The 72,089-nt window shown below is 35.3% G+C and overlaps 3 protein-coding genes across 5 annotated transcripts; 1 reads left to right on the plus strand and 2 right to left on the minus strand.

The window, feature by feature from the left end:
* The first annotated feature begins 1,879 nt into the window (after positions 1-1,879).
* LOC115972376 (regulator of nonsense transcripts 1 homolog) lies at positions 1,880-17,520 on the plus strand. Of its 2 annotated transcripts, XM_031092647.1 has the most exons (29): positions 1,880-2,623; positions 4,918-5,169; positions 5,256-5,426; positions 5,532-5,582; positions 5,791-5,883; positions 6,077-6,172; positions 6,286-6,336; positions 6,425-6,543; positions 6,953-7,061; positions 7,419-7,541; positions 7,621-7,692; positions 8,911-8,982; positions 9,064-9,130; positions 11,045-11,187; positions 11,285-11,356; positions 11,436-11,564; positions 12,065-12,220; positions 12,484-12,597; positions 12,674-12,772; positions 12,852-12,929; positions 13,741-13,875; positions 14,471-14,545; positions 14,738-14,852; positions 15,020-15,393; positions 15,495-15,557; positions 15,647-15,718; positions 16,012-16,143; positions 16,240-16,359; positions 16,592-17,520. In XM_031092647.1, the coding sequence occupies exons 1-29, from the start codon at positions 2,051-2,053 to the stop codon at positions 16,724-16,726; spliced, it is 3,861 nt and encodes a 1,286-aa protein (XP_030948507.1). In that variant the 5' UTR covers positions 1,880-2,050; the 3' UTR covers positions 16,727-17,520. The 2 variants fall into 2 exon arrangements, with proteins under 2 accessions (XP_030948507.1, XP_030948508.1); XM_031092648.1 differs by lacking the exons at positions 14,471-14,545; positions 14,738-14,852; positions 15,020-15,393.
* Positions 17,521-27,307: 9,787 nt separating this feature from the next.
* LOC115971495 (porphobilinogen deaminase, chloroplastic) lies at positions 27,308-34,662 on the minus strand. 2 transcript variants are annotated; one of them, XM_031091450.1, is made up of 5 exons: positions 34,322-34,662; positions 31,640-32,045; positions 29,616-29,822; positions 27,826-28,003; positions 27,308-27,695 (listed from the first exon to the last, which is right to left on the minus strand). In XM_031091450.1, the coding sequence occupies exons 1-5, from the start codon at positions 34,534-34,536 to the stop codon at positions 27,583-27,585; spliced, it is 1,119 nt and encodes a 372-aa protein (XP_030947310.1). In that variant the 5' UTR covers positions 34,537-34,662; the 3' UTR covers positions 27,308-27,582. The 2 variants fall into 2 exon arrangements, with proteins under 2 accessions (XP_030947310.1, XP_030947311.1); XM_031091451.1 differs by having other exon boundaries at positions 31,640-32,050; positions 34,322-34,661.
* Positions 34,663-70,797: 36,135 nt separating this feature from the next.
* LOC115970710 (protein N-lysine methyltransferase METTL21A-like) lies at positions 70,798-71,534 on the minus strand. The gene has a single exon (XM_031090297.1). The coding sequence runs from the start codon at positions 71,528-71,530 to the stop codon at positions 70,832-70,834; it is 699 nt and encodes a 232-aa protein (XP_030946157.1). The 5' UTR covers positions 71,531-71,534; the 3' UTR covers positions 70,798-70,831.
* Positions 71,535-72,089: the final 555 nt, after the last annotated feature.

Here is a 72,089-nt window from a genome sequence, read left to right on the forward strand (position 1 = left end):
TTCAACAAACCCTTCGAATAAGTTAACTTCCATTAGCGGTTACAATTTTATATCCGTTGAGGTAGTTAACTCCGGAGTTGTTGGTTTCCACAAATCCTGGAACGGTTATTGGACAAGTAACCGTCCCAGGCTCCCTATATAAGGGACCGGTCTGAACCCGACAAAGGTAAGATTCTCACTCAGACAATTTTCCAAAATACTTGGAACTTCCTTCTCTACAAAACTAACTTCTCCATCGGAGGGGGTTCGACCGGTCTTCTCCGGTCTCCTCTTTGATTGCGTTTCCTTCCTTGCAGGCCATCAACCGTTTCGATAGCCCACCGAAGCCAGGCCATCCACCTTACTGATTCGGAGCGATATCAGCTATATCCACAAACTATTTTACAATATTTTTACAAACTATTGATGTGACTAGTTTCTTATTAATTTTCATCGCCTATCATTAACATCATTTTTTTTTTACCAATAATTATTCACCATATCAGCAGTTTATAAAATTTTTTGTACAAAAATTTGTATCTCTAGCATTATTCAAAGTTGAAGAGTTTTTGTTGCAAAAAAATCTAAAAATTTCTCAAAACAATTATGAAAATATTAGAAAATTAGGAAATTTTTTATTATTAAACTTAGTCCAAGTAGGTGATTTAAGTCCAAATGAGATTTTGTCTTTTATTAGGAAAAAAATAGTCTAAAGTAATTCACATGGAATATCAAGAAGCGCTTTGAAACTTTGGATTGAAGTTAAAGATCTTTGATTTGAAGCTGAAGCTCGTACGCTTTGCTTCTTCTTGTTTTTTGGAGAAGGAAAATTTGGGGAGTTCCATTGCCTTTTTTTTTTTTTGAACTGTGATTTGTGTTGGTTGAATTAGGTTTGATGTGGTTGTGTTTGGGTGTTTGTGATTTCTAATGATGAGGTAAAAAAATTGATTTTTGGAGAGAGAGAAAATGATATTTAAATAAAATAGTAATAGAATATTGAGATGGTTGTGAATAATAGATTAGTTAAACTAATAAAAATGACTAAATTTGACTAAAACATATTCATATTCACATGATTGATATTATTTAAATAAATCACACTATTCATTTAAAAAAAAAAAAAAAGCCTACATATGAATGTGTTTTTTCAAATGCCATCGAGTAGTAGGTTAGCTAAACTTTTTCCTATATCATGCTTTATAAAAAAAAAAAAAAAAAAATCCTCTATATTATCAGTTTGCACGGTAAAATAAAAAAGAAAAAAAAAAAAGAAAAGAAAAACGTAATACATGGAGTAATCTAATGGGAAAGACACGAATGAATGACAACACGAGGAAGCACACTCTAAAGTCACAGCCATCTTTCAATCAATGCCACCTCGAGTGCCATCTAGCGTCGATCAATTTCAAATGTCACACCACGTGCCTCTCGCTCCCATAAGTTCGACCTTCTTACTTCACGTGCTAAGTCGTAAATGGCGAAAATGTGAATCTACATGGAATTATTATTTTGCGATATAGTTAGTTATAACATTCTACCAAAAAAAAAAATAAAAAGTTATAACAAAAATTATGTAAAATGTTGTGATATTAGTATAAGATAAAACCCCCTATAACGTGACTTACACCGGTGGTTCTCTCACGTAAAACTCTACAACTTTTGTCAAGTTACTTTTACATAAACTAATTATTTTTTTAATTACTCACAGTTTGACACGTGTAACTAAAGTTGAGGTAGTTTATGTGGTCTCAAAATTTTTGCCCAATTAAACCCGCGCGTGTCCCCAACGTCGCAAACAATTTCCCCGTTTCTCACGTACCCTCCTTCTCCCTGACGTAGCACACACGAGACACGCACAAACCCAAAAACACACCCAAACGCACACACTCTCCCTTCCTCATCTCTCACTCTCTCTCATTCTCATTCTCTTTCTCTTTCTCTTTCTTCCCCAAAGCTCTTATTTCTTTTCTCTCTCGCCAAACCCTAACCCTAACCCCCCAACATCTACCAATCTCTCTAAAACCCTAACCCTAATTTCACCTCCAGATCGCCTTCTTTCTTTTGGCTGAGGATGGATTCTCAGCCAAACAACCTCTTCGAAACGGCGTCGCAGCCAGACACGGCCAACGACGCCTACACTTTCCTCGAATTCAACACGCAGGGCGAGGATTTCGACTATCCGGAGTTCCGCGACCCGATTCGCTCTCCAGTCTCGTGGCCCACGCCTTCCGATTCGTTATCCGACCCGAATGACAGGGGTCCCGGGTCGGACCACCAGTCCGAGACCTCGCCCGTATCGGCTGCCCCCGGAAGCGCCACGAAAGCTCGGGCAGTCGGCTCGGGAAGCAGCAGTGGTGGTGGGAATAATAATAGCAATACTAATATCATGAGCAACAACAACAATAGCAGTAGTAATAATCAGGTGGTGGAAGCCCTAGCGGCCGGGATGGGAGGGTTGAACTTTGAGGAGACCGGGGACGACGAGAGCTACGAGTACGGCAAAGGGGATTTCACTGAACACGCGTGTCGGTACTGTGGCGTGTCGAACCCGGCATGTGTCGTGCGTTGCAACGTGCCCTCGTGTCGTAAGTGGTTCTGCAATTCCAGAGGGAACACGTCCGGCTCGCATATCGTCAATCACCTGGTCAGTGCTTTTGTTTTATGTTTTGTTTGATCTGAGGAATGTGAGCATAGAAGGGTAGACTGGGAGTTTGTGATAAATAGGTTAAAGTTTTGTTGGTTTGTATTGGTAATTAAAGTATATAGTTTGGATGTTAGCCTTGGAATTACCGGAGTAACTTAGTTTTGGTTAGTGCTAATGTGGGTATTATTCCTTTAGCCTCTCAGATATTATGAAATGCATACATTTGATTTCGAAATTTTGAATTGGAAATTAAGGGTTACTTAGGAATTAGCAGACAAGGTAAAACAATATTTGTAGATGCTAATATCATTTTGAAGTGTGGGTTCCAGTTAGCTAACTTGTAAAGTCCCTTTTCGTCAAAAAAGAAATTTGGGTTTGAACTCTGCCTGCACCAAAAACCTTAGATGCACGGATCTATTTTTTATCATCGTACTTATTGCCAAGTCCAACAAGCATTAGTAGCATGCCCGTGGTACCTGTGGAATCAACTGTATGTGTTTGGGCGAAAGTTCGTGGGTTTGGTGTGGTGAAAGAGAAAAAGTAGCTTCAGTTTCTGAACAGGGCAAGCATACCTAGGAAATCGAGATTGGGATCCCATTGATCCAGCGGTATTGTACTGATATCTACTGTATACCTCTAAGATACATACCTGGCAAATTTTTATTTTTTTGATTTTTTTTTTTTTTTTTAAAGTGCCAATACATCTAGTATACACAACCCAACCCCAACAGTGAGAGATAGCCCAAACTTGTAAGAATTTTTATTTATATGTTTTATATATAGGTTCCAATGTTTAACACTTACCTAGTTATCTTTTATTTACTCTTTTGAATCTTGATTTGTATTCTAAACATCATTTGATGGCCATGGATTCAATTGTTATCCATTATTGCTTTTAATTTGATATATGCTTAACAATATATAAAATAAATGCTTAACTATATATAAAAAATATAAATAGAGTATATTTCATAAATAATTAATACACTTACTCCCAATGTATTGTACCCTAAGTTTTTTTTAAAATGTTGTATCCCCGTACTAGTATCAGATCCATACCTGTATCCGTACCTATCCATCATAGCCAAAAATCAATTGGTGTCTATCATCATGGAGCAGACACTATAGGTTGAATTCTATCGTATCTATCAAAAAATATCATTTTGAGGTGATTTTCTGAACAATGAAGGCGGCTCTTCAAGAAGTAATTAGAAAGATTTGATTTATTTCGTTGTGCTTTGTGCTTAAGTAAAAAAAAGGGATATTTTGATGACTAGCATTTCATCAGATTGTTCTTAGAGACAGAACAATCAGGAACATGTCTAATAATTTTCTACTACTTTGTGGAAATATGTTTTATTAGCATTCCTTCTGAATTAACTTATTTGGTCATCACTTCCATTTGTGTGTTTATGACACTTGGACTAGGACATTAAGAGAGTAAGTTTAGAATGTTCTCAGATGTACCTTGTACTAGAGTTGTATCCTTCTGTGGTTGTTAAATTGTGTGGGCTTGTAATATAGCCTGTCCTTTCTTCACATATAGGGTAGACCTAGGCTATGAAGATTCAGCTTGCATATGAGTATATGTTATGTACTTTTTTGAGGAAGGATTGATAAAAATATCTATTTTTATGGCTAAAATGGGAGATCACAGATTTGCACAAATTTTAGTTAAATTGGAACTCTGGAAAACTTTGATTCATTTAACCTTTGGATTTTAAATTGGATTCAATGTTTACTCTTTAATGATGTTACTATATTGAAGAAAGAGAAAAAGCTTTCTCATTCTTTCTGATGGTGATTTTACCTATATGTTCCTCTGGTCCTGAAGGAAAGAAACTTTTGGTGACTTAGTAATGTTATGGAATTATGCATAAACCTCCACATTGAGCCATTTGAAGTGAGAGTTTTGAGTGTATGGTTTATATTTTGCAGTTTGCTTTCCAATTTGTATCCTTTTACCTTTGTACTGGTACTGCTTTAATTTTATTTATTTATTTATTTTTGGAATAGTATTAGTGTGATCTTTTAGTCATATTTACCTACTGATATGAATAATTTATATGGATGTTTTCCCTTAATTATTAGTTATAGGTTTTGTTAGTGATTATTCAATTTCTTTAGTGCTTTTAAATGCTAAAGTCTTTTCATTCAATTTGGGTGAAAATTGATGAATTTTTCTTGAACCAATAGTTTGATCCGTTTGATATAGGATAAATCATATGCCATTTTGCAATTGAACATGAATCTCTGATATTAATTCTTATTATGTTATAATGTTGGTTCTGTAGGTTCGAGCAAAACACAAGGAAGTATGTCTTCATAAAGACAGTCCTTTAGGAGAAACAATCCTTGAATGCTACAATTGTGGATGTCGTAATGTGTTCTTGCTTGGCTTTATTTCGGCAAAGACAGAGAGTGTGGTTGTTCTTCTTTGTAGGGAACCTTGCTTAAGTGTTAATGCATTGAAGGACATGAATTGGGACCTGAGCCAGTGGTGTCCCCTGATTGATGACCGGTGTTTTTTGCAGTGGCTTGTCAAGGTTAGTTTTCTTTTATGCATTGTTTCCTGTTTCACATATGAGGGGGGTTTTTTGTTAGAATTTTATAAACTGTTGCATTTTTGCAGATCCCGTCTGAACAGGAGCAGTTGAGGGCACGCCAGATCAGTGCTCAACAGATAAACAAGGTTGAAGAACTTTGGAAAACAAATCCTGATGCTTCCCTGGAAGATCTTGAGAAGCCTGGTGTGGACGATGAACCTCAGCCTGTAGCCTTGAAATATGAAGATGCATATCAGGTGACTGAGTTTGAATGATTGCTTTACTACCAGAGAAGGCTGGTGGAAGTTATAGTTTATGTGGCTGTTGACTAATACATTGATGGTATTACCTTTCTTTTGCAGTATCAAAATGTATTTGCTCCACTAATTAAGCTTGAGGCTGACTACGATAAAGTATGATTCATATCTCTCTCTGTCTTCTACTCTCTTTTTTCGGTGCTGATATGGTTACGTTATTCTGTCCGAGTAGAGTGCTAAAGAAGATAATATTTAGCTTAATGATGCCTTTATTCTCCTCAAATGATTTATTCTGATTTCCTGAACAAAACATTGCTTTATGCAAAACATTGTGTGGCATCTTATGATATCTTATTTGTTGTAGATGATGAAAGAATCTCAAAGCAAAGACAATGTTACAATTCGGTGGGATATTGGTCTTAACAAGAAGCGTATTGCATATTTTGTTTTTCCAAAGGTGCTTCACTATCTCAGTTTTTCCATTTTAATTGTGAATATCTTCTCATTACTGGTATTTTAATTTTTCCTGTTCTGCTCGCCCTTTTATGAGCATTTGTTGTACTTTATTTCTATTTTGAAAATTATTTACTTGAAAAAGTACATTTGTTTTTCCTTTTTCAAAAATTAAACTGCCTGTTCTGTTGTTGTAGGAAGACAATGAGTTGCGCCTTGTACCTGGAGATGAGTTGCGGCTGCGTTATTCTGGAGATGCAGCACACCCAGCATGGCAGTCAGTGGGGCATGTGGTATGCCTCTTCTTTTGAGAGACATCTAAACTGTTGTTTAGTGTTTCCTTTCTACCGCTCTGGCACATTGCCACATTTTATGGGCGTATTACATGCTTTTTATATTGTTCCAGATCAAGCTAACTGCACAAGAGGAGGTTGCACTTGAACTTCGTGCTAGTCAGGTAAATAAAGTATTATTGCAATTGGCTTGTTTCTTCAAGTTTTTATTTAGTTGTCATTATTAGTGCATATTTTTAATATTCTATGCAGGGAGTTCCAGTTGATGTAAACCATGGTTTCAGTGTTGATTTTGTGTGGAAAAGTACAAGCTTTGATCGCATGCAGGGAGCAATGAAAACTTTTGCAGTGGATGAGACTAGTGTTAGCGGGTAGGTTGGCTGCTATTTCAGCTGTCTGCATTTGTTTGTATGTAAAAAGGTTTTAGGGAGTCTTTAATCTTGGCTGTAATATCTTGATTTTTCTAATTTATTTTTTCCGGAAAGTTATTATAGAATATTTTGGAGAGGTAATATGAATATCAATGGTAATGCATATAATTCTGTTACATTTTCTATAGATATGTTGGACTTTTCCATGCTTTTTTTCTACTCTATTAAGGGTTTGTGTTTGGTGTTATTATATCCTAGTTTGATTTGTTTACTCATGTATCAGTCTGTCAGTATTCTGGGTGCAGTGTTCAAATATTAGATCAGTCAATTATAGGGATCGTGCATATTTTGTATCTGAGTTATTTGCTCTTTGTTTGCTCTTTGAATTTAAATGCCACCATCCATGCAGGTACATTTACCACCACTTGTTGGGCCATGAAGTTGAAGTTCAAATGGTTCGCAATACACTGCCTCGTCGTTTTGGCGCACCTGGTCTTCCAGAGCTCAATGCATCTCAAGTATGCTGTCCTGATCATCTACTTAATTCTGTCTTGATTGTTATGCTTCCTCTACAGATATATGTTTTTAATGTTATTGGTTGAATATTTTAGTTATGGTAAAAAATTGGAAATTCTAGTCTACAGTTAGGCACTTAGATTGTGAATAGAACCCTATGACCATGTACATCTCGTTTAAGTGCAAAATGGGCATTATGCTACATCAATAAGCCTTTTCAAGAGGCCTAATGATGTACATGTAATGATCAAGAAATCTGCCAAGGATCAGAATTCTGCATTTTCATTCTGGGTGACACCTTGCATTTATGCAAGATATTGTAACTGGATTGCTCAGAGTGGTTTGTACTTGTTTGATAGGTGTTTGCTGTAAAGAGTGTCCTTCAGAAACCTATAAGTTTGATTCAAGGTCCACCTGGCACGGGGAAAACAGTAACCTCTGCAGCGATTGTATATCACATGGCCAAACAAGGCCAGGGGCAAGTAGGTTTAATTTCATGTTTCCTAGCATTTGTATTTATTTGTTTGGTTATTACACTAGATAATATTATTCTTTTGTTAGGTTTTGGTTTGTGCCCCTAGTAATGTGGCTGTAGACCAACTAGCAGAAAAGATAAGTGCTACTGGGTTAAAGGTAATTAAGCATAGCTTTGCTTGCATTTTCGCCAACTCTATAATATATATTTTGGCATTCTGTTCTATTTTTTATTGCCATTTCTGGCCATGTAGTTCCTTTTCCTTATTGTGTCTGTGCATAAACATCTACTGTTAAATGGATTATTTTTTGTAAAGGAAAATATCATGTGTAAGATCTTCATCAGCTCTGAGAAAAATATTGAGATTAGATAGTACATAATTATGTATGGGGATCTATCATGAATTCTATTGAACGTAAGGCAATTGAATTTACAAAAGTGGATCCCCACATCATCATTTACCACCTACCTTGTCCAAATTTTGTGTGTCATTGTTCCTGTCTTTCTTTCAAGCAAACCTTGTCATAATGTCAAGTGCCACTCTTTATTTTCTGAGCTGCCATGGCCTGCCCTGGTAAATCACTTTTAAGGACCTGGACATTACCTAGGCACAACTGCAATCAATAAAGAACCATAAATGTTCAGACTTTTGAGATGTTTTCTTAGCAGTGGACTACAGGATTTGTAAATAATGCATATGCACTTGTCTGTTTACTTTCCACTGTAGTGATGATTCTCTAAAATGCTTAATTCTGCTGCCTTCTTATCTTTCAATTATATGATGCATTGTATTAGAGTCATTTTCTATGCAATGTTGATAATTGAAACCATATTACCATTGTATTTTCTCAAAAAGAAGAAATAAAATAATTTCCATTTACTTGAAGAAACTAACTACTTATATCTGGTCATTAACAAATTACAATTTTATTCAGAGTATCTTCTACATGTGTGAAAGATTCTTCAAATGATCTGAATTTTTTAAATGACATTATCAATATATAATTGTGTAGAGGCATCTTTGAAAGATGTTTTTGGTTAATTAAATTTTGCGTGATGGAGCTTTCTATTGCTTTCAAGTGTATTTTGTAGGTATGCTTGTCTTGAAAATTGTTGTCTGAAATTGTTGAATTGAATAAAGTTTTGGAACTGTTAGCAGTCAAAATATCTGTTAGGATTGTTGTTGTCAGAATTAGATGGTGGTAGGGGCTCAATTTTAATTCATAATGATGCTTCATTTAAAACCAGTGCTTCCTATTTTACTGTTTGCTTTTATTTGTTTTTTTAAAAATTTATTTTACCTTACATTTTATTCTTTTTTTTTGTGGTTTTTTTTTTTTTTTTTTTTTTTTTTGGGGGGGGGGGGGTGGTTTCAGGTTGTTAGGCTTTGTGCAAAATCAAGGGAAGCTGTGAGTTCTCCGGTTGAGCATCTGACCCTTCACTATCAGGTGTGTGTGGACATCATTATTGTATTCTGTCTGATACTACTAGTATGTTCTCTGTTCTTAGCCTGTTTTACATTCTTGCAGGTTCGACATCTTGACACATCTGAAAAGAGTGAGCTTCACAAGTTACAACAACTGAAAGATGAACAAGGTCAGGCTTATTCTCATTATTATTATTATTATTATTATTATTATTTTTGCCCTTTTAAATTTTTATTATTAATGGATAGAGTATTCAATCTGTACTGTACTATTGGTATTCCGTTTTTGCTGTGTTGTAAATTGGAGCAGTTGATATGAGGATTGGCTAGCTTGGTTTGATTCTGCTTTGGGTTTTGTATGCTTAGAGGCGTTAGGATTATTCAGGTTTCAATTTCAGGAACAAAGGGTACTAGTCAGAATATATGCGAGGTTTTATGATTCTTGGAGACATGCAATTGGGTGAAGCCTACTGAAATTTTCATTTTATGTTGTGTTGACAACGTGTTTGGTGAATAAACTCTTGGCCTGCCCCCCCCCCCCCCCCCCCCCCCCCCCCCCCAAAAAACAAAAGAAGAGGAACCCTTTCATGTGCATGTGAACACATGAAATGCCCTTATATAATGACAAAAAAGAGAGAGTTAAAATCGGCAAGTAGGAGAATCAATAAAATTAACAATAGGATGAAAGTCTCTATGGCCATCAAACAGTGAGATTTCCACATCTTTAAACATACAACGATGGATCTCTTGTCATAATGTCCACAATAGGCACAAAGGAGCTAGATTTCAAACAAGGGAGGAATGATAAAAAAAAAACTGATTCCTTTATCCACTTGGTAGATCAATAGCACTTTTAGGCATTACCCGATCTACTTCAAACATGGAAAAATAAAGCTCCCTAATTTATAGGCTGTATCACAATGCTACAACAAATGGTCCATAGTCTGTCCACTACTTCACATGCAGCACCCTTTTATGAAGGAATTCCTCTCATGAGATTATAATATGTTAAAATCTTCCCCCAGAACATTGTCCACAAAAATAAAAAGCCCTTTTTGGAGCCTTAACACAAAATCCTTTTCAAGGGGAAAGTCACATCACTAGTCTCTCAAAGCCTCATTATATGATCAAACATCAAATTTTCCATTGCCAGTGAACCTCTACCTTGTACAATCTGAGCCTCTAGTTGGAATGCTAGGATACAAAATATTGAAGAATAAATCAACTGACGCAATCTCAATTGTGAAAGTCTAGAATGAATCTAATATTTGAAGAGCATATCCTCTCTCATTTTGGCTGTCTAAATAAGAAATAGTTGAGCCAAGAGCCTTGTCATGGTTGGCATGTCCTGGTGTTTCCAACAGAGGCATCCAGGGTTCAAATCCCCCCACCCCCAACTATCGAATCATTAAGTAAGATATAGCTGAGTCATCCTTATCTGATGCAGTTGCATATAGCTTCAGGTATTACTCTTCAAAGAATGATCCCCACATATGGTGAATACTTTGCATATCAGAATTGTGATTCAATTGTTTTATTTATTATTTTTGATAGGTAATTCAATTGTTTTATCTGCTCTGTGCAGTTAGATTGCTTTAGTTAGGAAACAAGTGACTGGGGGATTAGTTTACTATGGCTACTCTGTGGAAGTTAAAATAATAGTTTGTTTGTGTTTGTGTTGTTTATTTATTCATTTATTCTTATTTTTAAAGGAGAGTTACCTTTGGGGGTTGTTGCCTGGTCAATTTAAGTTCCTCTGCTTGAATAGTGTGTCTGATTAAGGTTATCATACCACTATATATTTGGAAAATGTTGCACTGGGAATGTAGGAAACGAATGAGTTCGACTTAACTTACAAATTGTTTTTGAAGATTTTGTCCAACTTTAATAAAGCTTGTTGAGTGTGCTTTGATATCTGGACATTTCTGCATAATCACTTTCCTTGGATATCATTTTTTTTTTAATCTTTTACCTAGTAACTTAGATTCTTCTTGAATTTCCTGTGCCTAATCAGTGTCAAATAAAAACTGCATCTTTGAGTTCTAAGTTGGTTTTTTCTTATTTCTTTCTCCTAATGTGTACAGGAGAATTGTCTAGCAGTGATGAGAAAAAATATAAAGCACTGAAGCGGGCAACTGAAAGGGAGATTTCTCAAAGTGCTGATGTCATCTGTTGCACGTGTGTTGGTGCTGGAGATCCTCGATTGGCAAATTTTAGGTTCCGCCAGGTTGAAATGCATCTAACATGTGGAAGTTTGTCCAGGATTCACTAGTTTAAAAGCTTACTCTTTTTAACTTTTTGTTTTGTTTTTGTATTTTTGTCAGGTACTTATTGATGAGTCCACGCAGGCTACAGAACCTGAATGTCTTATTCCTTTGGTTCTTGGGGCAAAGCAGGTATAGAGATCAAGTTTAACCTTGTCATTCTATTCTCCCTGTTTCATGAGTGGTCTTCTGACTAGTAATTATGCATCAGGTTGTTCTTGTTGGGGACCATTGCCAGCTTGGTCCAGTCATTATGTGCAAGAAAGCAGCTCGTGCTGGCTTAGCCCAGTCTCTCTTTGAACGTCTTGTTTTACTTGGCGTGAAACCAATTAGGTTGCAGGTAATGGGTAGGATATATTATGTCTGTTTTTATGGAACTTCTATAAATTCAATGCAGGTCTCAAAGTTTTACTTTTATCTCCTTCCCATTCTTACGGTTGGAGCTAGGAGTCTACATACTTGAACAAGACAATGAAAGTCATTTTTAAATTGATTTCTCCTCAACTTAATAACAAACTAATTGTTAATAAGAAATTAATGGGGGAGATGCATAATAAATTAATGGTGGTGAATTTTTTTCACGATGGTAATTGCTTACTCATAATGATGGTATAAATTGGTATATGCATGCTTATCCTGTACTGTGATAGCTGAAACGGCTTTTTCATGTTTAAAATTTGTATGTACTTTGCTGTCTATTCATTTATGCTATTTGATGGAGTTCTGTTGATTTGTAATTTGATGTGTTGAAATGTACAGCTGACTTTTTATTGTACTTATTGTCATTGCCCAATATACAATTTTTTAAGACTGATTTCTTACTTTCTGTTTGAAACCTAGGTTCAATATCGTATGCACCCATCTCTGTCAGAATTTCCTTCTAACAGCTTCTATGAAGGCACACTACAGAATGGAGTAACTATAAATGAGAGGCAATCTTCAGGAATTGACTTTCCTTGGCCTGTGCCCAATCGCCCAATGTTCTTTTATGTCCAGGTATTACAACTGCCTATCAATTGTCCGTAGTTAGATTTTGGTCACTGTGAACATAAATAGAATTAGCAAATAACTGGTGCATTATATGATTTGTATCTAGCTTGGGTGTGAAATCGTTGGTTTGATTCTTAGAATCATCATAAATTGATTTTGATGTTAAAACTGGTTGAGCTCCTTTTTGTTTTGGGTGTGTTTTCAAATCTCAGCTCCCTCCCCCTCTGGCACCCCCAGTGAGCTGTCTGATAAATATGCTTGTTTTGTAGATGGGACAAGAGGAGATAAGTGCTAGCGGAACATCCTATCTGAATAGGACTGAGGCTGCTAATGTAGAGAAGATTGTAACTACTTTCTTAAGGAGCGGTGTAGTCCCTAGTCAGGTTACTATGGATCTTCTTTACTTCTGAATTGGTGCAGTTCTGTTCTCAGTTATTAATTATATCCTTTATATCACAGATTGGGGTGATAACACCATATGAGGGACAAAGAGCATATATTGTGAACTATATGTCTAGAAATGGTGCTCTTAGACAGCAACTTTACAAGGAGATTGAGGTAATGTTTATATTGAACTCATCAGTCCTAGGGCGCAATAACTTTTCCTGCTGTTTCTAAAAACTTGTGTTTATTACAGGTTGCAAGTGTAGATTCATTTCAAGGAAGGGAAAAAGACTACATTATTCTGTCATGTGTGAGGAGTAATGAACATCAGGTTAGTTAATGTGACATTTATGATATTTATTCAGTGTTATTTCTGACCTGAAGACTCAGTATTGGTCTTGGTTAACTCTTGTTTTAATGAGAGGCAGTGGATGGACATTTGTTTCTAATTATTGGTCTCCCCGTCGCTATTGTCATCATTGTTGTTGTTGTTTATTTCTATTTTTCAAATGAAGTTTCACTGTCAATTCTTGTATTTGCTGACAAGATTTAATATGCTTGTTCATTCTTTAAGGATTTGACACATTTTGACTCCTGTAACAATTTACCTTCATGGACTAGTTTAACAAAATGAAATGGCAATAACTGTCAAAGCAGAAGAGATATTTTACCTTGTCCTTTTTGGATTACTAGGTATAGTTGATTTGTGTCATATATTCATTATTTTCTAATCATATATTCTCCGTTCGCACTTAGTGTTTGAGAGTCCAAAGGGGGGCTGGGTTGAGCTGCAGTGGCAGTAAAATATTTCTAACCATTATCAAAACTTATCAAGTGCAATTGAGATCTAGTTCAATTGTCATATTCTTCTACTAGAAGAACAAGACTGAGGGTAAGGTCAGGGTTCAAAACCCATTATGTTGTGTGTGATTTACCAATTTAAAAAATAAACAATATTGGCAGTTCATATAAAACCCTTAATTTTGTGGCCTATAGGTTATGTCATGGATACCTAAAGTATGTGTTTGTAGGTGATTGGTGGATTCTGAATGTTGTCCAGAAAGATATTGTTTGTATCTAGATATTTTCGTACATGATATATTTATTTATTGATGTTTGACTGCTGGTTCCCTTCTCTACAGGGAATTGGATTCCTTAATGATCCCCGTAGGCTCAATGTTGCTCTAACTCGTGCTCGATATGGTATTGTCATTCTGGGGAATCCTAAAGTCCTGAGCAAACAGCCACTGTGGAATAGCTTATTGACACACTACAAGGTATTTCCTTGTTTTATGCTATTGTGGTTTATCTAAGGCTCTATCTTATTGCACTTGCAATGTGCTGGAATTGATTTTGGGATGTTGACTAGTCAACTATTATTCTTTTTCTTAAAATGGATCATAACCTTTCCCTCTTTGGTTGTCTCAAAATGTATGAAAGATTCTGTAAGTGGAATTTGTACTTTCATTTTTTTTTTTAATTTTTTATATTAGCCTCCCTTTTTTTTTTTTCAAAAAGCAAACAATGTTATCAAAGGTGATACCACTTTGATTGTCTAATCCTCGTGCCATTTTAAAAGTTTCAATTATTTTTGAGGCAGAGGGAGAATTTCACAGATTGGCAATATTTTTTATCTTACATTGTGTGCATATATTATGCTATTATTTATAATTATGTCAGAGATTTGGTATTACATGATACTCTTTTAATTCAACATCCTTAATTTTTGACCTTTCTGCAGTAAGTGATTAGTGGTTTCTTGTTCAATATGTAATGCGTGGTATTGCAGATCACTTGTAGATTGATGCAACTAATCCTTTTTTTTGTTACTAAACAACGTCCTCTCCTATGTTTTTGCTAATGTTTCATCAGGAGCATGAATGCTTGGTTGAAGGACCTCTGAATAATTTGAAACAAAGTATGGTTCAATTTCAAAAGCCTAAAAAGGTAGGTGATGGAAATTCAAAAGTTGATATGTGAGTTTCTTTTAATTTTTGGGCTTTCCTTCCTCTTTTTTTTTTTTTTTTTTTTTGGTGGCAGGGGGGGGGGGGGTTTGATGGTAGGGGTTGGCTATCAATTATCAATTATGAAGCATTTATGTGGATAGGAGCTGATATTAATATTGTTATCTTGAAATAGATCTACAATGATAGGAGGCTTTTCTTTGGTGGTGGACCTGGTGTTGTGCCTAATGATACTTTTGGTTCTGTTGCCTCATCTCCAAATGCTGATAGAAGAAGCGGTCGTGGTAGGGGTATGTTATTTCTAACATATTGTATATTTACATTATTTGTATTTTCCTGGAATGACACTTTAAATCCAGCAGAGTGGCTTGAGTATGCTCCTTTTTCACTGTTGACATTATAATGTCTTCGAAGCAGTACATGACAAGGTCAAGATACTATTTTGTTCCAACTGCAGGTACTTTTGTATCTCCTGGCCCTCCTAATGGTACCCATAAGCCTGGGGTGCATCCTGCTGGCTATCCAATGCCTCGGGTTCCCCTTCCACCATTTCCTGGTGGTCCCCCTTCTCAGCCATATGCTATTCCATCTCGTGGAGCAGTGCATGGACCAGTCGGAGCTGTTCCTCATGTTCCTCCACCAGGAAGTCGGGGTTTTGGGGCTGGGCGTGGCAATGCTGGTGCTCCTATTGGCAGTCATCTGCCTCACCAACAAGGCACCCAGCAAGCTATTGGAAATATTGGCTCTACTTTCAACTTTCCTGCACTGGAGAATCCAAACAGCCAGCCATCTGTGGGTGGCCCATTATCTCAACCTGGGTTTGTTAATAATGTCTGTACTCATTCTTTCTTTTTACATTTATTTGCCAAATTTTTGTATTCTATCCCGTATTAGTGTCGTCATGTCCTGAGTATCATTTTTTTATGTGTCAGATGCCAGTTCAAGGGCCTAGCCAAACATTTCGAGATGGATTTTCCATGGCGGGCATGTCCCAGGTATTTATTTTACTTTGCATATGCAACTGTATATATGTTTGTTCTATTCTTGATTTTCATTTATTTCAATGTTTTTCAACTATTATCAGGAATTCTTGGGTGATGACTTCAAAAGCCAGGGATCACATGTTCCTTATAATGTTGCTGAATTTTCCACTCAGGTACATCTCAGGGAAATCCTAGTATTCTTATATACTTGGTCATATATATTGCATATTGTGGAGTGTTTGGATGTATTTGATCTTGATTACGTATTGGAAACTCTGGGATGTATAATGTTGTGCTATTTATTGTTTGGGTGTGATGCTTTTAGGGATTACAAGGTGTATTAGGGGTTTGTCTTTTTAATTTATTATTTTTTAAGACTAATGAAATTTATTTGTTGGGTTGCTTAATATTAAATGATTTCACCTTTGTGTTTATTATGTTGATGTGTTACTGGCCTGGTCTGCAGGCTTCTCAAAGTGGATATGCTGTTGATTATGTTACTCAAGGAGCACAAGGTGGGTTTCCTGGGAACTTTCTAAACCAGAACTCTCAAGCTGGATATTCTCGCTTTGGTACAGGGAATGATTTTATGTCCCAGGTTTGAGCTCATTACCACTCTGAATGTGTTTATGCTTTCTTTAATCATTATTTCCTTTTCTTTTTTGAACTTATACTTTGATTTCTGCTGTTTCAGGACTACATGACGCATGGTTCACAAGGCCTATTTACTCAGGTTGGCTTCAATGACCCCTCACAAGATGATGCATCACAGAGCCACTTTGGTGTGGCAAATGCGAACCCACTTCAGTCTCAGGTTTCTTCAACTTTTAATGCTGTTTACTAGCAGAACTTTGTAGGTAGAATTATGAAAATGCCAAGTTGTAAGAAACATATGGCTATGGAGAGTAGTTTGCCAAACCTTGCTGTGTTTAGCAAGGATTTTGATGCAATGTGCTCTTGGCTAAATTTTTTCTGCATCCTTAAGGCTTGGTTGCAGGTGGTCCTCTCAAGTGAAGAAGTTTATAACTTGTCTGACTTGTTTGCAGGGCTTGATGAATTCTCTCTACTCTCAGCCCTTTGCCCACTACAACACGCAACCACCACTGAACTTGCAGGCTCCGCAACAGCAGCCTCAGCAGGGTCAGAGCTCTCAAAATCAGAAAATCCATTTTAATGGTTGAGAGAGGAAACTGTTTCTCTGATGGGTTATAGTCCTTGCATTCAGCAACTTGGTTTTGTGCTCTCATGTGTGCCCAAGTATATCTGCTGCCCTAGAATGCAGAAGGGTTTGCCTTTTGTGGGGGTCAGTTTGATTATCTCCACAACCCGTGGTTGATTATTTTGGGGGTTGGGAATAAGATAATTGGCAAGATGAATGGGCCTTTGAGAAAAACACTGGCAGCACATCCAGGGCTGAGAAAGAAAAGGATAACCATAACCCCTAGTACCTGCTTGGAGTTTTGTGTTGTTTTTGAGAGAAGGTAAATTATTCCTGAGGGAGAGCATTACATGACATGGTTTGGTCGAAAGGGTGTGGACCATTAAGAAAGCCTAAGAAGCAGGGCCATTTACAACAACGTACAGGGAAAACCATTTATACAGAAGCAGTAACCACTGAAATTTTTGTACAGCCAGCTGGGGAAAGTCAGCCTAACCCTTTCAGCTCTTCCTGACATGTAATTACACTCCACATTATTGTTGAATAGACGATGACGATATGTTAGGATTGTTTGCGAGTGCAAAGTATTGCTACCAGATTGAACTGTGGTGGTATATAAAAAATTGTGATAATGGTTTTCATGTGTAATTTAGTTTGTCTTATCCTATGTTTGGATGGAGAGAGGAGATTGAAAGATCGACTAGAATGTGCTGAATTTTAGTATATTTTGGCCGCCTTTCCTTCACTTTTTCTTATTTCCCTTCATCTCCCTTCGTGCCACATACCTTTAATGTTTACGTGGATTGAGAGTCACAATTGATGAGCTCTACTTTGCCACCCAATACAATCTCCGAATTGATTTGTTAATGATTTTGAGCCATAGATTTCTCACTATTTACTTCAATATTTGAACATAATCTGTTGATACTCATGTATGGCATGAAAGATTTATCCTGATCGAGGCATATATCAAAAGAGATTCTCAAGTGATTGTCAACTGTGTGTGAGAGAATTTGCTTTGAGCTGGAGGAACTAGTGACTATCAAGCGGCAATAACACTAGTTGGATGGTTTTTATTTTATATTTTAGGGCATCTACTCTTTTTTGGGGCATCTATGGTACTTATTGTTAAATGGCCAAAGTGTAATGTAACCATTATCTATTTATGGTTCTTTCTGTTAGAACACTTATTGGTGTTTCTAACTAGGATGTCCAGGGCTTCTAAAAGGGTTCAAACTCCTCTCCTCTCTTAATTATTGCTTTAAAAAAAAAAATTGGTACATATCGCCCATTGAAACGTCTATTAAAAATTATCTATTGAATTGGTGAATATTTGACATTGCATGCACTAATGTTTTAGGACGGTATTAAAATTAACCCTTCGTAGAAAATTTTCATAATATTAAGAGTAGAGATGCACTAATATTTTGGGATGGTATTAAAATTAACCTTTCCTAGAAAAACAATCAATATATATATATATATATATATATATATTGGAGAGAGTGAAGTTGAGGAAATTATTGTGTATTTTCGGAGTATCACAAATGCGTATTTCCTCATTTTACATGAATGGTGGGTCTTACTAATTAAATTCAGGACAAAGTTTAGCTACAAAATTAGTTATAGTTTTAGGCTATAAATTTATTTAATATTTTTTTATTGGAGATGAATTTTGTCCTTAAATTTATGGTAGGATTCACCATTTATGTGAGAGAAGGGAGTACGCATTTATGGTATTTCGGAAATATCTAATAATTTTCCATGAAGTTGTACCGTGTGACGTATTCCTTGAAATTTTCTTTATTTAGTTTTCTACTTTAACAAAGTTGTTTCTCAAAAAAAATACTTTAACAAAGTTTATATTTATATTAAAGTATTAGTTTATCGAATTAGTTAATAGAGTAAATGCATATATTAATTATCTATTATTGTGCATTAATTATTTATATTAAATGAATTTATATGATTATTTTTATAAACTCTATATAGAAAATAGTTTTTAGTTGGAATAATAATAATAAATTTAGAATATGACATTCTTACTCATGTTTAGTTGCTTTGACAATAATTGTCATAGAAGCTATAAAAAATTAAATATTTGTGAATTCAATAAAATTAATCTTAATCCTTTAAATTTCCTAACTTCTTTGTGTGTGTGTGTGCGCGTGCGTATGTATATGTGTGGAACTAACATTGTAGTATATATTCTATGTAATTAGAAGGATTACTAATATAATAAATATGTTTATTTTGTTATATTAATTATTTTAAGCATAATGAAATTTTAGTATCATTTTTCTTAGATTTATATAAGAAAAAATTGGTTTTTTTATGTGATAAAGAATTGATTTGAAATATAGCATTTTTACTCAAATTTATTTATTTTTACAACAATTGAAACCATGTCCAACAGAAAGGGGGAAATTTTTTTTTTTTTTCCAGTAACACACACACACACACACACATATATATATATATATATATATAATATGCATTTTAATAACCAGAAATCTTGAAGGATATATGCATCTTTTAGTATGCATGAAAACATGCATATCTATATTATAAACACACACACATATATAGTATGATCAAATCACTATATTATTTTTAGTGTATTTCTATTTTGTCTATATATAAAATAACTAAAGATTACATTTTTTTTTTACAATGAAATTTATTGAAATATCTTTTTTATACATTGACAATTGGGGGTGGGGGTCTGAATCTAAATATTTCTATTGGAAATTGAGATGCCAATCAATTTAAGTTACAAAATTTTTGGTAAAACTTATTGAAATATCGGAGAAAACTAATAATAAGTTGCACCGCACATTGTGGAGAACGCAATTGATTTTCATAATATTAAGAGGAGAGCAATTGTAGGGGCTCATTTTGAGGAGGGGAACAAGATTTTTGAGGCATAATCATTTGCAATAAAGGTTTTGAGAAATAGCTACTATTTAGGTGAAAATATCATTTTAGTCCCTATATTTTAGGGTCACGATCAATTTGGTCAATACAGTTTTGTATCAGTCAATTTGGTCCCTATTATTTTTAATTTGTAGTCAATTTGATTCCTATTGTTAATTCTCTAACGGAAAATGCCTACATGGTAAATGGTTTTTCTAGTTAACATGTTTAGTGTTAAAATATTAAATCAGATGTTGATCAACGTTTTTGCATGAAAACTTGTTGATAGCATATATAAAGGTCCAAGAAAAAAATTGAATGAGTCTCAAAGACTCGATTTTGGGCTATAAATCGAGTCTAAAAACTCGGTTTTCATGGTCTGATCACGTCTAATGTAACATTTTTTCCAAGTGGCGTCCACCTGGAAATCGAGTCTCTAAGACTCGATTTATAAGCCCTTTACAAAGCAAGTTTAATGTTTTAAGCAGTAAAAGAGGAGGTCAAAAAGCTCACGCAAGTTGGGGCAATTAAGGAATTTTTTTTACCCCGAGTGGTTAGCCAACACTACAGTGGTTAAGAAGAAGTCAGGAAAATGGAGGGTTTGGGTCAATTTTACCTATTTGAATAAGGCGTGCCCCAAGGTTCCCTTCTCGGTTCCTACAATTAACCAACTTGTCGATGCAACGTTTGGCTTAGATGAGTTTTCTGGATGCTTTTCAAGGCTACCATCAAATACCACGTGTCTAATTTTTAGTTGCCACATCAGCAATTACATGGCAAAAAAAGCCATATCTTCTTTTAAAAATATTTATTTTTGTACCAATTTTTTTCCTTTCCTAAATAAAAAACTAGATCACAAATATACATTTGATTTCTAAAAAAAAAAAAAAACGTTTCTCCAAATTACATTTGCAAGTCTCAGTAACATATATTAAATACTGTAAAAATCTAATCTATGACTACGACCAAATACAGTACAAGTCATCATCATCTCTATTATGAACTCAATCCATCTCTTTCTCTGACCTTTCACCTATTGACTCTTGTTATTGAGAAATATACCAAGAAAATCTGTGTTTTAACTCTGATTTGTTTTTCATTATTTTGATGGGACTCTAGATGGATTCTTTGAAATCTGGGATTCCTAAAAAGAGAACCTTTTCTAGTATTTTTCTTTTGGTAGAACCGAGAGCACCCATTTTCATAGAGACCCAGTGCAAGATTCTCAAGGTTATTGTTGTTTAATAAGTTAGATTAATTACTTCTAATGGATTTGTGTTGTGGCTGTGGTTTTTTTTTTTTTTTTGGGTGGTACTCTTCCAAATGTTTCTGCCTGGTTCTATGGTGGAAAAGTCTAGGAGTCAATTCTGAAAATTTCAAGTTTTTGAAGAAGATGGGTATGGAAACCCAGCATCTCCAAACTCAGATTCACCACAACCCAACCTTCAAGAACCACAGAACCACCATGGTGCCCAGTTTGTGGCCACAGATGCGCCCCACTGGAAGCCATGCCGCCACCACGAAATGCCTTAAGAGTCAAGACACCATTGCCGATCTTATATTGAAATACACGTAACATTGCCAATCTCCTTGCTCTATGATGGGGTGCTGGACGGTTGTGTTGCAGTGAATCCGGGTTTGGGGTTCAGTCTGAATATGAGGATTTTGGCTAAAACTTTTGGAGTTAATTTGATCTTTCTTGATTGATGGCATAAAATTTGCTATGATTGAAAGCCAAATTGAAGGTTAGAAAGAATATTATCTATGATTGTTGGACTATAGATTAGTGTTTGGTTACCAAGAAATGAATTAAAATGAAATTGGTTAAAAAAATTGTAAGAATATTCAAAGAAGAAATAAAGAAAAGGAAAAAAAAATTGGTTAAAAAAATATTAAAGTTGATGTGGCTTTTTTTTTTTTCTTCATGTAATCGCTGATGTGGCCACACATCAGCATTTGATTTAATATTTTAACACTAAATATGTCAACTAGACAAACCATTTGTCATGTAGGCATTTTCCGTTACTGAATTAATTGTAGGGATCAAATTAACTGCAAATTAAAAATAACTGGGACCAAACTGATTATTACTAAAATGTAGGGACCGAATTGACCGTGACCTCAAAATGTAGGAATCAAAATGGTGTTTTCGCCTACTATTTATGCCATGGTAGCAAAGAATAGTAACTCAAGAATTATATTGAGAGATGGAAAAACATAAAGAGAGTGGCATATTAAGAATTTGAATAAGGATTGAATAAAACAATGTAGCAACATAAGGGTTGAATAAGAATTTACAAAGATGATGCGACTGGTAAGGAGAATGGTATTTTTAGGTTTTGTTTTATTAATAAACTGAAATGGTACCTATATAAATTTAATTAAAATACTTGAAATTTACCATGGTTAGAAATTAAGTAAAATTGAAAAATGTGCTAACCGAAATATACTGCAACATACTTCCACAGTTTTCTCATATTTTCGGTTCTTTGTTTTACGTCTGCTTAATCCTCATCCAAAATAAATCAATCCCTTCAAACTATTCCTAATCTTCAATCGATCAGGTAGTGCTATATAAATAGAGTTTTAGTTGCAAAAAATTGAAACACTTTGTATCCCATAGATTACCACTTGTATTTTGGTAATAATTTGATGACCACTTAAATATCAAGTTCTATCTACAATCATTCTTAGTTTTCTTTGTTTTGACTACTGCATTTTATTTTATATCAACCATAAAATTTTCCCATCAACACCTAAAAATAAAATAAAAAAGAAAAAAATTGTTTTTTTTTTCTTCTTGAGTAACAGAAAGAAAGAAATTGTTTTAAATCAAAGAAATTGTTTTAAATCTTAGAAATTAAAATAAAAAGTGAAAAAGATTAGTGGGAAGACTTCAAAAATAAATTGGGACACTCCTGTTGAGAATAGTGATCTTCACTCTTCAATGCCCGCTCAATTACAAATGGCAGCCACTTGGCTATTTTCAAAGAGTTTCATTGCTGAATGCAATGTGTTAAAAAATATTCGGCATCCAAATCTTGTTAAAACCTTAACATGTTGCTTTAGCATGGACTACAATGGTAATGAATTCAAAGCTCTAGTGTTTGAGTTCATGGTGAATGGAAGTTTAGAGAAGTGGCTGCATCCATATATAGACAATGAAAATCAATCAAGACAATTGAACCTTCTTCAAAGACTAAATATTGCAATTGATATTGCTTCTGCATTACATTATCTTCATGAACACTGTAAAAGACCAATCAGCAATGTTCTTGAAAATCATTCATTGTGATTGGCAGGGCTCCTTTCCTCAACCAATGATGTTTCTCAAAATCAAACTAGCACAGTTGGACTAAAAGGTTCAATTGGTTATGCTGCTCCAAGTAAATAACTACTTTTAACTCTCAAATATTCTAAATCATGATAATGATCAAGTTGACCAGCATCTCTAAAAGTTTTCTGACTAAGATTTATTCATTTTAGCATTGTCGATTTATTTCTTCAGGCTTCTCTATGACTATGCTGATAGCATGCCAATCAGGTTTATCAAATATGTAGAATACCAATAAATAGAATTATGCAGACCCTGCATAAAAATGGTGAGGACAAATTTTTGGTTGAGAGAATTGGTCTCTTTGTAGCCTGGGAATATTTGGTTCCACCTAGGATTTTAAGGCTTGGGTACAGATTAGTAGGAATTGCAAGGGAGGATTTGACCACTTTTTGTTTCCTAGGTGAAGAGTGAACCAGTAGTTTACCCACCTTAGGGTAGACGTGCCAGTGCCACTAGGGCAACAGGCCATTGGCGATTTGATCATTATTAAAGAAGTCGCAAATCATTCATAAATTACATCCAATAGAAATACGAAAAGACAATGGCATGTCTCTTTCATTTGGGAGTAGTACATTAAGATTAGAATCTAAAGCTGAAAATGCAAACCGAAAAAAGAGTTTAAGATCAAAGAATAGCCTTTAGTTACACAAGAAAATGAATATTGGTCAAGAGGAGACAAACAAGTAGAGACGAAAGATTCACACCAATAATCCCAAAATAAAAGAATGCTTAGATTGGAGACACAGCCATTGAAGTTGTAAACTTTTTTGACCAAGTGCAGGACGGACTGACGATTAAAATCCTGCATGGTTCAACAAGAAAATTTTGTTTCAGCTTATTAAAAGTTTGCCCCCTTCTTCCTTTTTCACTGGTAGCTTTTTGTTATTTTTCTTTTTCAAATTTGTATTTAATTTCAAAATTTTCATTTTAGCTATTTTCAAGCAGCTTTATTGATGTATTTGTATGTGACTCGGAAAAGAAAGGAACATATAAATAGACATGGTATAGCTGGTATTTAACAGATTCCTAAATAGCTAAATAATTTGGTTGTCATCCAATAATATCAGGGCCTATTACTCTCTGTAGCCATACATGCAGCCATGGCTTGTTGAGAGGCCTTTATCTACTACTTAATTACAAACAAGTAAAGGAAATATGATGATCAAATGATCCTAATCATTAACTTACATTTTCCAATGTAAGATGCAAGTATGAATATTGCTCCCTTCTATCATGCAATTTGTCAAACTTTTTACAAGTTCTGACTTTAGAATGCAGATTCTCTATCACATATTTTCAAAATAATATTAAACAAAACATTTAACCTCTAAATATTGTATCTCAGATCACAAAAAGAAAGTATTAAGCTGCTATATGAAATTTCCCTCACATTAACTATGCATGTGAAACATACAAATTGCAGAATACGGAATGGGGGGTGAGGCGACAAGGCAGGGTGATGTCTACAGCAATGGAACACTAGCGTTGGAGGTGTTCACGGGACGAAGATCCACTGACGAAATGTTTAAAGATAGTTTTGACCTCCATAACTTTGTTAGGATGGCATTGCTAGAAAGACTTGTGCAGATTGTGGATCCAAACCTTTCCACAAGAAAAGTAGATGAAGCAGAAATAGAAACAGAAGAAGACAACCATGACAATTATGATCACAAGGATCCAGAGGCAAAGGAAGGAAGACACCACATTGAGAACCTACACCAGATGAATGCTAATATGCACAAGTGCTTACTTTCAGTTTTCAAGATTGGCCTTGCTTGTTCATTGGAATTACCACAAGAAAGAATGAATATGGAGAATGTCACCAGGTAGCTACATCATATCAAAAATGCTTTTCTTGGAATAGGGATTTATGGATAATAACCAAGGTACTATAGCATAATTCTTTCAAACCACAAACAAAAAACTTTTTTAGTTACCTCATCTGCTAGTACAAGTAAATTTTTCCAGTGCTTTTATTAGGATGGATAGATTAAACCAAGTCTAAGTCACTTTGGATTTTTTTTTCCTAATGTTGTTTTTGTTTCTTGTATCATGAAATATTCTTATAGTCTCAACATGGAAAACATAACTAACTACCATTTTTGCAGGATCATGGAACTTTGTGTAGAAATCAGATTGCAGGAAATCCCCCTTAAATAGCTGTGTTTGGCATAACCTTTGCTGTTTTTATGCGTATATTGTTTAATGAGAATAATGTCAGGAGTTATTTGATAAATTTACAACCTTGAATCAGAACACATTCTGTAATATAAATGAACTAACAACATTTGAACATAAAGCAATAAGGTAAAAAGAAGTAAGACATTCACTCTTCAGTCTTCAATGCCCTAAACCAGTGTTTGTGCAACTTCAAAAAACTTAACCAGGCCTGATATTACCTTTGCAGTGCACAAGCTAAGCCAGTTTATGTCAAAACCAAGAAAGCCTAACTTAAATGCAGCTATCAGAATATTGCAGTACTAAAATAGTGATCTTGGAAAGGGAGTTTTCTTCTCTTCTACTGCAGAATTACATGTGAAAGGGCTTTGCTGACTCAGATTGGGCCTCATGTCCAGATACAAGAAGGTCAATCACAGGTTATTGTATCTTCATTGGAGATTCCTTGGTGTCTTGGAAGTCTAAGAAGCAGCAAATAGTTTCTAGATTTTCAGCTGAGGTTGAATACAGGTCCATGGCAGTGGCAACCTGTGAGATAGTTTGGATTTTGTATTTCTTAAGGGATATTCAGGTTGATCACAAGAGAGAAAACAAAACATATAGAGATTGACTGTCACATGGTTAGGGATAAGGTTTTGGCTAAGGTGATCAAATTGATTCATGTTACAACCCACTACCAATTGGCTAACTTGTTAACAAAAGCTTTTAGGCTTGTACCAGGTTTCTAATCATTCACCCTCTGCTCTTCTTGAGGGGGAGTATCAGAGTGATGAAAGGAAAGGAAGCAAATAGAGCTGCTTGATCAAAGAAGACAAAGCTCAGAAGGTTGAAGAAGAGCTGGTTTGAAATGTAGCATAGTTTTGTATAGTCCTGTATGACTTGTAGTTTTTGTTTATATTTCACGTACAACTTAATAAACGCGTGATTAGCACATGACATATTAAAAGTTAGTTAGTTAGTTTTTAGGTGGTTAAGCTTTGTTAGTTAGACTTTCTTCTTCCCCTGTTATATATAAACAGGTTTTGTACTCTTTTCTAACTTAATGAAAATCATTCTCACAAATCTTGTTTAGTTTCTAATAAGTATTGTATCTTTTCTTCTCATTAAAATATCAAAAAAAAGTATTGTATCTTTTCTTTTACTATGGGAATCCTTCAATTCTCAAATGGCCTTCAATTTTTTTGGATGATGGATACTAGAGCTCATATTGGTGAGAGGGGTTTTTCTCGAGAGGCTGTTTGATTCATTTTATATTATATATTGTGTTTTAAAATATGTTCTAAGGGGAGAGGGGGGTTACAGTGGTCCAACAAAGACCACATCACGTGGGTAAAGTGTCAATTTTCAAACCACAGGTGACTTGGAGGTTTCTAGCCTAACCACAAGTGGGTAAACTGCACAATTTGAACTCAAAACCAGTCACCTAACCTAATGCTGTAATAAATTACCAATTGTCCAGAAAGTTTATGTAAAGCCTATATTTTTAGGTTGGCAACCATGAACAAATTGTAACCTTTAGAACTTAGTTTTTCTAGTTGTTTAGTCTAAAAATATTCAGTTAACAAAGACATGAAGTTTAGCACAATTGAAGACTCAAGAAATCAGAAAAATTAAAGTGCAGATAAGTTTCACTTATCTCGACCGATCGAGATTCATGCCAGATTTCAAATCTTGCTTTTCTCTCAGCCATTGGATCTAGGTTTTTGATGAACTTAAGGATATTTAAATGAAAACCCTAAAGCAAATTTTTACATATGCAAGAGGGGAGTGTTAGTTGCTTATTTAATAAGAGTTATCAGGTAAAATGATTGCCTAGCCAATTAAAATGTACATACAAGTAAAAGGAAAATAAAGATAACGTACATAGATCTGATTGAGAGACCACTCATCTTGACACCATGTGAAATTGGGGTGAAGATTAAAGGTTTCCTAAGATCGATCATCTACTTTGTTTTCAAGAATCAGTAATAAATACGATCAAGAATATACTATATGCTAAATGGTAAAGCTATGAATTAGGCCAAATGGGTTTGTAAATTGGCACCTTGTCTCCCCCCGGTTCCCCGCGCGCCCCCCCCCCCTCCCCTCCCCCCCTCTCCACACCTCTCCACACACACACACACACACACACACACACTATGCACTTGGCTATGTTTCAATAAGAATTTAGGCAAAGTGGATGTCTGCATTGGCCAAAGTTAACTCAGCAAATCTACCACTGTGAGCATTGATCAACCATAAAAGATGGAGTTTAACTACATTTAAAACTGCCGCATGGGTGATTTGTCTTCTAACTAGCAAAGAATCAAACAATTATTCTTATTAATGTTACAACAAACAATAGCTCCGGGATTGAATGAGCTCATGGAAAGTGATCACCTTAAAGTTGAACAAGAAGCCTCGAAACAATCACCTTTGTTCTTTCCTTCATCTACAGTTAAGCCACTCTAAAAACCAAAAAAGCCAGGACCAGCCCGTGAAAGAAGCTCCTTGCCAGCATCCTTTCCCATCATAACCATATCTTCCTGAGCATATAGGCCTTTTCTAGAAGTTTCGAGTACTAAAGTACACAAAGGAATTTTTTTTAGGGGGGGGGGGGAGGTGGGGAATGAAGCAATGTTAGAGACTATTACACCTGAAATGGAGACGCATCTAAATAAAAATATGTAAATGAGTAAAGATGTCCATACCACGGATTCCATCTGGGGAAGCTACCAACCCCTTAAATATGCAATTTCCATCATCATCTTTGTAAGCATATCCAGCAATAGGAGTGCGGCAAGACCCATCCAAGGTCAAAAGAAAGGCCCTTTCACAAGCAACTGCTAGTCTCGTTTCCTCATGATTCAATGAGGCTATGTAATTAGCCTGAAAAGAAAGAAGATAAGTTCCCAGAGGCAGAATCAGACTTTTTTTTCAAGGAATCCCAACCAGACAATGTTTTGCAGGTTCAAATCTTTATATTGAGTTAAATATATTTTACAAGAAGAAAAATTGGCAGCATTGTTGTTGATATGACCTAAAAGTATCCAAAGCATATCATAAATACAGGTAATTCAAATGTTCTAATTAGTCCTTCATAAGAAGTTCTGTTGATGAACTTTGGTTAATGAATCTCATTTATTTCCAAAGAAACCATGCCCATTAGTTATATATAGACAAACAAGGGTAAGCACTTATGACTCTGACACATCTTTTTTTTACTTTCCAGGTCAACAACATTATTTAAGTATAAAAGAATACCAAGAGGTAAACCAATTATATAGACAACTAACACAAGTCCAAAGAGCACAAGATGGGAATTCTTGAAATAATTTTAATAGGAAAAAAAAAATCCTCTTTCAAAGAAAATAATCTCATCATTTTCCAACCAAAGAAAATAATCTCATCATTTTCCAACCATTGTAGCTGCAAAAAGGAATTCCAATATCCCTTTCAAGGCCCTTGGGCCGCAGTTTAATTTATAATATTATTGTAGAAGGGCTATTATTGATGTCAATAGCAAAAAAGGACCTTTAGGCTTTAAAAATAATAATAATAATAATAAAAACACCCTCACATCACCTCCAAAAATGCTCTCAAATTCAACACAAAAAGTAGATTTATGCAAATCAAACTAACATATCATTTGGTTTGGGTCATGCACATCACACATGCTTGTCAGTAGTAAGAATTATACTGAGATTTGGAAGCATAGTCAATCAACAAGAACAACATTTTCAGGAGATGATGCCACTATTCTTCTATGGAACAATGATATTCATCTCTGCATGTAGTACATTGTATTTAATATGATGCTTAACTTGAGAAACAGTAACATTCAAAACTTTAGAAATATGTGTTAATTATATTTGTGTGGAACAAAAGCAAATTTTTGGCTCCCATAGAATGTAGGCACTTGAAGGGGAGGAAGAAAGACAAACAAAGAAAGTTCTATTGCACAACTGATTCTTGCATTTAAATTCTGTGTTGTACCAGTAATATACCTCTCATGTTTCCAATTTCTCTGAATATATTTTTACATTACTCAGATGTGTTGTATTTCTGCCACTGCTTATGGTATAAAAGATCCACAAATTTCTATCTCAAATCCAATATCCCAAAAACTAAAAAGACATCCAACATGACCCACTCTTCAAGAATTGTATCCCTCCACACCACTGAATCAAACCAGGTTGTTTTATTTTATTTGCTTACAGATTTATTAATCTGGCAGTTGCTTGTTAGACTAATTACTAATTTACCGTGCACATGCAGTAATAAAGACTTTTTTTTAAGCCAATAAGTAACTATTCTTGGGCAAAAGTCACATGTTATGGACATTAGATATGATTTACTTAGTGATGGAAATAGCTTGGTCAACCATTACACATACAACAACAACAATAAAACCCAAGTCCCGAAATTTCTTGAGCAACAATTACATGATCAATGAAATTATTAAAACCAGCAACTTAGGCAAAAGAGTAAATAAACTTACCATTGTATCATCATTGCTTCTACAGGCAATTCCAATTGCCCCTTGAGCAACAGCTGGAAGCATTTCATCAATTGAAAGAATTGAAGTCACATGTTCCGTCATATTTAAGCGTTTAAGACCAGCTAATGCCAATAATGTTGCTTGAACTACACCCTCATTTAGTTTTCTCAAGCGTGTCTGGACATTACCACGAAAATTTTCCAGCACCTACGATGAAGATAACCCAAAGCAGATAAGAGAAATATTAAAAAGACAGAATTGATCCCAAAATGCTGAAACATCTTGAGAAAACTAAAAACCAAAGATACTATTTTTCCATTAGAGGGGAAAAAAAGGCACATACAAAACAGTATAAAAAGAAATCTACGGACTAACTGCTGAAGCACAGTGAAAAAGTAAAGACTAAAACAGCACTGCCATTGAGAGAAAAAGGGGCTTGTGAAAAGAAATCTTGTTAAAAATTATGAATGCTTTAATAAAATTTTTCGTTACCTATCAAAAAAAAAATGATGAATGCTAACAGGTAACCTCATATCATCCAAAACATTCTTGCACTAAGAGTGTCCATCTTCATAGATTCCATCTCAAAGAGCTTTTATTAGAAATCTAGAATTCTATTGCCATTCACTTTGGATCCAAGCAATTTCATATCAAATCTACTAATGTCATCAAAATGTCTATTAATATAGCCCTCATATAACACTAATAACACTCATCATGGTATAAGCTCCCTCATAATTCCTAATCAAAATCTGCTAGTCCATGGATAGTAATCCTTGGGAACCAAAGTCATCATATAGATTTTGCAACAAAAGAACCAGAATACTGTAGAACTACCTTTTCTTTTTCAATTGATATGTAACATTATATTAAAGCAAAGACATAATTAATAGATGGTTAGCCATCATATCAGCACATACACTATAAAGGAACACAATGCCCATTCTTCTACAACCAACAGACGGTTATACAAACAACTTTTAGTCAAACTAATATTTAAACAACCCCACCATTAAATTACATGTTCTTTATGTGCTTAAGTGACATGTGCCAAATTTTCCTGCCAATCAAATGTCGCTTTTTTTGTTTTAGTGATAATGTTTTCTAGAAAATGAGTCATTTTCCAAAAAACATTTTTTGTAAAACTATCTCATATTCCTATGTTTGGTAGTAATCTTAAATGAGTTGAAAAAAAATATTCACAGCTTCTCTTACTTAGCTTGCTATGAGATAGAGTTGTTTTCCAAAAAAAAATCTAGTGGAAAACAATCTCTAAAAATAAGCCATGCTTTTTATGTTGACCAAAGATAGTTTTTCCCTTGACTCATTTATGCTACCAAACACTAGAAAACACGGAACACTATCTTTACACAAGGTTTTCCATCGAAACGAACAAAGCGTTACTATCAAATCCATAAACTGTACCTTTAAAATTATATATTTTTTTAAAAAACACTAAAATTTGGACATTTTATAGTAGAAAGAGTCCTTAATCAATTATCATCATTTCGCACACACAGATCATAAGTAGAGTATGCAATCCAACAATGGATCTGTCAAAATAGATGCCCAATGACAAGTATTACACTAGGTGTAACTAAAACCTATATCCAAATAATCATCTAATAATAACACAAATGAAATGCTAAATCTGAAAAAGTACATGGAATTGTAGTATGAAGTTTAAGTAATATGCATCTCTTCAAAGGCTAACACTAGGTGTAACTAGAACCTACATCCAAATAATCATCTAATAATAACACAAATGAAATGTTAAATCTGAAAAAGTACATGGAATTGTAGCATGAAGTTTAAGCAATATGCATCTCTTCAAAGGCTAATTCTGGGTGGTTTGCCAATCAACCCAGGCATAAAACAGAAGCAACAGTCCAATAAGGCCTACTTCTACAAACTAGATAGCCCACTTCAAATTACAAGTCATTAGCAAATGCAATAACATGTAAATTGACTTTATAGTTCAATGAAAAATTCTTTATCTCAATTGATACAAGATACTAACTTACATTAAGAGATGCATATTTATGGAGTAATTGTGACTTTCTTCTGAGTGACGCTGTACCAACAGTGCTACCAGCTGGGAGCTCTGCAAGCGAAGCTGCACTCAAGGAAATAAATGCATCTCGAACATCCTCACGTGGAAGGTTACAAGGTAGAATTGTCTTCTCAGGTAAGTAAGTTGGGACATCTTTCATTGAGTGGACGGCAATATCAATTTCACCATTTATGAGTGCCTCATCTATTTCCTTAGTGAACAAGCCCTTCCCACCTATGTCTGCAAGTGGCTGACTTAGTATTTTATCACCCGTTGTTTTTATTATAACAATTTGAATAGCCCCCTCTTCAGCAAGCTCTGAATGTGTGGCCATGAGTTTATCTCTTGTCTCATAAGCCTGAGCAAGTGCTAGTGGGCTGTCCTGCATATAGAATGACTATAAATAATGCCCCTCATACAAATCCAAAACAACTGATACCAGAATTAGAAATAATTACATAGGCAACTAGCAAGTACACAAACAAAGCAAATTTAAACCGTAGGTTTCATTATTAAAAAGAGAAATGATCTGTTGGTTGCTCCTAGCATTATATACGTCCATAAAATCTTTGTGTTTCATAGAGAGAATATACACTATCTAAACACAAGAACATGTAAAGTAAGTCAAAAAGTTGTACAATCTATGCAAATCAACAGTGAAACAATCATCTACTGAAAAGAAAAATGAAATGACTATTGGACATTCAAACTAAACTCCTGTCATTCACAGAGAGTTTTTTTCCTGGCTGCAATGATATGGAGCAACAAGAACAAGCATACTTAAAGAACCAAACCCTCAGATTTTAAATGGAAAAGAACCAAACCCTCAGATTATATAAATTGTATCACTGGAAGTGAAGCAAAATTGAGTCAATGACAATATTGTTGAGGTCACTATTGTACTCAATATCACTATTAAAATTTCCTAATAATCATGTAAAAATGTTTATGCGCTGCTAGCCAAGAAGTCTGTGGTCCTTAAGAAAGTGAATTCATCACAAGGAAGGACAATGCTTTTTTGGCTACCATACCCGTACTCATCAGCAGCCTTCTCCAACAATTTCTGGAAAGTGGGATTCTTCAACATAGAAAGCAGGATGACAGCTTCTCAAAAAAAAAAAAAAAAAGCAGGATGACAAATCTTTTCAGTTCTTTGCCCACGTACACCACAAAGTGCCCCTTTGGTGCTCTTTTTGTCCCCTCATTGTCATGCTTCCTAGCCATTTTGAGACTAAAGTGAATGTGCTTAAACGGGTAGCTTCTATATATATATATATAGAAGTTTAAATGTTTGTAAATCTTGAATTGTGCTTATTATCAATGTCTAAGAAAGAGGGTGGGGGCAGAGAAAGTGAGGTGATACTGTGATAGCTTGTTGTTCCGTGGCTAACATGTGTGTAAGAGGGGACACACGGGGTATGTAGCTTGTACACTGGATTGGAACTAAAACAAGCTCAAGATTCTTCACACTAGTAGATATTACAAACATGTTTTACTTTTAAAACTTATGAGTTCTGAAGAACAATGAGTCCCCATGGTTTAAATTCAATGAAAGTACAAGACGATCATGCAAAAATATTTTCTAGTCATATCTCAACACTGAATGCCATAAGAGTACTAAAACCTGCCATTTTTATTTACACTTGCAAATGACTTGGTGCAGTCTTCATTATATGTGGCTACAACTAAGAGCTTATCTTCATCAGTTCATGCGTGTATTTGCTTCCACAAGTGCTGAGTCTGCTGACCAATGATGCGACTTAACACGAATGGCTTTTTCTATATAGAAGTCATGTCTTTTGGGTTCACTACCCCAGCCTATCCTAGAACAGTCCAATAATGGGCTGTCCTGCATATAGAATGACTATAAACAATGCCCCCCAAACAAATCCAAAACAACTGATACCAGAATTAGAAATAATTACATAGGCAACTAGCAAGTACACAAACAAAGCAAATTTAAACTGTAGGCTTCATTATTAAAAAGAGAAATGATCTGTTGGTTGCTCCTAGCATTATATACGTCCATAAAACCTTTGTGTTTCATAAAGTGAATATACACTATCTAAACACAAGAACGTGTAAAGTAAGTCAAAAAGTTGTACAATCTATGCAAACCAACAGTGAAACAATCATCTACTGAAAAGAAAAATGAAATGACTATTGGACATTCAAACTAAACTCCTGTCATTCACAGAGAGTTCTCTTCCTGGCTGCAATGGTATAGAGTAATAAGAACAAGCATACTTAAAGAATCAAACCCGAAAAGAAAACACCAATAACAGATGTAGTTAGTGAAAAACAAAGGCACATTTCACTAAAATAAAAATAAAGTTTGACCCTTACACATTCACAGTAAGTCAAAAGCATCAAAGTAAGAAAGGAACAGACAAAGAGAAAGCAACAATTAAATCCATTTATCAGCATAAGAACTTAAAACTATAAAATTCAAACAACAAAATCACCCCAATGGTGAATGCAATCGAGCAAAAATCTGAGCAACATAACAGGATAAGTTACAGCAAACACCAAAAAGAAAGCATCAATCTTGGAAAATTAAAGAGTACCCATTATGATTCAACCCAACCCAAGTGAGCAAAATTAAAGGCACATTAACAAAGTTGAAGAAGAGAAGAGAAGTGAAAAAGAGTACCTTCCTCTGGTGCCAATCCTGAGGAGTGCAGTTATGTTCTTCTGGGTCTGCTGCTCAACAGCCACAGAAGCCTTTATGATCCCCATATTATTATGCTTAGCTGGAGTCTTTAGGCACGGTGGAAATAGTAAGACCGACCCACTACTGCACCATTTGACTGGACAAGAATGGCGTGGCCGTGGAGTGAGATAGAGAGGGGAAGAGAGGGCCTCCATAGAAAGAGAGATAGAGACACAGAGTTTGAAGAAGAAGAAGAAGAAGAAGAGGCAGATGGAGATGGAGATGGTGATGGTGATGGTGCGTGCTGTGCTGTGCTGTGCTATTGGTTGATGGGATAAATAAACCCGATTTGGTGGTTCCCCACTACCCTTATCCTCTGCTCTGCTCACTTTTGGGTCGTCAATGGGCCGGCCCGATCCATTTTTACTTGGCCCATGGGCTAGGTATAGATTGGATATTCTCACAATGAGGATTGCTTCCTTCAAGATTTTTTTTTTTTTGCTGTAGAATACAGGGGTAGGCTGTGTTTGATATGGGTGGGTCACGGTGGGCTAAGGGTTTGATATGGGTAGGTCATAGCTGGGCACGGTGGGTTAATATGGGTTAGGTGGCTGGGGTTTTTTAAGTTCGCTCATTAATAACCACTTTGACGTTATTTCAAGGTTGGGTCAAGGCATCCAAGAAAAGCCCATAGTACAAACTCCCTACATTTCTAAACGGATTGGGTTCTTGCTTAATTAGAGCATTTGGACTGGGTCTCAGGCCGATAACTTGACTTCACAAAAAAAAAAAAAAAAGGCCCAAAAGCACTTTTTCCCTCTTACTTTTACTTCACAAAATGGACTTCCAAGACCTATGCCGTCTCTGATTCACAGATTGCGTCACACAATCCATAAGGATTTACTTCACAAAATGAGCTTTAGTGCCTACATTCTCTCTATCTAGTACACAGATTGGACTTTATGACCCACAATCATTGATTATTGGGGTCCTATGGCACATGTCTTCTCCTTTTCTAACAATTGGGTTCTCTTTCAAGTAGCCCTTATTTATACAAACTAATTAGGTTTACTTGCAACTTTTTTTCCTGTAACTATCGGGTACTTCAATCCCTCCTCAACTTTACAACCGACCAATATTCCTTTTTTTTTTTTTTTTTTTTAAATTTTTGAGGGACCAACATCTTCTTTTCACAATGGTTTGGTTATGAGTGCCCTAAAAATATATATTAATAGATCATTTTAAGAAAGTTTTTATACCATTTTCATATAAAATGTAAAAAAGTTGTCACAAAATTCAATTGCTTTTTTTTTTTCCATAAATTTTTTTTTAAAAATATTTCTTAAATTAATGCCCTTAGAGCATTCATTAAATTTTCCCTTTAATTAATAAAAATAAGCAAATCTACACACCCCTTCCTCCCAAACTGTTATCAAATTCGATCAATTTAAACCTTTTTTTTTAACATTAAGTGGATTTTTTTTTGGTTAAAATGCCTATTAAACTTGTAACAACCCACAATTTTTTTACCTAACCAAAAAAAAAAAAAAAAAAAAAAAAATTGTCAAGCCGCCAAGTCAGGGTCTTTTCAATGCCTTTTTGGGGCCATAAGCAATAATTTCAAACGTAGCATTTTCTGATATTTAAATATTAATTAGATACTATATTTTTTAATTTTGATATCTTTTTCATCCAAATTTTCTGCTATATTTTGTTTATTACCAGTAACAAATTTATCGAAATAACTTTTTGATATTCAATTAGTATTTCAATTTTTTCTCTTTTAAAAAAAATAACTTCCTAGTGAATATTTTCTAGTAGACATTTATAATTAAAAATAGGCAAAAATATAAAATTGACCCTTTAACCTTCAACATTTTTCATTTTAGTTCTCTAACTTTCAGTTTTGTCATTTCAGTCCTCTAACTTTCAATTTGTGTCAATCTAGGCTTTCGTTAAACTCGAGTTAGGAGCTGCCGTTAGTGTCACTTAAACGACGCCGTTCTGCCCCCCCTTCCTTTTCCCCTTCCCCTGAAATCTTTTTTTTTTTTGTTTTTTTTGTTTTTGTTTTTTTTTTGTTTTGAAAACCCCCTTCCCATGAAATCAAAACCCAAATCCCTAATGTAAATCCCTAACATTGAGAGAGGAAGAATCGGTTCAAGAGAGAGAGAATTTGGGGTTGCCGGTTTAAGAGAGAGAGGCCGAGTCCATTTGAGAGAGAGGCTTAGTCGGATTGAGAGTCTGAGATAGACCGAGATACTTTTGATTCAGATGTTGCTGTTTCTGAAGGTAAACCGATTCAGTCACCAAGGAAAACCAATTCAGTCACCTTCATCTCGGTTTTTCTCTCATACTCGATCTATCTCGGAAACACTCTCTCTCAAACCGACAACCCCAAATTCTCTCTCTCTCAAACCGATTCTTCCTCTCTTAATGTTAAGGATTTACGTTAGGGATTTGGGTTTTGATTTCAGGGGAAGGGGGTTTAAAAAAAAAAAAAAAAGATTTCAAGGGAAGGGGAACGACGTTGTCGCTCCCCTTAAAATGTTTTTTTTTTTTTTTTTTTAACAGATTTTTATTTTTTCCTTTTAATTTCAAAATTATAAAAATAAAAAAATAAAAAAAGAGGGAAAAACGGTGTCATCTAAGTGACACTAATGGTAGCCCCTAACTGAAGTTTAACGAAAGCCTGGATTGACAAAAATTGAAAGTTAGAGGACTGAAATGAAAAACGTTGAAAGTTAGAGGATCAGTTTTGCATTTTTGCCTTAAAAATATTACAAATAAAGGAAACACATTCTATAATAGAGAACCATAATTTGCGAGTAAAACCAAGATTATTAGAATTGGGATCCCAAGCAAGATCAGTGAGGGCCCCTCATAGATCAAATCGAGGACCATAAAATTCTACTTTATGTGAAAAATGGTAGAGAGTATGATATAGAATAGGATATGACAATAGAGAAAAATTCATGTGGTCAAACCAAATTACTATGTTGAAAATCCATATCCAACTACAAATTTTTGGCACTAGGCTTTATTGTTGTTATATAATTTGTAGGGTAAAATATATTGTTACTCCCTAATTTTTAGTCCATAAGTGACTTTAATGTTTGTTGAACTACAAGGCTCTTAATAACATAAAATCATAAACTACTTTTTCATTACATATGAATATATGAATACAACCACAAAACAATTACACACGGCCCAAACATAATCTATGATATTTTTATGAACTTACAAATATAGTCTTCTACAAGCCTAAGGACTATTTGACTTGCCTACAAACTACTAGATCTCCTAAGAATCTAAGTATAATTGATCACAAAAATGCTCTGGTTGTGCGTGTGTCCCTTTTCTTGTAGAGTTAACCCTATTTATATTTAAAACTTTGACAGTAATGCTTGGTTCTTTCTGCTATTTGTCGATTCTTCACTATCCATCAACTACCAAGTGACTTGTTAATAACCTTTCTTAACCATTTCAAGGCTCTTGGCAATAGAGTCTGATGGTGCAAACACAATAATAATGGAAATAATACACAAAGAGAAACTGAATAGTACTTCTGAATATTATTAATATAAAGAAAGGAAATACACAACACTATTTGGACTGAGGCGCGGCACTCACTCTCTTTAAGGAGATTCAAGCCCTTGGTTGGCTAACTCTTGTAACCGGTACAGACCTTCTCTGACTTGTCTCCCCAGGATACAACAGCCCAACAAGTGTTGTATGGCTAGAACAACCTCTGCACAAAGTGTTCAAGCCCAAAGCTCCACCAGAAAGAACACCCTTCCTTGCCAATAATCTCTCTATTTTTTTAGTGTGTATTGTGAATTGCAGTAACTTGGATTGGGTCTGAATGAGTCTATTTATAGGCTCAATGGGCCTTACGAAATTACTACCCAATTTATTCTAATTAATTAGGTCCAATTATTCTGATGTAATGGGTGTTACAAGATTAATTGTTGGATATTAATCTGATGGGCTGGAGTTACACAATTAATGGTGAGATGAGGAGTTTCTGAAGAATGAATAGGCCCAAACGGATAGTCCATTAAGTGGGTTAATGGCTCTTCATTGTCCATAATAAAAATGGAGTATTAATTCGGGCCATTTACTCACCAACGGATATGGTAATTATTCTGAATGGACTGTCAAGTAGGAGGATCCAAGGGGCTGATTCATTTCCATTTTTGATACCTCCACTCTTCACCTCCCCCTTGCGCACGTATCTAGCCCAATATCTGAGACAATTCATGTTAGCCCATTAATTACCACAATTAAAAAGAATAAAAAAGTCTCTCTCCTTTTCAATGTGGGATTAAACATTTTTCACAACTCTTCATCTTCCATATTCACTCCACATCTTTACATTTATTTTATAACATTTACTCATTTTAATTATTTAATATTAAAATGTTCCAACAGAGTCTACCCACAATTTCAAATTGGATTAATACTACTTGTCATTGCATTAGACCTTAATCTCTGATTTGGCTAAATTCCATGTGGCCATTTATTTATTATTCACTTTTCCACATGATTACTCTGTGACTTGCCATGTGTCTTGCCAATAACTTAACTATTTACCCAACAGATACTTATTTACTATTTTACATAAATTTTTTAATTAATGAGATGATATAGAGTATGATGTTGAATAGGATATGATGATACTCCAAAATGCATATGGTCAATCCCATTTAACCTGTGAAGAATCTATATCCAAAAACAAATTTTTTGGACTAGACTTTATTGTTGTTGTCATATAATTTTTTAAGCAAAATATATTGTCACTCCCTAAGCTTTAGTCCATGGGTTTATTTTAGCCTCAAGAATTTAAAGTGATTATTTTCAATCTCTAGTAAGCTTAAAGTGATCACTTTTGGTCCTTTAGTCAACATCCATTAAACCTCTCTAACGGAATCATGATGAGGCCAAACTACTTGACATATAACCGCTCCATTAGATGCACGCTAGGGACTAGAAGTAATCACTTTAAGTTTTCCAGGGACTAAAGCCATCACTTTAAATTTTAGGAACTATGAGTGATCGTTTTAAATTTCAATGACTAATACTGTTCAAGAGCTAAAGTTTAAGGATGAGCAACATATATTGACCTAGTTTATTTTAATTAATTCATTTATTGCATCCTAGTTTATATTGGTAATTGAGTGTCAAACACCTATTTATCCAGTCACTCAAGCAACTGTACCTCAACTAGCTTCCTCTTCCAGTAAGTCTGCTAAGTCCAAAAAGAAGTGTATTCTCCATGGACTCAAGAAAAAAGATTTGATTTCCTTGTTAAAGTAGTCCCCCCAAGACGATGAAGATGATTCAAATAATGAGTTCAATGCATCCTCTGAAACCTCTATTGCTAATGATGATAATCCCTACTATTCTTATGATGGATCTTTATTTGGATATGACCCAATTGTTAGTTTGGATTTAGTTGAGGTATGATTTCCTGTTTCAACCCCATGATCTCAAGTTTGCTACTATCGATATATACCAACAAAATTGCTGAAGTCATTACTGCTATCACTAGACATGAGACTATTTATTGACGGTATTCACACTACTTTCGGTGGATCTATCATTCACTATTCATTTCACCAGTGTAGATTCACCGCAAGCAGTGTAAATACCATAGATAAATAGTGTCATGTCTAGTGATAGCAGTAATGGCTTCAGCAATTTTGTTGGTATATGTCAATGGTAGCAAACTTGAGATCATGGGGTTGAAACAAGTAATCAGAACTCAAATAAATCCGAACTAATAATTGGGTCATGTCCAAACAGAGATCCATCATAAGGATAGTAAGGATTATCATCATTAGCAATAGATGATTCAGGGGATGTCTTGGACTCATTATCTAAATCATCTTCATTGTCTTGGAGGGGCTCCTTTAACTGGGAAATCAAATCTTTTTTCTTGAGTCCATGGAGAACAGACTTCATTTTGGACTTAGCAGACTTATTGGAAGAGGAAGCAGGTTGAGGTATAGTTGCTTGAATAACTTGATAAACGGAAGCTATTGTCGAAATAAATGTAAATAGTGTAAATATAAATATTGAATATTATTATCAAAACAATGTAAATGTAAATACTAAATATTATTATCAAAATAAACATTTACAGGAAATAGTGGTAGAAACGATTATTTCCAAGTAGGAAAGAAACAAGATTACAAGAGCAGATAGCTAGGGAAGTAAGGAGAGGTAAATGAGAATATGAAAGCCAAAAATTAAGCTCTAAGTACAAATGAAGAGAAGCATATTTTTATAGGTAGAAACATACGCTATTTGAATATTGGGGAGTAGCAGGAATCACGGATAAATAGTTAACAGTAAATTTGACTTTTATACTATTTATTTTACCAGGGCAGATCCAACTAGTATATAATAATAATTAATTAGTATATAATGATAAAATTGAGTCTCCACGTTAAGGATGCTTGATAGGCCAGTGTTGCAGCGTTTATTAATATTAATCTATCTACAAGTATATGAAAATCTTAAAATAACTTTTTTTTTTTGTAAGAAAAGCAATTCCTCACATGAATTGGATATAATAAACACATGAAGAAATTAATTGAGATTATTGCCAGAGTTTTTTTTTTTTTTAATAGGACTATTGCCAGAGTTGTTTCTAAAGGAATGCAAAGGATGTTATATATATATATATCGTATGAGTTCTTAAATTATCGTCAATAAGAGAATTGTTTTGGGATATATAAAGTTGAATTATAAAAATCTTCGCAATACAAATTACTTTCAATTACATATGATTACAATCACACAACAAATACACACTCCAAACATAGTCTATGATTATTATACCACAGAAACATACGTACGCTGCAACATGCAGACTAATAGGTAACAATTATAGGTTATAAACCCAAACCGCATACAACTTATGCCATGCATCTATAGCATGACTTTACGTTTTTCTTTCCTTTTTTGCTTGGTCTAGCTCAAGGATTATTTAACCTATATATTATGTACATAGCAAGCATCATCATTGAACTAGTTACACTACGGTTTAACAGCCCCACCGCCAATATAGCCTCCAAAGTCCTGTCTAGGAATGGTATGGTGATTCATATCGTTTACTTGGCCTTCAACTTCACCATTCTGGCCCTCTTCTGGCTGCTGCTGCTGCACTTCAGCCATCAACGTTCTCTGAGTTGTGGCCATACAAGTGCTCACCATCAACATGACTAGAGCAAGTGCTATAAACCTCATGATTCTTCAGCTCTTACCGTGCACTGTCATCCAAAAACCAAAATAGCAAAAACAAAACAAAAGTTTAGAATAATTAAAGAATATTGTGTTATTCTTAAAGGGAACTAGAATAATCAGTTAGCATACAAACGTTTTTCATGAATATTAACTGAATATCTATATTTTCTTAAGGAAAAATAGAGAATATTTTACTTACCCCAACTAGAGAGTAAAAACTTATCTAGATTTAGGAATTTGTTTTGGGGGGGGGGGGGGGGTGAGAAAGAAGAAGTTTAAGCAATTTATAAGCCATTCTAGGATTAATAGGGGTTGACTGTAAACTTTTTTTAAATTTTTTTAAATATTAAGTATTTTTAACACACAAAGAGAGGAGAGAAGATTTTTTTAAAGAAACTTAACAATATGATTTCTTGATAGAGTCTCCACCACCAAAAGAGGCATGATTGAGTGGGATGCTCATATAATTGAATTTAAATGGTTTTTTAAAACAATTACATGATGAAGTTGAAAGAATTTCCGGTCCGCATTAATTTGGCACTATAAATAGTTAGATTCCACATTTCCAACCTTCAGGTAAAAAACAAAAACCGAAAAACGTCAATCAAGCAATCAGCCAAGTCGGTAAATTTCCTGTTGCAATATTGCCGTGTGATGTAAAACCATGTTACACCTGTCCCAAAACTTATGTCTATGAAACAATTTTTCTATTACTATACACTTTTGTCGCAACTTGAGAATATCCAAAATTAAAAATTAAAAAAATATTTTGTCACAACTTGATTATATATATATATATATATATATATGTTGTTAGAACATATGTGATTCACTTGTTAGGAACATATGTCACTATTTTATGTAATTGACTAATCTTTTGACAAAACGCACTTTTCTTGTATTTTGGTAAATTTAGAATGTATTTAATACTTCAAGAAACCTTATTTCAAGATCAAGTGTTAAAGCCATGCAAGTCTGTCCAAGATTCAAGTTAAAAAAATGTCTGTCATTAAAACTCAACAGCTAGCCATCTATCGAGCTTAAAGAGCTGTTCCAACCCCGTGGCTTGACAGTAACTCGATAAATAGCCATCTATCGAGGTTTATGAAAAACAGAATTTCAGTTCTGTTTTGACTCCAATCCGTGATTGTATGTTTGGGCTTTCTTTTCTTAGAACCGTAGACATATAAAATGATTATTTTAAGGGCCATTAAAGGGAACACAAGTTGTATAAGTGTTGAGCAAAATTTGTTCAAGCAAATTGTGACCGAAGACAAAATTTACCCTAGTTCATCTTTTTTGTATAGAAATTGTTATGTTTGTGCATCGTTGGGTTTTGTGACCAAGCATCTTCTTGATCTTCATCGTTTGGATGAACTGAAAAACTTTGCAGCCAACAACCTTCTCTAGTTGGTGACTGAAGTTGCGTACTAAGATTCGTGCAATTGGTTAGTCACGTAGTAGGAGCCGTGCATTACAAGGAGAGATTGTCACTACATAACAAGTCCAATAGGGCATTGGGGTAAGGGTTCAACTGTAAGTTGGTATAAGGTACTGGGATTCCTTTACTTATAACCGCTTGTTGAGATAATAGTGGATTCTCAGAAGTGATGACCTTAAAATCACCCGATAGGGTTTTTGCTGTGTAGGTTTTCTACATTCGTAAACAAATCACCGTGTCAATTTATTTTTCATTGCATACTTAGTTTATTGGTAATTTGTTTGTGCTACCAAGCATTTATATGTTAATTTGATTAATTAATAAACTTGGCTAATTAATCAATCAGGGATGGAACCATGTACAAGCTGAGGGAGGCTGTGCCCCCCCCCCCCCCAAATTTTTTTAAAATATTAAATTGTAGGTATATATTTAAGATTTTAGAAAATAAACTCAAGAAAAATTATATTTTCCCCCCTCAAGAAAATTATATTTGCCCCCCTTGACTTCGAATCCTAGTTCCGTCCCTGTAATCAATTAATCTATCACAATGGGTAAATTCATTTTTGGCCTATCATATGCAATAATAATTGATAAACTATCATTTTTATATAAATCCATTACTCTTTTTACTATTTCTGTGGTAAGAATTATGAAATACAAAAGTTGTGTCTATAAATTCTGTTTATGAAGAGATCTAATTCAATTTCTCTCCAAAAAAAAAACAAAGCTGTTTAAGTCAAGGTGAGAGACTTCAAAATGCTTTTGGCTTCAACAATCACATTGCTGATATCATTCGTTTTCTATAAATTAGCCCCACTTCAGTCATAAGACTCATAACTCATAAGGAAGATAGTCAAGAATTAGAAATAAGGGCTGCTGAATGTGTAATCAAAGATGTTAGAATTAATAATTTCTTAGAGAGAGAGAGCTTGGTCTGATAAGTCGGAAAATTTAAGTGATCATTACGTCTTTACTATATTGAATTATGCATTAAACTGGACCCAATATAAGGTATATATAGAAAAATATTAAGTCTAGAATGATAACCCTAAAACCATATTGTAGTCGGTTGTATAGCAAAACCATGGTCTGTATATTTGTAATATAATTTATTGTATTCTAATCAACTTTAGTTTGGAATGCGAGACCGTTAAGTATAATGTGACTGGGCTAGACATGGAATGGACACATGCGACAAGCAACAACAATATTTGACAAAAGGAATGAAGGCTGGAGATAGCTACTATAGTTAGTAGATGCATGGCTACAGTACTGGTGGCCATAGGACTTCAATAAAGCAATAGTGATTGGAAGATGGCATACTTGAGGTACATGTTCACAGTAACAAAAGTCAATTATGAACGATGAGGATGGCAACTCTGATAAGCATATGCATATCAGACCCCAAAAATGCGGCTATAGGATAGAGCTGCGTTTCCTATGGCCGCGTTTACAAACGCGGCCTAAGCAGTGCAGTAGAAAGCCTATAGCCGTGTTTTTGAAACCACGGCTAAAACTCGACCTATAGCCGCATTTTCTAACCGTGGCTATAGGATTCGAGCCTATAGCTGCGTTTTTAGAAACGCAGCAATAGACCCCAACCTATAGCCGCGTTTCTGAGAAACGCGGCTCCAGGACAGCTTTGAGCTGTGGTTATCAATGCGGCTAAGGCTTCGAACCTATAGCCGCATTTTAAAAACGCGGCTATAGGTTGTTTCAAGTTAGCTGAATAAGAGTCTATAGCCGCGTTCAAAACGCAGCTCAAAGTTGCCCTATAGCGGTGTTTCTGAGAAATGCGGTTATAAGTCTAAACCTATAGCGGCGTTTTAAAAAACGCGGCTATAGACGCAGTTTGAGCTACGTTTTAAATGTGGCTATAGATTATTTTCCAGCGACATTGGAACAACCTATAGCCGCGTTTTTATAGTTTTTTTTTTTTTTAAAAATTTTTTTTCCCTGCTTTCTCAAGTTCCTGCTATTCACAACATCACAACTCCCTGCTTTCACAACACATCCCAAGATTACAAGTTCCATAATAAACATCACAAGGGAATAAACAAATTCCTATTAATCACAAGTTCCATAACAACTCCCTGCTTTCACAACTTATTACATCCCAATATCGCAAGTTCCATAATAAACATCACAAGTTCCATAAACATCACAAGGGAAATAAAGAAGTTCCCATTCCTACATCACAAGGGAAATAAACATCACAAAGGAAATAAACAAGTTCCATAAACATCATTACATCCCAAGATCACAAGTTCCATAATAAACATCACAAGTTCCATAAACATCACAAAGAAAATAAACAAGTTCCCATTCCTACATCACAAGTTCCATAAACATCACAAAGGAAATAAAAAAGTTCCCATTCGTACATCACAAGGATTTTTGTACATCACAAAAAATTACAGCAGAAGGATTTTTTTACATCACAAAAAATATAGCAGAAGGATATTGCTCTCAAACAGCCACAGGCAGCAACCAGTTTGCTTTCTTGTCCACTTCATGGTAAAACTACACAAATTATCCTTTGTCAAGTTAAATTTGCCAAATTTTTGCTTGCAATACATAATACTCTAAACATGAATTCGAAATTGTAATTTGGCAATGCTTAGATGCACATTTGTATCAGAAGGCCTCACAATGGAGCAATTTGGGAGAATAATGTTATGAGGGAGAGCTCATTTGGATTAAAAAAAAAACAATACAAAAAGTAACATGAGAGGGAAGACGAAGCAATAGTTCAACTATTCTTTAAAACAACCTAGTCAAAACTTCGAATTCAATCAAGTTCAGCAATACATTATTGACATTGATAATTTAAATTGTTTTGTTCCTTTACATTACGTATTTTGCATGTGTCTAGTCATGGAGATCTAGATGTGAATATGCCAAGAAACCGTGTTCTTCATGTTTCAGGTGACAAATAAGAATGCGATACTGATATAAACCTTTGAAATGCGTCTTGAATCAACTTATCTTACATTAATACAATTGCATTATGAGATTTTTTAACATATTCACCAGCAGAAAGTTTTCTTTCCTCCTGTACTGACTACTGAGGTTCATAGTTTATCCATCATAGCATGGTATGTATATATGTAGGCTACTATTTGTAGAGAAATTTTTACAGAAATTTTGTTTTACCTCAGGATTCACAGTTTCATTCCCATGAAGCATTGCCACCCTAAAATATATTAAAGGCATCGTATTAATATCACATAACAATGCATGTGCAAGATATTAAGTTTTTGGCTAAATAACATTTGTTTAGTACCTGAGAAGGACCTATACCACGCATCCCCTAGCTAAGTTGCTCAAACATGGTTTTCATCGATGCCATCATTTCGGCCATTTGTGCTTGGTGCCTTGCCTCAGATTGAGCTAGTTCCTCCCTATGCCTCGTCTTAGATTGAACTACTTCCCCCCTACAAATTGCTAGTTCCTCCCTAGATTGAGCTAGTGCCTCCCTAAGCTCTTCATGACTCGTCTCCAACTCTGACATCCTTTCGTGAGTTCTGCTTGACGACGGAGTACTAGTCGAGGTAAACTGTGATGCGTTTCTGGCACTTCTTCCTGATGGGGTGATTCCAAAACCTACCCCACGTACACGACCTGGGCGCTCTGGACGACCCATCACCTGAGCATACGCGTCGTCGTTGGACCAGAGGATTCCATTACCAATCTCTCCGTGTAGTCGTATGTCCTGTTCATTCAAAAGTACTGCCATTCTATCCTGTTTTCCCACAAGAACCAAACAACATATTACACACCATAATTAATACAAACACAAAATACACTAAAATTCAATTCGATTAAATTGTCCTTACCATCTTATCTTGCACACGGTCACTAATAGTAACCCCATCCTTCGTACGATATACTTTTTGAAATACATCCGCACGTTCAACTACCGCCCCTTTATCTTTCGCCTACATGATGAACAAACATAATTACAATAAACACTAACCATTTAATGTTGTAATGCCACAATTAACACAAGTCCACAATGAGATAGTCATAACATAGCAAAGTTAGTAAAATAAAGATAAAGCTGAGAGAGTAGTAAGAAAATGAGAGGATTTAGCTACCTTCCAAATACACATGGGGTTGTTAAATGAAGAGATTAAAAATAAAAATGACATGGAGAGTTAGAAAATAGGCATCATAGACTTTCCATAATAACACTCTATTTGAGATAAGATTGAGATGCCCACTTTGCACACAAATTGTCACAAATTACCCATAGGTGATCTAAAATGTTCGGACTTAGTAAACTAGGCATGTTTCTCTATGATTTGCAACTAATCCAATGTTATGTTCGATGATTTGCTGAAAATATGTGCACCAAGGATGACAAAAAATAAACATATAAAACTTCCCATTTGAATCACTATCCTTCTTGACATCTTCTTTGGCACATGTTCCATTTGTCCTAAACAGTTAGTAAACTAGGCATGTTTCTCTATGATTTGCAACTAATCCAATGTTATGTTCGATGATTTGCTGGAAAATATGTGCACCAAGGATGACAAAAAATAAACATATAAAACTTCCCATTTGAATCACTATCCTTCTTGACATCTTCTTTGGCACATGTTCCATTTGTCCTAAACAGTTAGCTATAATCAAAACAAGCTTTTGCTTGTGTATAGCAACAGTTTGAAGTCAAATGGATGAATGATCACCTTAACATCAATGACGTCAATTATAGGAATTTCCTTTCTTTTTCTCATATAGAATTTTATTTAAAACTAAATTTAGTTGTCTTGGATAATTAGATAACGTGGAGATTATGGTCTCTATAGTTTACTAAGTTGCAGCTACAAGAGTTGTTTACAATTAGATCCTAGATAAGCACATCAAGATTTTGGGGGACATATGATGATTTCTATGAACTGACGATCTAGGACTCCATTTTATATTTGGCAACCATAATTTTTCTTTGATCTACACTAGGTGAAAAACTGTAACATTCAGCTTTAAAATATTACAAATATATATAACATCTCACATAAAAAGTCACCTTGTATGAAATTTAACTCAGAAAATGCAGCTACTGTAAGACTGGCTAGTTCCTTCTAATCCAACACCATAAAAAAAACCACATACGCATAATCTATCATGTGAGCTAGTGGGCATCAAAATTTAAATTCTAGGTTGAACTAGTGCACAAGCAAACTTTGCTAGACTTTCTCTTCCGATACATACATAAAACAAAGACAGGCAATCCAAATGTTATGGAACACTGTTTTCTTTTTATCATAGCACAAAATGATCCAAAGTTGGTAAATTTAGAAAGTACGTTACAGAAACTTCCCATTTGTATCAAGAACAAGCAAAATGGTGTTCACGAACTACATACTGACCAACTGTGCATAATTTGTACCTCATGACTTTCATAGAAAATATATATATATATAAATATATATATATATATATATATATAAAGGACAATGACTCAATGGTATGTAAGAGAAAATTTGTTATTCCTATTCCATAAAATTATCACCCAAACTCTCTCCCAAATCAATTCAGATAATTTCCAAATAAATAATCCTTCATCAATTCCAAAGCTTCCCCTTAGTTTTAAATCCTATTCTATAAATCCCTTTTTATTTCATTGTTTTTATGCTTCTAGTCGCTATAATGAATAACAAGCTTGTGTGATTGTCATTTAATCATGTTTGGGTGATATTGAATATTTATAGACATGCATAATTCGGCTGGGATCATGTTAGGAATGGAAATTACTCTCCTTAAGTGGCCGCTTAATATCTATATATTAAGAGGATTAACAAAGTCATCTCTATATATTAAAAGGATGCATAAAGTTATGTATTACATTTTTTACTTACAAAAAAACCTATAATTTAACTAACTTATCCTTATTCTTAAAACACATGAAATGAGGTAAACTTGGTAAATAGCACCTCAAAATATCAGGGGACATCATGTAGGCATTTATGAATTCTAAGTTTATTTCTTACCATTTGAGCAGAAATTTGAGCAAGACTTTTGGCCCCACATCTTGCTATGTCTTCCTACTTACCTCGACTCGCCTTGTTTTTTATACTTAATGTCTGCAACCACAGTACCATAAAAAAAAAAAAAAAAAACATCTTTTGACTAAATTACCATGAACATGAGATCGACGAAGAAAGTAGCAGTACCTCAGTTTTGTCATCATTGAACCAGTAGTCAACCATCTCTTTCCAGTGCGCTGTGATAACCCCAGGCGGTTTACTAGCCAATACCTGTTCACGTGACAGCCCAGGTTTTTTGTGATCCTTCTTCAACTTGGTCCTACGATTTCTCCTCAGTTCTCCTAGCTGATTCATTGCCCATCCCATTTGATTGGGTGGTTTGACAATAGTGGGATCAATTATATACCGTTGCTGAAATGCAAAAGTGGAGTTAGCAAAATGTAGTATTTTAATTAGAACAACAACTGAATATGACATTTAATTAGGACAGCAGTTGTAAAGAAAAATAACTAATATTTCATTTTCATACTATCTCAATCTTCGTCCAACAATCATTTTTAAACTTTTGAGGGACGCTTGGCCACCCAGCAGGCGAAAGCGGGCATAATAGGCCATTCTCGTAAAATGAGCCCAACCACCAAACGAACAAAGACCTACCATCGTCAATCGGTTGGCCTTCATCATTTAACGGCAACTGGATTTTGTACTCACCAGTCATTGCCCATATGTCAAGCAACCTTGTTTTCCCACGTTTTCCAGGCCTATTTTCCGATGCTGGATTTTGTACCGGTGCTAGATTTTGTACTGGTGTTGGGGTTTGAACATAATCATTTGTATCTACAAGACCAGCAATATTAGAACTGATTTAACAAAGCTCAGAACTAGTGAAAAATATCACACCGCACAAAAATTATGCATCTACCAACTTAAATATTAAAAGGTTTATGATTTCATTTAAACAAAACATGAGTAAATTTAGGTCTTTCTCCCACGCATTCATGTAACCCACTTGTTGTGCAAGTGTAACTTTCAATCATTTAGGAACAACAACATATTCTGATGACTTTGGATTGTATGAGGTCGCAAACAACCAATACCTTCCCTACTAGAACAAGTTAATTGTTAAGAACATTTGCTGACTTGCATTATAATTATAATGACTATTATAATGTATTTCCGTGAGTTCATAAATTTATGGGACTTCTTCGTACTACCCCTCATGAACCTAGATGCCTATTGGCACTGTGAGTAATCGACCAGTCAACTTGTTCACCTATTAAGAAACGGCAATCCACACATTTCGTAAAGAAGCATCTTTAAAGAAGCATGCACTTACGTAGCTTTTGAAAAGATGAGCAACCATGCTTCGTTTGGGTTGCCTTCATTTATCCTTAATAAATTTGGATTTAGAATATATAATTTCAACCCGAACTTATCTTTGATCATTCTTAAGTACACTGAATGGATGAAAGTGGACGGAGTGGACCAAAGTGGATGAAATTGGACCGAAGTGATCGAATGGACCATAGTGGACCTAAAGGACCGAGGTAGACATTGTAGGACCAAAATGGACTGAGCAGAAATGAATGGACTGAGCAGACCAAATTGGACCGAATAGACCAAAATTGACCAAATTGGACCCAAAGGAAATGAATGGACCAAACGGATCAAAGTCAGCAGAATATACTGAATATATTTAGATATTTTAATCATATTATTAGTTTCTGTAAACCAGCTGTAGACACCCTATTTTACAACTTGCATTTAACCAATCAGTAGATCTTCAGATTTGTGATACAAAACAAAGCTTGATGCTCTAATGATTATAATGGTATGTCACAGGTTTTGATCGGATCACCTGATCAAAAGTTATCATACAAACAATTTTCAATGATCATGACTTACCTACACGATGGGCCTAATCACATCCTATTTTAAACACTTAATTTTGATTGGTTCTCACAAGAACTAATTTAAAATTAATTAAGTGTGATTTTTGATTGGATTTCATTTTTTTTGAAGAAATAATTAAAAAAAAGTTTTTCTTTATGGAATCTTATCTGCTATTTAAAAAAAAAAAAAAAAATTGGAGATATGGTCCATGAAAAATTCAAAATTCAAAAATGCTCAAAATACGTTACTATTTTCAGCAGCAATTTGAAACACATTTTTGGCATGGATAACGTTGAAATTTGGCTTTCTCTATTTCTGAGAAAGTTGTAGATAATTGAATTTCCTTTCAAAAAACACCCATCTTGAATCAATTGGAATTTTGAGCGGAAAATTAGAGCCAAAATACGAAGCAGGTGCAGCATCATTTCAAAATTTGAATGGAGATCAACACCAAATCCGTCCCCAGCTCATTTAAACAGGTTATCTCCTCCCTTAGCTTCAGAAGAAAGCTAATAACTTAGCTTTAAAGCTAAGCCATCCCTTCCCCTATAAATAGAGAAGACCTTTTCCATTCTTTGGACCCCGAATTCCCTCTAGAGAGCTAGTGAGAAAGCAGAAAAAAAAAAAGGTATTGAGCAACCATTGTTCTTACTTTGGTTGTAGTTGAGTACTTCCTTGCTTTCTTCCTAGCCCTTTAGGTGATCATTTCCCCTTTTAATTTATGCTAGGAAGTAGTTAACTTTTTTTTTATTCTTTATACATGCTAGAATAAATGCTTACAAATCATTATTCACTTCTTTTATGCTATGCTTGGATGAACATGCCTATGTCTTATTGGTTTTCTCTTACATGCTTAGATGAACATTTCTAGGCCAATACACAATTTTCTTTTGAATGCTTAGATGAGCACTTCTAGGCTAAAACACAACTTTCTCTTTAATACTTAGATGAACATGTCTAGGTAGTTGTTTTACATTTTTAAATGCTTGAACAAACATGTCAAAGTATTTTGATTTTGCCTAGATAAACATGTCTAGGGTTTTTCTTTTACTTCTCTTCATAATTGCTTGGATGATCAAATATGCTTAAAGGTTTTATTTTTATTTGCTTCTCTTTGCAATTATGTTGATGTCAAATCATATGACAATTTTGTTTTCCCTCACATGCTTAGATGAATATGTCTAGGCTAGGAATTCTTTATTTATATTGATCTCTTGGATGAACATGCCATTACCTTCATTTTTTTGTTATCTAACAAGTTTTATTTTTATTTTTATTTTTTTTTCTCTTCATGTCAAATTCCTCTAACATATATTTATTTACACTTCTTGCAAATCACATGTTTATATGACATATTCTTTGTATTTGTTTGACATGACATGACATTGGCCACCTTAACCTAGGAGACCGGTTTTACCGGGCGAGATGGGTGCTTAATCCCTTCCCATCTCGTAAATTAGCCTCCGAACCAAGATCAAGGGTTCTAGACAATTTTTTTGTATATACAATTTTACCTTTTTTAGAATGTAACTAGGAAATAAAGCAATGTAATTTACTTTTCTTAGATTGTACCTAGGACAAAAAGCATTGTAAATTTTTGTTACAAAATTCGATGTAAATTTTCATATACATTAATACAACAGAAGTATTTTTCATTAAAGGTTTTCTTGTTTTTCCTTTTTAAATTAAATAAGTGGCGACTCCATGTAAAACCCTCGATCTAGGGGGGAGCACATTTTTACAGTGGCGACTCCGCTGGGGATGTTGAAGGCTAGACTCCAGTTTAGGTTATGGTGGCCAACCATGTCATTTGTTTGTTTATTGCTTTTAATAACATGCCATATTTGCTTGCCATAACATCATTTGCATAATTGGAATTGGATATGAATTGTGTTTTTGCCCGGAAACCACGGTAATTGTAGCCATGGATCGCGGTCCTCCTGGATTCGTGTACCCAGTGGTGAACCTACCACCCCATCGCCTAAGACTCGCTTGATCTTTCTTGTGTTTCGTAAAGGACAAACTCTACTGTTTGGACCAACGCGGCGTTCATACGTCACAAGTTGGGAGGTACAACGTCCTAGCTTTTGGGGAACCTATTAGCCTACCTTTTACCTTCATGTAAGAAGCCATAGAACTAATCTTTAGGTCAATCCTATAAAATACATTGCATCCCATGAATGTGTTTGGCCATTGTTTGATCCATGATGTGCCTTAGTCCAATGCTTAGGCCCATCATAATTGTTTAAGATTTCTTAAAAAAAAAAAAAAAAATCTAACTTATGCATTTTGGTTGAGACCAAAGAATCTCAATCAAGGTTCAAGCCCACCAAGTTCAAAGCATATCTAAAAGCTCAAGATCATCAAGCTTAAAGACATCAAGATTAAAGCTACCAATCTTAAAGTGCAAGGCCTTAGCAAACATCAAAACCGAGGCTTCCAATTAAGAAATGGCCAACAACCAAGAAGATCGACACATGAATGATCACAGGGAACAACCGCCTCTCACCACTCAAGATTTACTCAACACTTTGGTAGCAGGTCAAGCCCAACTCCAAAAGGACATCCAAGCATTGATCCAACAAATGGGGAACAAGAACTCTCATGAATCCTCTAGGGCCCAAAATGATAATGGACCCAGAAATTCTAAAGAAAGCCATGGCTTGGTGTTGACTGAAAATGAGAAGAAGATGGTTGAACAAATGGACCAAATGGAAAAGCTCCTAATGAGATCTAGAAGGGTTGAAGAAGCTATGGATCTGCATTCACTTTCGCTCTTTCCTCAAGCAAGGGCCCCACCAAAGTTTAAGATGCCAACATTGGACAAGTTTGATGGCATGAGCTGCCCTAAAGCCCATCTGAAAATGTACATAAGAGCATTGCAACCCTTGGGAGCTAATGAAGAGTTATTGGTCCAAATGTTTCAAAATACACTCACCAGAGCTGCCCTACGTTGGTTCCTAAATTTGGAGGATTCTTGGACTCAGACTTGGGAAGATATGTGCCATGAATTTTACAAGCAATACAAGTACAATACTGAGGTGGACATCACTTGGCATGACCTTGAGACAACCAAGAAAGATTCCAGTGAGTCTTTTCATGCATTCATCACAAGGTGGAGGACAAAAGCAGCCCAGATGATCGTTAGGCCCAATGAGGAAGAACAATTGAACATGATTGTGAAGAATCTCCTCCCGACCTACAACAAGTATCTATTTGCTCGATACTTTCCCAACTTCAAGACCCTAATTGCTGCTGGAACCCAAATTGAAGATGCCATCAATAACAGTGGGATTATCCAAGATCTCATGGACCAACAAATCATTGCTGCACTAGCATCTACCAATCAATCCAACTCTACTTCATGAGTTGCCAAGCCATAATGGGTGTTTTCAGGAATTTTTTTATTACAAGCTTTGTCTGTTCTTTACTTGTTTCCATTTTTTAATTTCATTTCTTAATGCATTTTGTTATTCATGCTGTGTTTGATGCAAAAATTTAAAAAAAAAAAAATCAAAAACTCAAAAAATCAAAATTAAAGAAAACTTTGGACTAGGGGCATTGGGATCTTTAGTGACATTTCCGACTCCTTTCAAAGCCCAATTGAAAATGGTTTCCTTGAGGCCTACAATTTCTGTCAAAATGGACTTGTTCATGATAATCCTTCAAAAATTACAAAAATGCTTTTCTTCAAAAAGAAAAAAAATAATAAAATAAAATCAAGGAAAACTTTCAAAAAAAAAAAAAAAAAATCTTCCAACCAAGGGCATTGGGCCCTTTAGTGGATTTTCAAAAATGATGTAAGGCTTAACCTTTTAAGCCCAGTCTGCTTGGAAAGAGTGTAAAAGGTCAAAAATTTCAAATGTTATTTTCCTCAAGTACTACATGAGAATTCCTTTGGCAAAGCTTTTACAAATCATAATGCTTAATGGGCAAACCAATCAATGTGCACCAAGAGAGAATTAATTTCATTTGATTCATGTAAGGATCTTTGCTGAATCACTTAGAACATGAGAAGAGAAGGTCCTAAAAGGCAATCCAAGAAAATCCAGTTATTAGGAAATCTCAACAAAAAAAGATTCCACCGATCAGAAATTCTCAAACAATGTACACTCAATCCAAATCTTAGAACATTTTTTGTGTCACAATATTAAAGCATTCATAATTTTTATTCCAAGAGGAAGTTATTAAAAGAGTTCGAGTTACCGTGCCTATAAACAAGCCTTACTAGGGATAGGAGGCCATCTTTGGTTTAGCCACATTATTCCTTGACACCCATTACAAATATTATCCATTGCTAGCCCATTTGAGCTATTAAACAGTTAGCCTTTTTTTCATGAACCCATAACAACCTAAACCTAGGGTGGGAAAATTCGAGTGTGCATACTCAAATTTTATGCTAAGGAGGACAATCTCATAGCTTCAGTGAAGACATCAAGAAAAGCAGAGTCCATCAAGATTAGAAGAAAAAATGAAGATCACATTTGAGAATGCAGATGATAATACTCCATCAAGGTGAGAAGACAAGACTTCATCAAGTTGAAAGCTAAGAGATTCCATCATACAGAAAGAGATGAGAGCTCATCAAGTCAGAAAGCATGAAGCAACAAAAAAAAAAAAAAAAAATCCCGCTAGATTGAAAACCTAAAAGGACAGTCTAGGCAAAAATTAGGGATAAAAAAAGAAAAAAAACAATGGTAGATTGAAAACCTAAAAGGGCAGTCTATGCAAAAGGAAAGAAAAAAAATCGAGTGTGAGAGAGCCTGCTAGATTGAAAACTCGAAAGGGCAGTCTAGGCAAAAATTAAGGCACAAAAAATTATTTTGAACTATGGATGACCTGATCCTTCTTTTAAAAGAGGTACATAGGCAACTTTTTCAAGCACGGTCATATCAAAAAAAGAAAAAAAAATCATTCATTCATTTGCTATCAAAGAAAGAGGAATACAAAAGAACAAAAGAAGTCCAATTGGTCGAAAATCGAAGAGACGACGTAATCACAATTGCCAAAAGAAGAGAAAAAGAAAAGGCAACCTCATCATAGGTTTCAAAAGAAGAGAAAAAAGAAGAACAAAGAAGGTCGAAAACTGAAAAGGCGGCCTAGTCACAAGTTCCAAAAGAAGAGGAAAGATTTGTCAAGATGAAATTCTAGAGGTTTGAAAAACAAGCATGAAAGCACATTCAGACAATAAGTCAATGAAGAGAAAGGCAGAAAAATTCAATCACAACAAAGACCTCAGCACAAATTCAAATCAAAGAAGAAAATTTGAAAGCTCAAAAAAGAGTTGCCTATGAAAAATACAAGGCAAACAAGCATGGTATAACATTGATACAAATGATCCATGATGACCAGTGAGCAGATGACAAGAATTATGAGAATTTCAGCACAATGTCAAGAAAGGGAGAAACAAGAAAATCCTTCTAATGCCTAACTTTTCAGTATTGCATACTTGAGGGGAATATCTACAGGGGATTTTGAGCCTTTTTATACCATTTCTTTCATAACCTGAACCTAGCCTACATTACAACCCATGCATAAAGCCCTCCTTGAAGTTTTGCTAGTCATAGGCACACCCTTAACTCTGGCAATATTTTCTCTTGGATTAAAAAGGAAAAATGCTTGAGGTTATCAAGCCCCATTGGCAAGTAATCTCCATGATACAGGTCCTTAAATTCTCAAATCACTTGAAAGAATTCTCTAATTGAGGGCACTCCCTTTTTGTTTGTTTCCAACAAATGTGACTCCCAAATTTGGGGCACTCCTCTTTGTTTCTATCCCAAAAAAAAAAAAAAGTGTCTCCCAAAAAGAAAAGAAAAATCACATGACTCTCAAACATCTCTACATTTCATTTCTTTGATTGTCCTTGAAGACTTAATCCAATAGTGTTTAAAAAGAAGAAGCAAACTTGATTACATGCATTCAATGACTTTGTTCCTTTTTAGTCAAAAAGATTGACTTGACTCCTAAATAGTATGATATGCTAAAATAATCGTTAAAAGGATTATCTCATGGTCATTTGGGAAAGAAAAAGAATTTTCTCAAAAGGCACCACTATTCACCAAATGGTTTTTCAAGAAGAAAATCAATTTCTTTCAAAAACAAAATTTTTCATGATCAAGTCCATTTTGAAAATGCAATACAAGGTTTGGTTGGAAGCCATGATCATCTTTTGGGTGGACTAGATGTCTTCCCTACAGACTTGAACTATGTCTAACTTGGTCCTCCTGAAGAAAAGTGCGTAGGCAACCTGTTAAAGGCTCTGTAAACAATAGGCACCAAATCAAGACAATGACCCAAATTTGTTTGCAAATAGCTTTAAACTAGGGGCATTGGCCCATTTTTTATCTGCATTAAGCATTGGCCCATTAGTTTTCATCTGCAAGCTTTTCATCTATTTTTCTATGCAAGCATGTTTATACTAGGGGCATTGGTTCAAATTAACTTGTTTCTAACAAGCTTGATAAAGGAAAATTTTCATCTTTGCAGGAATTAAGCAAAAATCTCTCAGCATTCAATAACAACTTCAAGTCCAAGAGTCTCACATCTCACATGGATCAACTAAGAAGTCTCCCACATCACTCAAGGCTCAACTAAGGAGTCTCTTGCATTCATTGAAGTTGACTAGTATTGTCCAACATCTCAGGCTCTAGGGTTTGACAAAGATTTTTTCTTGAAAGTCACAAAAAAGTTTTCAAAAAAAAATCCAATAAGATTTTCAGAAAATTCGTAACTTTTTTTCAAGGAAACCTGAAAGTTTTTCAAAATTCTTACAAATTTTCAACAAAACCCATCAAGGTTTTCATACTTTATTTAACAAATTTTCAAAAAATAAAATTCTCAAAACTCGACAAGGTTTGTGAACAAAATCTTCAAAAAACCCAACAAGGTTTGTCAAAACAATTTTCAAAACAAGGTTTTCATGACTTTCTCAAAAAATCAAACAAGATTTTCAAAAAATTTTAGCATCTATCTCAAAAAACCAGACAAGGTTTTCTAATAAAATTTTCAAAACCCGACAAGGTTTGTGAACAAAATTTTCAAAAAAAACCCAACAAGGTTTGTCAACAATTTTTCAAAACAAGGTTTTCATGACTTTCTCAAAAAATCAAACAAGATTTTCAGAAAGTTTTAGCATCTTTTTCAAAAGTTGAGGAAAATCCTGCAAGATCTTCAAACATCTCTTAGAAAAAGAATGCTTGACAATGTTACATAGTTTTCACAAAAACCCAACAAGGTTTTTATCAAATTTCCAAAAGACAGGACAAGATCATTCCAAGAATAACCAACATGTCTTCACAAATACAAATTTTGATAAGAATATCAAAATTTTCAAGAGAAAATTCAACAAGATTTTCAACAAGTTTCAAGTTCAAAAATTTTCAAAAAAAAAACAGACAAGTTTTTAGAAAATTTGCCAAGATCTTCATAAGAAAACCCAACAAGGTTTTTATCAAATTTCCAAAAAGACATGACAAGATCATTCCAAGAATGCCCAACATTGTTTACAAATTTTGGTAAGAATATCAAAATTTTCAAAAGAAAATTCAACAAGATTCTCAACAAATTTCGGGTTCAAAAATTTTCAAAAAACAAACAAGTTTTTAGAGAATTTGCCAAGATCTTTACAAGAAAGCCCAACAGACTTTTCAAATAAAAAAGCCCGACAAGGTTTTTTTAAAATAATTTACAGGTTCAAAATTTTTGAAAAAAATAATAACAAGGTTTTTAAAAAAAAAAAAAAATTGCCAAAACATTTTGGATCAAAATTTTTTTTGGAAACCAACAAGTTTCCACAACTTAAACAAATTTTCATCACACATCGGTTAAATTTCAAGTTGCAAAATTTGGTGTCTTTCTTTTACATTGACATTCGTTTTTCAAGCTCTATCAATGAGGGGCATTCTGTAGACACCCTATTTTACAACTTGCATTTAACCAATCAGTAGATCTTCAGATTTGTGATACAAAACAAAGCTTGATGCTCTAATGATTATAATGGTATGTCACAGGTTTTGATCGGATCACCTGATCAAAAGTTATCATACAAACAATTTTCAATGATCATGACTTACCTACACGATGGGCCTAATCACATCCTATTTTAAACACTTAATTTTGATTGGTTCTCACAAGAACTAATTTAAAATTAATTAAGTGTGATTTTTGATTGGATTTCATTTTTTTTGAAGAAATAATTAAAAAAAAGTTTTTCTTTATGGAATCTTATCTGCTATTTAAAAAAAAAAAAAAAAATTGGAGATATGGTCCATGAAAAATTCAAAATTCAAAAATGCTCAAAATACGTTACTATTTTCAGCAGCAATTTGAAACACATTTTTGGCATGGATAACGTTGAAATTTGGCTTTCTCTATTTCTGAGAAAGTTGTAGATAATTGAATTTCCTTTCAAAAAACACCCATCTTGAATCAATTGGAATTTTGAGCGGAAAATTAGAGCCAAAATACGAAGCAGGTGCAGCATCATTTCAAAATTTGAATGGAGATCAACACCAAATCCGTCCCCAGCTCATTTAAACAGGTTATCTCCTCCCTTAGCTTCAGAAGAAAGCTAATAACTTAGCTTTAAAGCTAAGCCATCCCTTCCCCTATAAATAGAGAAGACCTTTTCCATTCTTTGGACCCCGAATTCCCTCTAGAGAGCTAGTGAGAAAGCAGAAAAAAAAAAAGGTATTGAGCAACCATTGTTCTTACTTTGGTTGTAGTTGAGTACTTCCTTGCTTTCTTCCTAGCCCTTTAGGTGATCATTTCCCCTTTTAATTTATGCTAGGAAGTAGTTAACTTTTTTTTTATTCTTTATACATGCTAGAATAAATGCTTACAAATCATTATTCACTTCTTTTATGCTATGCTTGGATGAACATGCCTATGTCTTATTGGTTTTCTCTTACATGCTTAGATGAACATTTCTAGGCCAATACACAATTTTCTTTTGAATGCTTAGATGAGCACTTCTAGGCTAAAACACAACTTTCTCTTTAATACTTAGATGAACATGTCTAGGTAGTTGTTTTACATTTTTAAATGCTTGAACAAACATGTCAAAGTATTTTGATTTTGCCTAGATAAACATGTCTAGGGTTTTTCTTTTACTTCTCTTCATAATTGCTTGGATGATCAAATATGCTTAAAGGTTTTATTTTTATTTGCTTCTCTTTGCAATTATGTTGATGTCAAATCACATGACAATTTTGTTTTCCCTCACATGCTTAGATGAACATGTCTAGGCTAGGAATTCTTTATTTATATTGATCTCTTGGATGAACATGCCATTACCTTCATTTTTTTGTTATCTAACAAGTTTTATTTTATTTTTTTTTTTCTCTCTTTATGTCAAATTCCTCTAACATATATTTATTTACACTTCTTGCAAATCACATGTTTATATGACATATTCTTTGTATTTGTTTGACATGACATGACATTGGCCACCTTAACCTAGGAGACCGGTTTCACCGGGCAAGATGGGTGCTTAATCCCTTCCCATCTCGTAAATTAGCCTCCGAACCAAGATCAAGGGTTCTAGACAATGCTCTTGTATTTACAATTTTACTTTTTTTCTAGAATGTAACTAGGAAATAAAGCAATGTAATTTACTTTTCTTAGATTGTATCTAGGACAAAAAGCGTTGTAAATTTTTGTTACAAAATTCGATGTAAATTGTCATATACATTAATACAACAGAAGTATTTTTCATTAAAGGTTTTCTTGTTTTTCCTTTTAAATTAAATAAGTGGCGACTCCATGTAAAACCCTCGATCTAGGGGGGAGCACATTTTACACCAGCAACTCATAATTGAAATTGCAAAACATAAATCCTACAATATAAAAAAATGTGAACCCAATGAATTCCTATAGCTATTAGAATTGATCCAACCATAGAATAATAAACATCAAATCTTACATTTGAAAACATGACCAATACCTGGAGCTGGACGGGATTGAAGCCGCGTTTTTAAAAATGTGGCTTCAGTCCTAGGCAGCTAAACGCAGCCTGACCTGGGAAAAACGCGGCTCCAGCCTTTCCTTTGAGTCGCATTCTTCAAAAATGCGGCTCAAAAGAAAAGCTGTAGCCGCGTTTTCAAAAAACGCAGCTATAAAACGCGGCATCAGAGCACGTTTTTTGTAGTGAAACATCGTAAGAAAAAAAAAGACATTGTGCGTGAGGTGCATGAGTAATTCGTCAGCCTTTAGAGAACCAATAGGGGCATAAAAGCATCCACATTGTTCCATATTAGAATTTGGGTAAATTGTACTAACTTAGCTCGCTCCCTTAAGGTTTTCGCTATTAGAGCATCCACATTGGTGGTGCTAAAAAGCTAAAAACTATTTTTAGCACCACCATATATAAAAAGAGTGCAACATTGGTGGCGGTATAAGTAAAATTAGCTAAAAGCTAAACTCACAAATAGTTTTTTATTCCCACCTCCTATTAAAATATATTTTTTTTCTATTTCTTTATTACTCTACCCTATTCAGTTCAGATCAAACTCTCACCTCTCTCTCACCTCTTAACTCTCTCTCAACTCTCACCTCTCTCTCAATTCTCACCTCTGCCGAGATTCATCATCCTCTCACCACTGCCACCGAAGCTCAACTCTCATCCTTTTTTTCTTTCTTCTTCCACTCCTTACCAGCCCACTCCCTTGCCCCACGCTGCTGACCCATCTCGCCCTCTCTTCTATCTGACCCATCTCGGCCTCTCTTCTCTGTTTGGGTACAGATTTCTTCAAAGCTTGCTTGCTGATTTACAAGTGAGTTGTCTCTGTCTTCTTCATCATGTAATGCTTGGGGTTTTTTATTTGGGTAATTGGAATGATAAATTTGTCATGTCAGTTGAGAATTTTCTGTTTAAGGGAATTTATATTTGTTGATTCTAATGATAAATTTGTAGAGAATTGGAATGATAAATTTTCTGTTTTTGCTCCCGATTTCTGTTTGTTGATTCTAATTTATTATAATAAATGTCATGTTGGAAATTGTTTTGAGAATTTTCTGATTGTAGGGGAAGTTTATGTTTTTGTTTCTAATGTATTGGTGTAAATGTTAGTTTGGGAATTTTCTGTGTGCAGGGAAGGCTACATTTTTTTGGTTTCTAATTTATTGCAGTATAAATTTGCAAGGAATTGGAATGATAAATTTTCCGTTATTGCTTCTTGCTCATTTTCTGTTCATTGATTCTAATTTATTATAATAAATGTCATGTTGGAAAATGTTTTGGGAATTTTCTGGTTGCAGGGAAGTTTATGTTTTTTGTTTCTAATGTATTGATGTAAAAGTTAGTTTGGGAATTTTCTGTGTATAGGGAAGTTTACATTTTTTTTTCTAATTTATTACAATATTGGTTTTTACTTTCAGTTTGCTTGGAAGTATATGTTGTTGTTTCTAATTTATGGAGTCACAACGAGACATACCATATTTCATGGATATCATAACCGGGGATATTGATATTGACTCACCACTTTAGAAATATCTCAAAATAATCCTATGTCGGTTTCTGATTCTCCACCTAAAGTTGAGAATGCCTCTTCTACGAAAGGAAAACAGGGCACTAATTTTAGTGTAGAGGAAGATCAAGTCCTAGTGTTGGCATGGCTCAATACTAGTGTTGATGCCATACATAATAATGAACAAACACATAATACATTTTGTCAAAAAATTTGGGAATACTTCACCCAGTACAATACATTCGGTACCACACTTACGACTATCTCCCTGATAAGTCATTGGCCAATGATTAACAAGGATACAAATAAGTTTTTTGGGTGCATGGCTAAAGTTAACGCACGTCATCAAAGTGGTATAACCGAACAAGATAATTTATAAATTATATTGCATTAGTGTTAACATACCCATTCACCAATAATTTGAAGATACTAATCATGTTATATTTCTTTTAATTTTTTTAGATTACCAATGCGAATGCTTTGTATAAAAAGACCTTCAAGAAACCGTTTCATCTTGAACATTATTGGCTCATGTTAAAGGACCAACCAAAGTGGGCCGATCCTAATGAAAGATTGAGAGCATCCATGCCTCCAACTCCAGATTCAACATCTATTGGTGAGGGGGATTTTGGGTCCGGACTAGTGACACTTCCAATTTTGAGAGGCCAATTGGTAGGAAGGCCGAAAAAGCCAACAGAAAGAACAAAGCTACCGGAAAAGATGTAAGAGAATATTTGACCAAGAAAATGAAGTTTATTGAGGAATCACAAGAACAAGAAAAAAAAAATCTCTGTATCAAAGCAAAGAAGTTGCGCTTGGGAGAGTTGAGGGATAAGGAGAGAACTCGATTGGAAGAGGAAAAAAATTTTATTGAGAGGGAAAACTTAGGATTGAGAAGGAAATAGGTGAAGAAAAACTTAGGATCGAGAAGGAAAGAGTAATGATTGAGAGAGAAAAACTTGAGATGCAGCATATGTTAGAGGAGGAGAGAATCATGATGAAAGATACAAGTGCCTTGATTGGAGCACAAAAACCTTTTTATGAACAACTCCAAGAGAGAATCATGGCAAGACGAAGTTCATGTAATTAATGGGTTTGATTGCAATTTGGACGTAGCTTAGGCCTTCATGTATTCTGTAATGTTAGGAAAAGGTTGGCACATTTAGATGATGCTTTGGTATAACCTTTTTATTTTTTTATTTTTTTTATATGTAACTCATGATAGGCCTTCATGTATTTTGGTAGTAGCTTATGATAGGCCTTTATGTATTTTGGTAGTATCTTATGAGAGGTCTTCATGTATTTTAGCAGTAGCTTATGTCACTTGACTTTAATCTTAAATTAGATGTATGTATAAACCTTTAAATTTATTGTTCTTCTTGCTTGTGTTGTGACTTGTGCGTGCGTGCTTGTAGGCGTAATGATTGCTTAGGGCACTAAAAGCATGGATTGCTTATGTTTCTTGCATCTATAGTAATAATTGCTTTCCAATTGTCTTGAAGATTGCAGAGAATGTTACGTTGTTACATATATACATAGTAGCAATTTGAAATTCAATTACTTGTATGATCTGATTATGTATATCTGTAACTAGTAATTGTTCAATATTTAAAAAAAAAAAAAAATACAAGATTGCTTTACTCTAACATTCTGTCAAACTCCTACAGTTCATCTTACACTCCCATCCCATGTGTCTCACTTTTCGGTAACCAATAAAACTGTTTTTATTCTTTATTTTTACCCTTTATTCAGTACTAAATTTGTGCACATATTGAGTTTTTACGTGAATATCAATTACTAACTCAAGCTTGCCTTTATTTATTTATTTTTTGTTCTAACGGTGTGGTATAATATAGTATTAGTATAGAGGAAGAGAGAAATGGCTGCGACTGGTTCAACATTTGGGCAGCCACAGTTCATTGCCAGCACTGGAAATAGGAGTTTTTCAAATGCGCCGCTGATTGAGAACCCAGATGCTGATAGGATTGTTGTTCCTGATGTGAGTTTAATTATGTTCCTTGTCAAATATTTAGTTATATGTTTGTTTTCTGCATAATTTATTTGGATAAAGTATTGCTAGCTGAATATTGATTAATACTCTACTTTCTGTTTCTGTCTCTTTTTTTCTTTTTAATTATATTTTTTGTTGGGAAAGTTACAGCAGTTTTTGTATCAACCCAACGAGCAAGGAGACCAATCAAGATTAGGCGCTCAGGGGAACACTTCTTTAAGGCTCCCTTTGGGCACCATTAACGTCATCTTTGCCGCTCCTAGGAGAATCGGCTTGCAGCCCTTCAGGGTGATGTCTGTGGTTTGGTTGCTCGTCAAGGATGTTAAAATTGTGCCAAAGAGGGCTAGAATGGAGGTTCGACCGGTGTTGAGCTTTTCGAATGAGGACAAGGTTGGAATCATACAACCACATAATGATACTTTAGTGATCACGCTCAGGATAGAAGGGTATGACATGAAGAGAGTGATGGTAGACTAGGGCAGTGGTACAGAGATTATGTAACCTGACTTATACAAGGGGTTGAACCTGAAGCCTAAGGATTTAACAGCATACGATTCACCTTTAGTAAGTTTTGATGAAAAAGTTGTCATCCTAATGGGTCAAATTAGACTACTCGTACAAGCAGGTTCAAAAGTGGTGGAGGTGAACTTCATTTTGGTAGACGCCTACTCTCCCTACACGGCCATTGTGGGAAGACCCTAGCTTCATGCCTTGGGGGCCGTTTCCTCCACTCTGCATTTGAAGGTGAAATATCTGTTCGGGGACCAGATCAAGGAGCTTGTTAGGAGTCAATCCATGGCTAGGCAATGTCTGGTGGCTGCCATTTTGCATCATCTTGGGGCTGAGTCCTCGGCCTCTACTGAGGGGGCTTATAACAATCAAAGACCCAGGTTTTATCTGTCAATGGGTTGGCCGAGGAGGTGAAGTGTGAGGATTTGGAAAAGATTGTAGTGGGGGATGACCCGGAGAAGTTTTTTCAGGATGGAACTCAGCTACCTCCTCAGGAGAAGGAAGAGCTAATAGAATTTCTCAAGAGGAACGTCGATGTATTCACGTGGAGTGCTTACGAAGCTTCGGGGCTGGATCCGAGCTTCATCTGCCATCATTTGAATGTCAATCCATCTGTCACCCCCAAAAAGCAACCTCCTTAGCGCTCATTCAAGGATCATTCTGATGCTGTCAAGGACGAGGTGATGAAGCTCAAGCAAGGCGGGGCTATTAAGGAGGTTTTTTACCCTGAGTGGTTGGCCAAAACCGTGGTGGTAAAGAAAAAGAATGGGAAGTGGCAGGTGTGTGTAGACTTCACAGACTTGAACAAAACCTATCCAAATGACCCCTTTCCCATACCTAGGATTGATCAGCTAGTGGATGCCACTGTAGGCCATCATCGGATGAACTTTTTGGATAAATTTCAATGGTACCATCAGATACCTTTAGCCTTGGACGACCAAGAGAAAATAGTTTTTGTTACTCCCACTGGGAATTACCATTACAAGGTAATGCCCTTTGGTCTAAAGAATGCGGGGTCTACCTATCAAAGGATGATGACCACAATGTTTGAGCCCCAGCTTAGGAAGAACATTGAGATTTACATAGACGACATAGTGGTCAAGAGCAAGTTGGAATCTGAGCACATTAATGACCTTGGGAACATCTTTGAGATCTTGAGGAGGCATAAGCTACTGCTCAATGCTTCTAAATGTTCTTTTGGTGTTGGATTAGGGAAGTTTTTAGGGTACATGGTTACACATCATGGAATTGAAGTTAACCCCGACTAGATTAAAGCAATCAACAATTTACAACCACCTTGGAATCCCAAAGAGATCCAGAAGCTAACAGGGATAATCACTGCTCTAAACCGATTCATCTCTCAGTCAGCAGATAGGTGTAGGCCTTTTTTTCAATTGTTAAACAAGTGGAAGGGATTTGAATGGACCGAGGAGTGTGTCCTAGCTTTCCAGCAATTGAAGAAGTATCTTTCTCGGCCACCCATTATGTTCAAACCCGAGGTAGATGAGGTTTTGTTTGCCTATATTGTCGTGGCTTCCCATACGATAAGCTTGGTACTTGTATGGGTTGATAGTGGTGTACAGAGGCCAGTCTATTATGTGAGAAAGTCACTTCATGAGGCCGAGGTCCGTTACCTACCCTTGGAGAAGGCCATTTTGGTAGTTGTGCATGCTACGCGCAAGCTCCCTCACTACTTCCAATCATACACTATTGTTGTCCTGACCCAACTTCCTCTTAGGTCTCTACTTCGAAGTGCTGATTACACAGGAAGGATTGCCAAATAGGGTACGATCCTAGGGGCTTTTGATATCAAATACATGCCTCACACCTCTGTTAAGGGTCAGGTCCTCGCCGATCTTATGGCCGAGTTTGTTGAAACCCCACTAGAAGAGAGAGTAGAGAAGCAAAACATGGATGGAAAATCGGTTGATGCAATCTCCTTACAAGAACCTTTGTTTTGGAAGGTATATGTTGATGGCGCAGCGAACCACAGAGGATCTGGAGTAGGACTAGTTCTAATATCTCTCAAGATGATTACAATTAAGAAATCCTTAAGATTGGGCTTCTCGGCCACAAACAATGAAGCTAAGTATGAAGCTCTGCTGGTAGGAATGGCCATGGTTCAAAAAATGGGTGGAAAAGTAGTGGAAATCTTCTCTGATTCAAGACTAGTGGTAGGCCAAGTTCGGGGAGAGCTGGAAGCTAGAGATCTCAGAATGTAGGATTACTTGAACCAGGTTAGACACTTGCAGTTAGCATTTGAATCTTTTAATTTATCGTAAATCCCTAGAAATAGAAATACACATGCCGACTCTCTTGCCACGCTGGCAACCTCCTCGACACAGAGTTTATCTTAGGTTATTCTTGTGGAAGACTTGTGTAAGCTTACTGAAGTAGGGAGCAATATGGTTCACATTCATCAGATTAAGGTGGGACCTAGCTGGATGGACTCCATAGCATTGTTCCTTAAGGAGGATGTCCTACCCGAGGATAAGTCAGAGGATGACAAGATGTGAAGAAAATGTAGTAATCCCTAAGTTTTTTTTTTTTGTTTGTGATTGGAAAATGTAGTAATCCCAAAGTATAATAAATGCTCTAAATTAACCCTTACCCAAAAAATAGAAGAGCCTCTGAGAAGTCTACATCATCATTTGCATTGTGTTTATCAATTTCTATTCATGTGGAGGATTGTTGGAAAAATAACATGGAGTGAATAAGAAATTGATATTTTCTATGTTCACTTAGATGTTATTAAAAGTGGTAAAAATTCTGAGTCCCACATAGGAAATGAAAGAGATAATATATGAGTTTATATGCTCATGAGTTGGACATTGGGTTAGGCTTTTAGCATATGTGGACTAGGCCTAATTGTCCAAATAATGATATTTTATTATTTTAATTTTTGAGTCAGTTAGTCTATGCACAGCAGTTAGGGGTGTCCACGGGTTGGCTCGGGTCAGGTTTGTGCCTAACCCGGACTCGACCCGAAAAACACGAGTGGGAGAAATCAGAACTCGAAACCGACTCATGTGGAGCTTTAGATCGGCCGAATTGGGTCTTGTCGATTTCGGGTGCATATCGGTCGGTTTCAAGTTTTCTATCGGGGGTTGAAATCTGGTCGGATTTTCGCTGAAATCTTGCTGAAGAGAGATACATCTAGCTAGATCTATCGAGATCTGGCCAATATTCTTCCATATCTTTCGAGATCTGGCCGAGATCTCGCTATATTTGTCGAGATCTAACCAAGATCTCATTATATCGGTAGAGTTTTGAGTTTAGACTTATCGATTTTTCGCCGGAACACGAGATTTGCGATTGGAAGAGATATGGGCATCGAGCAAGTCGAATTCTTCAGTTTCTTAAGCAATCAAACCGAGGCTCGAACCAATCGTATAGGGTGTTCACTCCGATAACCTGCAGCCAACCGAACCACCGCTCAGATTGGGCAGTTATCAGGTCAGAGATCGTCGGGTCGGTTGAATTCTTTGAGCCAGGCGGGTGTTGGACAGCCCTAATAGCAGTTATTACTAAAACAGAGTACTTGTTCAGTAATGTATAATTTTTCATAGTCCCTCATTCATAAAAACTACTTTTTCTAAAAAAAACTCTCTAAGTAAGAATATTTTGTGCATTCATTTTTTGTCAAAGAGAGAGAATGAGACATTGAGTAGTTCGCAGAGCACGACCTTGTGTGCTTCACTTTTGTGTTGTAGATCATTTTATCCTGGGAGGTAGACGTCCATGAGTCTTAAAGTGCCACAGTGATTGTGTGAGGGGCAAAATTTGCTTTAAGGAGATTGTGTCAAACACAAAACTTGATCTGAATCATTCATCCTTCACGCATTTGGTCTGTGAATTTTTAATTATTTGTAGATTTCTTCTTAAATATATTCAGTATTTGTTTATTACTTTTGTCTATCACATCTATTTGTGTTATTGTTTGTTCTTAGATCTGTGTATTGTTTCGTTTGCTTTATCACAAAAGTAAATTGTTGAAATAAATCCAACAGAAAGGAACAGAAAAAGAGAAAGCAACAATTAAATCCATTTATCAGCATAAGAACTTAAAACCATAAAATTTAAACAACACAATTACCCCAATGGTGAATGCAATCGAGCAAAAATCTGAGCAACATAACAGGATAAGTTACAAACCCCAAAAAGAAAGCACCAATTGGAAAATTAAAGAGTACCCATTAGGATTCAACCCAACCCAACCCAACCCAATTGAGCAAAATTAAAGGCACATTATGAAAGTTGAAGAAGAGAAGAGAATTGAAAAAGAGTACCTTCCTATAGTGCCAATCCTGATGAGTGCAGTTATGTTCTTCTAGGTCAACCACAGAAGCCTTTATGATCCCCATATTATTATACTTTCGAAGAAAAGCTGGAGTTTGTAGGCACGATGGAAATAGTAAGACCAACCCACCATTGCACCATTTGACTGAACAAGAATGGTGTGGCCGTGGAGTGAGATAGAGAGGGGAAGAGAGGGCCTCCATAGAAAGAGAGATAGAGACACAGACACAGATACAGAGTTTGAAGAAGAAGAAGAAGAGGTATATGGAGATGGCTTAGCTTTGAAGGTGATTTTTGGATTATGTCTGAAGGAGTTGGATTTCAATCTCAATGTGTGTTGTGTTGTTGGATGATGGGATAAATCAGATTTGGTGGTTCCCCACTACTCTTATCCTCTACTTTGCTCAGTTTATGGGTCATCAATAGGCCGGCCCGACCCATTTTTACTTGGCCCATGGGTTGACTATAGATTGTGAATAGAAACCCTATAAACATGTACATCTTGTTTAAGGATCTGTTTGAATACCGCTTATTACTGAAAATTGAAAACACTATAGCAAAATAATTTTTAAATATGTAAATAGTGTCGTGATACCCAGTTTTAGTTGTTTTTGCTGAAAAAAGTATTTGCGGGTCTCGTGAACAGTGCATGAGACTCACTAAAAAGAGCACCCGCTAGGAAACACGCAAATGCGCTTCCCAAACTCAACCTTAGTGCAAAATGGGCATTACGCTACATCAATAAGCCTTTTTAAGAGGCCTGATGTAATGTAATGATCAAGAAATCTGCCAAGCTTTTCTAACCATGTAATGATCAGAAGAAGTCTGCATTTTCATCCTGCAAGATGATATTGTAACCGTAGTTGGATTGCTCAGAGTGGTTTGTACTTGTTTGATAGATAGGTGTTTGCTGTAAAGAGTGAGTGTCCGGGGAAGGAAAATAGTAAACTCTGCAGCGATTATATATCACATTGACACGGCCAAACAAGGCCAGGGGCAAGTAAGTAGGTCTAATTTCATGTTTCCTAGCATTAGTATTTGTATTTATTTGTTTGGTTATTACACTAGCTTAGATAATATTATTCTTTTGGTATTAGCCGAAACAATTAGCCCAACCCAATCTTTCAAATCGTGCGATGCTAAAAAAGCAGTGAAAATAATTTGCATTTTTGAAATCGCGAAAATTCTGCGGAATTAAAACCACAATCCCATTGATATTGCCTAGCCAAACGAATGCCTGAAATTACGATTCACTAAACTCTTGTTTTCAGCAATCTAAACGCCTAAGCAAACGGGCTCTATGTATCACATAAATTACTACTTGTATTTTGGTAATATGGTAGTATTCAGAGATGGATGACTACTTAAATATCAAGTTCTATACGGTAGACCCTTAGTGTCTTTGTTTTGTCTGTCACTTCCTTTTATTTTATATCAACCACAAAATTTTCCCATCAACACCTAAAATAAATTTTTTTTAAAAGAAATTTTTTATATTTTATTTCTTGAGAAACAGAAAGAAAGAAATTGTTTTATATCATAGAAATTAGAATTAAAAATGAAAAAAATTAGCGAGAAAGCTACAAAAATTAAGTGGGACCCTACTGTTGAGATTAGTGGTCTTCCCTCTTCAATGCCCACTCAATTACAAATGGCAGCCACGTGGCTATCTTCGTTCGGTGGCAGTAGAAGGAAAACGGCGAACATATCCAAACTGTCTTCTTCCATGAAAGAATTACCGTTACCAGAACCAGAAGAACCACCGAGTTGACTCGGCAACTCAACCACTCCAAACCCCTCACTCACCAACACGTTAAGACACTCACCTGTCCATGGCCGAACCTCACTCGCTGCCCAAACAACTGTCTCTTTCCTACGCACCTTCTTCAGCGTTTTCGCCAGCGCTGCCATTTCCTCCATGTCAAAGAACACGTCGGACATCAAAACCAGGTCGAAGTCGAACCCATCAAACTCGCTGGAAGACTCGTCCGATCCCCAAACGAGTTGCCTCACTTCGACTCGGTCTCCGAGTCCATTTACTTCAACGTTATTTATGAGCCCAGGAAGGAGAGTCTCAATGTCCGTGAGCACGACTCGGCTCGCACCCAGCAGAGCCGCGGTCAAGCCAGGAAGTCCAGCTCCGGCGCCGAGCTCGAGGACGGTTTTGTCTTGGAAGTCAAAGGTGAGTCGGCCCTGAGTGGCTATCCACTCGGATAAAACCAGGGACGAGTTCCAGAGCCATGACCCGGTGAGAACTCGGCCAGTGACCGAGTCGCATACATCTTCGAGTTCGTGGATTACTAAGGTCGTGTCTGCTACTTGGATTTCTCGAACACCCATTGTCCCCGACCTTCACTCTACTATTATCTTTGTGTTTAAAACTGATTAAAGAGTCTCTTTTTAGTCATATTAACATGCTTGCCTTTTATAGTAAAATATTTATGATTTACTACTTAGAATTTACGAGTTAATGTTGCATGTGGAAGTTGTGGACCTTGTGGTTAAGCCAAGTAATTTTAGGGTTTTGTGGTTAAGTTTAGTATTCCTTAAAGCACTATACCAAAGTCTTACTTATAATTTTAATTTTATTTATCATAAATTTAGGATAAATTAATAACCTTAAATGATTAGTCTTTATGTATACTTTATGGATTTTTTATAACATATAATTTAAGACAGTAAAAAATATAGATGCATGTTTAGACTCGACAATATATTAGAGTTGTAGTATAGGCGAAGTAATTTTAGGATTCGCCTTAGGCCCAATTTCTTAATATTTTGGGAATGATGTGCTTTAAATGGTCATATGTCATTCTAATATCTCATCTAATACATAAGAATATAGAACAAAAGCATAAATTTAATCTTATTTACAATAAATTTAGAGAATATAAAATAA

This window comes from Quercus lobata, chromosome 12 (assembly GCF_001633185.2).
Source record: "Quercus lobata isolate SW786 chromosome 12, ValleyOak3.0 Primary Assembly, whole genome shotgun sequence".
Classification (NCBI taxonomy): Eukaryota; Viridiplantae; Streptophyta; class Magnoliopsida; order Fagales; family Fagaceae; genus Quercus; species Quercus lobata.

Excerpts from the sequence above, each read along its gene's own strand:
- LOC115971495 (XM_031091450.1), bottom strand. The coding sequence starts at position 34,536 with ATGGAGGCCCTCTCTTCCCCTCTCTATCTCACTCCACGGCCACGCCAT. Across the intron at positions 32,046-34,321 it reads AGGATTGGCACCAGAGGAAG|CCCACTAGCACTTGCTCAGG; the intron begins GTACTCTTTTTC and ends TATGCAGGACAG. Across the intron at positions 28,004-29,615 it reads GAAGCAATGATGATACAATG|GCTAATTACATAGCCTCATT; the intron begins GTAAGTTTATTT and ends CTTTCTTTTCAG.
- LOC115972376 (XM_031092647.1), top strand. The coding sequence starts at position 2,051 with ATGGATTCTCAGCCAAACAACCTCTTCGAAACGGCGTCGCAGCCAGAC. Across the intron at positions 5,583-5,790 it reads TTGAGGCTGACTACGATAAA|ATGATGAAAGAATCTCAAAG; the intron begins GTATGATTCATA and ends TATTTGTTGTAG. Across the intron at positions 12,598-12,673 it reads GCGGTGTAGTCCCTAGTCAG|ATTGGGGTGATAACACCATA; the intron begins GTTACTATGGAT and ends TTTATATCACAG.
- LOC115970710 (XM_031090297.1), bottom strand. The coding sequence starts at position 71,530 with ATGGGTGTTCGAGAAATCCAAGTAGCAGACACGACCTTAGTAATCCAC.